General features: G+C 37.0%; 1 pseudogene; it reads left to right on the top strand.

Moving 5' to 3' along the window:
* Positions 1 to 39,462: 39,462 nt before the first annotated feature.
* Positions 39,463 to 41,140, top strand: LOC149145880 (protein DETOXIFICATION 41 pseudogene; annotated as a pseudogene).
* Positions 41,141 to 72,089: the final 30,949 nt, after the last annotated feature.

Here is a 72,089-nt window from a genome sequence, read left to right as displayed (position 1 = left end):
TCTTTGTGCCCAAAGTTATTGCATTTTAAGAATTCTACTTCGCTTAGCACGGGAGAGAAAACATTTCGATCTCTGAGAGAAGAGTTTTGAGATCTAAAATTCTGATATTTATTATATCTAGGATTTTCATCTCTTTCAACTTTGATCCTTCTACAATCAACAACTTTATGTCCAAAAATATGACACTTATAACAATGACCATAAAATAAATAGGCATGCCTATTATTTGAAGTCTTATGAGATTGTGCATGAAGGTACCTTGGTTGTCTGGATGATTGATTCATTCTCCATTGATGATCTCCTCTTTGCCCTGATGCTCTTTCATCTTCATTGATTCTACCTTAATTCTTCTCTGCATAGCTTTGTGGTTCTTTGAATCCCGTGGACTTGTAGTTATTCTCCTTCATATAGGATTCTTTTTCTTTGCGTATCCCAAACCAATTTTGATTCTTGAGGACCTTTGGATATTTAGTATCTGATCCAATTTTCTTGTGCTTTCTACAAATTTTTCATTTAAATCCTTCTCATTATTTATTCCCTCAATATCAGTTCTTAGAGAGACAACCTTTGCTTCAAGACTCAGACAATTCTCTTCCCATTCCTAGATCAAGTCTTGAAGAACCTCTTCCTTTCATTTAGCCTCTTCTAGTTTAATTTTCAAAGACAAAATATGATCTTTGCATGTCTTTGAGATCATTTCCTTAACTTGAGCAACTCCTGTTTTAATTGCTTGTTCTCTTCTTCTAGTTTCTCAGATGTTCCTTTTGTTTCTTTTATTAGAAGGACTAAGCTATCTTTTCTCTTGATAAATTCCTCAAGCTTTTCTTTTTGATAAGAAAATTCCTAATATTCAAAGTTATACATACTTTCTTCAACATGTTGTACTTGTTCCCTCAACTACTTATTCTTCTTCCTCGCTTTCTTTAACTCATCAAGGGAAACAATGAGTTCCCCTTCAAGGTACACTACTCATTCTTCTTCTCCTCTTTGGATTCCATAATATCTTGTTTCTTGGAGTCTATTTCAAAATCCATAAGTAGATACTTATCTGAGTCATTATCCGAAGAGTTTTCACTGTCTAACTTTGGTGTTGAGTTACCCTCCTTGGAGTAGAACCCCCTTTTCTTATAGGGATTTTTCTTCTACTGTTTCTGAGACTTGTTTCCAAATTTCTGATCATCTTCCCTTTTAGTCTTTTCTTTATAAGGGAATTTGGATGAAAAGTGTCCAACTCTCTCATAGTAAAAACATTTAAAGGGAAACTTCCCCTTATATTTTCTTGAGCCATGCTTCAATTTCCTTTCCAGTTGAGCTAAGTCATGATCAGATTCACAATTCAAGTAGTCTTGATGATCTTTGTGCTCCATGGCCTTTTTTGATACTTTGAATGGCACTTCCTTAGGTTCATATTTTTTCTTCCTAATCTCATCTGATAGGCTGTGAGAGTACCGTGTAGCTGTTCCATCTTGAGATCCTTTAAATTAGCCATTTCTTCAATAGCTAAGACTTCAGTATTAAATCTCATGGGCATAGATCTTAGTATTTTCTGAACAATCATCTCTTCCTTGACCTCTTCACCAAGTCCTATAATCATATTAGTTACTTCATCAACTCTAAGGAAGTATTTTGCTATGATTTCATCTTCACTCATTCTCAATATCTCAATCCTCATTCTCGAAATTTGAAGTTTCGTCTTCTTGACTTTTTCATCTCCTTCATGACTTTGAATAAGCTTTACCCATACTTCATTCGTAGACATATAGTGCATACAATTTACAAGTTCTGATTGACTAAGACCAAAAAGAATAGAATTCTTGGATTTATCATTATTTCCATATAATTTTTTACCATTTGCATTAATGGGAGGAATATCAGGGACATTATAGTCTACTAGTACAGAAGTCCAAAAATCTACTCCTAGGGACATAAGATACGCTTCCATTATAACTTTCCAAAAGGCATAGTTTTTCCCATCAAAGATTGGTATTTTACTTGAGTAAGCCTCTTGACTCTCTTGCCTAGAAATAATTCCTTATAGATCTATCTTTTGTTGGCATTATGATACAGGTATGACACAGGTGTTGTCCTTGATCGCAACTCACTCAGATGGCAGATCACAATTTAGACTCACAAAATGAAGAAAGAGAGGTATACACAGGTTCTCCATTGACCAAGCTATGTGTACACGCAGGTTCGCAGACCAAATGGCATATATAGCGTACACACACACTTTCATGGAAGGAAAGGCATGTACATGTTGGAAAACTTAGTTTTGGTCCATGGTATTTGGTTCGAGGTATTGACCCGAGGTATTGGGTCCAAGGTATCGGTCCTACGTGGTTTTGGACCATGGTATTGAGAGAGGCTTAAACCTATATAAGGAAAAGAAGATCATTAGGCCAAAGAAAGTGTGCAAGTGACGAATATCTGATGAAGGGTGAGATCTAGTATGCAAGTTATGGGTATGTGAGGCTTTGTTAAGGATGCACCTATGTGGCGAATGAAGGTTGATGAACCGGGATCATGAATAGTAAAATGCATTATCATTATATGGTATGATCATGAATAGTTCATATCTGAATAGTGATGCATGTCTTATCCTTTATATCTTATGTTCTAGGTATATCTAAAGTTGAAAATTGCAGTGAAGGTATAAGTAATTATTTTCAGATCTATATGCGGGTTTCCTTTGGTGAAAGAGTTTATACATGCTACTTCGACACAACCAAGTAGTGTATACATTATGAGATTTGATATTTGAGGTTGTTGTTGGTTCTAGTGGTCGTTGCATAGTTTTTGGTTTTGCTCTGCGTTCTGGTGACTGTGTTTTTGATGACAGGGTTTCAGTGATTCAATTGTTGGGTGATTCAAAGATTGATGATGCAGATATAGTTGATGGTTTTATTGCAATGATGATTATTTTGTATTGATGGATCCAGTCTGAAAATTTATGAAATGTGGTCCCTGGAAGAAAAGAGAAGGTTGTAGCCTTCTGTAGGTTGGCACCTACGTACTAGTAAACATATCAGTTAGTACAAGAGCTAGGGGTTGTAGCTCCCTTCCAGGAGAAGCTAGAGAACAAGAGAAGGTTGTAGCCTTCTACAGGTAGAACCCTGCATACTGGTATAAGACTGCACCAGTACATAAATTGTAAAAAGAAGTTTCTTATTAAAAAGAAGATAGAGACGATTACAGCAGGTGGTTTTCACCTACATTGGGTTTCCACCTTATATCTTGTGTTCATATGTGTGTGATTGTCTATTATGTTTTACTGCACCTGGTTACTGCTTATATGGTTCTAATGCACTGATTAAAGATCGACATATGATAAATTAACTGAATCGTAAGTTTGCAGGATATACGCTAGTTGCCTTAAATACAATTGTGTATACACGAAAGTTCCATTAATTGAAATAGCGTATATGAATCTAATTATGGAAATTAAATATTATTGACTTGCTAATACTGATTCACCCCCCCCCCCCCCCCCTTAGTATTATTTCCAACAGTTGGTATCAAAGCAGGTCCTTCAGAAGAAGCTTGATCGCTTGAAGGAAGATCCATCATCATGAGTAATCAAGAAAGAGAGGGATCCATCAGACCACCAATCTTCGATGGGAGCAATTTTGTTTACTGGAAGATAAGAACCTGTTGAAGCCCCAAAAATCGGTTCTACAACAAGGGGGATACGCACCTGGTCCGGACCTTGAAAGTAGCTTCTTTTCCGTTTGGGATGGTGGGTCCGACTGGGGATAATGGGACCAGATTCCCAATTTGTGTGTGTGATGAGAACTAATATTTCCTTTCTAATGATTTCTAAGTAAAATTATTTTAATCTAAGTCTAATTTGAAACATGCAATTATATTATAATGAATAGAAATATCTATTCTAAAACTAACCCGAGATTTAACTTTTCAGTTATGCAATCTAAAATAATTTCTAACAGCAATTGGTAATAAATATCATTCAATTGCTACGAGAAACGAATTTGATAAAATAAATTGTTTCGTATAAAAATTTAGCTGAAACAATTGTGAGAAGCATATCGCATAATAAGTCATTCATACGTTAAGCATAAACAGAATAGTCATCGATGTACAAAAGTGCCAAATGATAACTCAAACATTCATGCCTTCATATATAAATAACCGAACATAAATATCACTTTAACATATAAGCAGGAACCATTAAGAGATAAAAGTACCATTGATAACAAGTTCTACTCATGAGCTTCAGCAATATAGATTTATCTCTTCCTAATTAAACATCTACTAAGAGTACAAAAGTGCATTTCAGTAGCAGACATTAAACATAGATATCAATAAATCTTGTTCCATTTATTCATCAAAACCTCCTCTGAGGGTGCAAAAGTGCATGTTCAGAGGAAATGTTTTTGACAAATTTCAGGACCCTTCTCTAAATGCATGAGAGGGGGTTAAAATACTACTAACTAAATACTAAAAACAGTCTATTACAAAAATATAGTAGGAGGTTTAAATGATCGTCCTCATCTAAGGCAAAAATAAATCAAAACTAAACTAAAACTAAATCTGGAAATTAACTATATATGTATATATTCTCTGAGATTGCAAGCATTCAGCATCGGTTTGAGGAGCTACAGTTGGTGGACCTCCAATTTTAGTTGCCCTGCGAAAATAGAATCGAAAAGTGTTGGCGCTATCTTTTCGGCAGAGTTCGTAAGGCATTTGAGAGTCATGCATTGACTATGTGGTTTAAGCAAGTACTGCCAGTAAGAATCCCAATTCAACTTGGTTAAATTCTTAATGGACTCTACTCTTTCTTCAGCCTTTTGTCTCTAGCTTGTTTTCAGATGTTGTGCCTTTGTGAGAACTTCTGGAGTAGTCTCTGATATGAGGTTTTCTCTATGTAGGTTTTCATTGACACAGTCAATGACATTGTTTGCCACTATAGCTGCTGCTTCTACTGCCTATTCTGCCTTCCTAATCTGTGTGTCCCACTTATGAAAGAGCATTTCTTTGTGGGCTTCGTTGATTCTGAGTGCACCTGCTTTATTTCCTTCTTCCGATTCTTGCCAAGCCAAATAATCAGAAATCCGCATACCACATAAGGATATCCCTAATAAATACCGTTGGTTTTGGAGCGCGGGTCTCGTCTTTAGCCTTTAGCATTTTTCCCCACGGTTTTCCTAGCTTACATGCGACTGAGCGCTCAAAGGCTTTCCTTCTCGAGGGATTTTTCCCAGCAATGCGCGATTAGTGCTAAGCGCTAATCGCGCATCAGAAACTGCCTTTTTTTCCCGATCTGGGCTTCCCTGATGCTAGTTTCACCTCTTGTACCGTTTTGGTAGATGATACATAAACTGTTAATCTTGTGGAGTGAATGACTCAGTGAGGTCTTGGCCTCGAGACTTGAATTTTCTATTTGTTATATCAACACTATCCAGTACCCACTTAATCATGTATGTGTATGGAAGAATCTTAGGTATTTCTGCTATCTGGTGCAAGAACAAACATGCAAGTTTTGTGATTGATGCCTCAGACAACCTGCGTGAGTCTGCTGTTGCTTTAACCTCCATAACTTCGGGACTTTCTTCTTCGAGCAGAATGTACATGCCTTCCCAAGTAGTTATGCCAGCATCTCTGTTACAGGTGGTGTCTGTGTATAAGGGCGTCATTTCTTTGTCCTCAAAAACCAGAGCTTTTCCCTTCTTTCCCATTACGCTCTGAACACTACTGCGTATATTATTCTGCTTTTCGCTGCTGCAAATTTACAAGTAAGGAAAGAATAATGATAAGAGATAAGGTGACGGGAAATCTCTTAATGTCGAAATCATATAAAATATATCACCCTACGTGAAATGACCTTTTGATCAGATCTAAATCTTATCTCATTAATGACCATCAACTAACCCATTAAATTGACATTAATGCCCATAACTTGGTATCGGATTACGAGATAAACTTTATTGAACGATGAGCCCTGCAGATCTGCGATAAAGTGATTTTGCGATTTTCTTCACAATATTGCATATCGCAGATCGCAATATTGCTAATCTGTTATGTTAACAATCATTTATCACCACATGTTTCTATGAGATGTGATTTGCGAGATGCCTTATTACATATCGCTGGGTTGGGATATTTTACCTTAGGTGATACTTGCGGCATAGGAAAGTTGCGACACGCGATCGATCTTCAAGGCATGCAATGTTGCATCGCATTTTCACAATGTTGGTAGTTTGCTTATATGATTCCCTCCATTACCCTTTGCAATGTGATGTCTTATTGTTAAGAGAACGATTTTATTCAGAACTTATCGTAAAACTTAAGTTCTTTGGATTTTGTAAGTGTTTTCCTAAGTTTATGATAGTATGTTTTATTCAAAGGGAAATATAAGTGCTACTTTTTATTTTTTAGAAGGGTACCCATTTATTTAGTGTTAGTAATAAAAATAAATAAAAAAGGGGGTTGTTGCTGGCCACAATAGAACCACAACCTATCTACAATAACTTGGAACAGATATTTGGGAAATCATGGAAGGAGGATATACATTTCCATCAACAATTCCTATAGATACGGTAGGTAGAAAGCAATATGAAATCAATGCCAAAGTTGCTACTATCTTATTGGAAAGTTTGTCAAAATCAGAGCTTGTCAAGGTCATGCAGCTCAAATCAGCCAAAGAAATATGGGACAAAATCATTCTAAGCTACAAAGGAGATGCTCAGGTAACACATGCTAAGCTTCAAACTCTTAGAATTTAGTACGAAACTCTTAAGGTGCATAGTAATGAAAGCATAGCTAATTACTTCTTGCGTATAGATGAGATTGTCAATTGTATGAAGAATCTGGGTGAAGAAATTATGGAAGTTGTCTTAGTTAAGAAAGTTTTGAGATTCGTGTCTGCTAAATTTGAACCCAAAGTGTTTGCCATAGAAGAAAATCAGGATTTGCAGAATATCACTATGACGTAGCTTCACGGAATCTTAACTTCTTTTGAAATGAGAAAAGGAGGACCATCAGATATGAGAAAAGCTGCATTTATAGTATCAACAAAGGGAAAAGAAAAACTCAGTGAATTAGGATACATTCAGAAGAAGAATATGAGGTAAATTTTGTAAGAAGCTTCAACGGGGATCTGGAAAGTTCAAAGGTAAGCTACCTTTCAAATGTTTTTCTTGTGGTAGAGTTGACCATTACGTTGCTAGATGCCCTTATAACAAAGAAAATACATTTGAATAAGGTAATAGAAGTTATTATACTCGTGATAATAGTGATGACTTATCCAATAGTGATGAAGATGATCAAGAAATTAAACTTCTCATGGCATATGAAAATAATGATGTAGAAAAAGAAGAATTTACCATATCAAAAGTTCAGCTAGAGATAGTAACCAGAGTAAGGGAGTAGCTACAGGATGTAGTAAAAGATCAGAGCATAACAATCTAGAGACTTGAATCTAAGAACCTCTCTCTAAAAGAAGATCTTGAAGAATCAAAGAAGCATAATGAAGAAGCTCTTGAAGAAAAAGAACATGAAGTGCTTGAATTAAGGCAACAAGTGGAAAGAGGAAGAAAATCTAAAGAAAACATAAAGAAGCAATATCTGGAAAAGGAAGAACAACATCAGGTTGAGGTAAATATCTTAAAAGGTAAATTAGAAGAAAAGGATAAACTGTTATGATTTCAAGATAGCACTAAGATTTTGGATGATATTCTTAGTAGTCAAAGATCCCTTGCTATCAAAACTGGTCTTGGTTTTTATGAAATTGTTGAAGGTGAATCTAGCTCACAAGGTGAGGCAAAGAACTCTAATGCAAAACCTAAAATGCTCAACAAGGAGATAGAAGGTCAACCCCAGCAACAACCAAGGAAAGAAATTCTTCAAAGAAAATCTTCTACTCCTAACTATGGAAGTGATAGACGGTTATTTCCTCCGATGAATAATGTTGAATGTTATGAATGTCATAAACTTGGACATGTTGCAACCAGATGCAGAAGTAGAATGGCTCAAGACCATCACACAGAAAGATCATCACATTCCAGGTACTTTAAGGGATATTGTTTTGCTTGCAATATGTTTTGTCACAAAGCTATTGATTTCAATAAAAGGAATATGAAACATGTAAGATGTTATGCATGCAACAAGTTTGGACATAAATAAAAGGAATGTAGGAGCAAAATTCAGACACCAAAGAAAAAGGAGCATACATCATCTCAATTCCAGATATTGAAGAAGATAGAATTAGTGTCAAAAATATGTGGCATAACTCAGTTAGCAGACATAACAGACCCATGGGAAGCTGAAAGTGTAAAACTTCAGTATTCCAATTTGCATACTCAGCTATTATGAAGAGAAGTCACGTATATACACGAGTTAAAGGCTGCACAGTCACATATATGGAACTCTAAAGAAAAAGCAGCAGAATAGATTTAGGAAAAGAAGTCTGATATGGTTCAGTCACGGTATATGTTGGTTGGCACAGGTTCAGGGGGAGCATATGCTTCGAATAACGCATTGTTGGCATTATGGTTAGAATTCTTTGGTGATGATACTTATGTGGCTAAATGATACATCTTGCTACTTATTGTTGGTTGGCCAAGAGAATGGTATTGCAGGTTACAGGTCTGGATGCTGGTGACAGATGCTTATGGTGCAGATGATATATTGTGTACGATAGTTTCTGATGACTATCATGGTTAGATTTCTGGTCATTGTTATAAAAGTCATGTATATCATTTAATGTATTGGTCATGAAAAGACCTAATTTGTAACCCCACTTCGCATGGGAAGGATGATGTAATAATTTCTATTTCAGTCATGTATAAACATTTGGTATATCCCCACTTGGTTGGGTGGACGAGTCAAAATGGTGTATCCCCACTTGGTTGGGAGATTGATGTATGTATTGAGTCATTGGTGATAGGAAGGTCATATTCACTTAGTTGACTTGTAGAGGCATGTTATTCTTTTGAAAAATATTTTTGCAAACTCGGCATGTGCTCAGGAGGAGCATGAACGGATTGATACATCTTAGCATGTACAAAGGGGGAGCTCAATCACGGATTTCAGCATGTACTCAGGGGGAGTATGGACAACAAAATGTATATCAAGGGAGAGAATATCCTGATCCATGCTTTGTGATGAGCCCCAAAAATAGGTAATTATATGAGCTCATTCTGCCTCTTATTTTGACTTAATCCACCATTCTCATTATTTTATTGCATGTTTTTGAATATATTTATGCTAATAGAGTGAATTGGGTTAGTCATTTTTCCATGTAGTCTAATGTGTGCCTTATGCATATTTTTTGGTCAATTTTGGACAAAGTCAAGGGATTTATGAGCGCATGGCAGCCAAAAATCGAGGAAAATAGGGAATAAGACTTGTAGGGGGGGGGGGTGTATCCTTCATTTATGACCCCTTTCCTCGAATCCTCCATCAGCAACTCGGAGCACAAAGGTCCACATTGACGATTCCAAAGGGCGACCGAGAAAGTAAAGAAGGACTGTTGTTTATCTCCAGTTCTAGGAAGCTAAGTTCCTCGATTTTAGGAGGACTGTTGGAGGACTCCATTTGTATAAATAAGGAGGCTTAGAGCCTCAGTAGGTTAGCCAGTTATTAGTATATTTTCGCACTTTTGTGCAGCATTGTGTTCAACTCATTTTCGAATTCCTTTTTGAGAACGATTTATGTAATGTGACTGCTATTTTTGATAATGAAGATGAACTAGTTTTTGAGCCAGCACTGATCTCTATCAGAGGGTTGAAGCTCTTGGGTTAGGGCCCAACCCAAGCTTCCCAACACCTCTTAATGTATACTTATATGTTTTTTTGTTCAGTTCATAAGTTAATTTCTGTTGCATAGATTCATTTTACTTTGTTAGATTAGGTTGCTTTTGATGGTTAGCATAGTTGTTTTTGTTTCAGTTCCTCAAGTAGATTACTGCAGTGACAGAATAAGATTCAAAAGGGACAACAACAGGTCCTGATCTCATTTCTCCCTTCCTAGGACTATGATTTGAGATCAAGGCACTACTGCTGCCACCAAAAACATAGTTTTTTCTCTTCCATGCAACTGCTAGTGTGTTACTTTGATTTAGAAAGATTGATATTGGTTCAGATTCAGTTGCCTAGATCATTTCGTGTTCTTTTACCATAGATCTCTCTGCATGTTTTTCTGTTCACAGGTTACTGTTCAGCATTTTCTGTTTGTAGGTCAGAAATTAGGTCAAGCTAGAGAAATTTTAGTTTTTTGTCCTTTCTTTGAACAATTTTTGTAAGTAGATGTGTAGATCTCTTGCAGGTCACCTCAGCTCACCATACATCCATAAACTAGCCATCCCCAGCTCACTTCTCATATATTTCCCAAGTCATTCGTAACATTTCGCTAATCTGTCCTAATTTCTGCATTTTTCTCCATAAAGCTGCTTTCTTGCCATTTGAACAAATCCAACCATCATGTTCGTTCTTGATCTTCCTTGACAAGTTATAGACACCTCAACACCTTCATCTAGCCTTCAGTTACCCTTTCCCATCATTTTTTTACCTTCAAAACTCCAAAAATAGCTCTCGGCCTCCTCCTGTAGATCGTCTTATAAATCCCTTGCAACCTCCTGTAGAATTTCCTGCGAGTGATTTTTCGAAGTCCGATCGCTATGGAAGTCTTAATAATGGTACTAGGGGATTTATAGAACCTCTCCACACCTTCCTCACCCTCTACAAAAGCCAACTCCATCTTCCTTTGCCACCAAACCTCTGCACAATCACAACTAGATAAATCACAAGCATAATAATTCCACATAAAAATACTCAAAAGCACAAGAAGATCATTTCTTCTCATTTCTTTTCAGAAGTATCTTTAATAAAATAAATTTACCTTTTCAGTAGTTAATGGCACACATTTCATTAGGTTCCATCTCTTTTCTTGCAAAAGTAGGGTTAATAGGTAAATTAGGGTTTGCTAGGGTTTGCGTTACATTTCAGTTTTCCTTCTCTTTCTGCAAGTAGAATAGTCCCTGTAGAGTTAGCTTTATTTCATCATAGTTAAAAGCTTCTTCTAAGAACTCATAGAAGTTGGCTTGAGCTCCTAGTGAACTTATGCCAGCTGACCAAGTGACAGCCGACAGTAAGAGCTAGTACTTGTGCATACAGCACCTTCACTTCCAAGTTTGTTATGAACTATCGGGTTGATAAAAGTAAAGAAGGAAGCCCCAGGAGTTGTAGCATTATTGCTGCAATATTGGTGCTCACCATTCTTTTTGGCGTTGTTGTCGGGGAAGCGTCAGAGTATTTTGTGATTACTACTTTTCTTCTATTTTCTACTCCAACATTTTACTAAGTAGTTTATTTCAGCAAAAGTAGAGTAGCTGTTTCATTTCAATTCTGCAATTTCCATGTCTGCAAGAGTAGATTAGGAATTTCTTGCTTTCATTTCGATTCTGCAATCTCCATTTCAGCAAGAGTAGATTAGTCATTTCCTACTTTCATTTCAATTCTACAATTTCCATTTCAGCAAAGTAGATTAGAACTTTCGTGCTTTCATTTCAATTCTGCAATTTCCATTTCAGCAAAGTAGATTAGACCTTTCCTGCTTTCATTTCAATTCTGCAATTTTGATTCCAGCAAAGTAGATTAGTCATTTCCTTGCTCTCATTTCAATTCTGCAATTTCATTTCAGCAAGTTCATTTCAGTAGTTGCAATTTGTTATTCAATCCATTTCAGTTTTGCAGGTACAAGCAGAAAAAAAAAAATTAAAAATAAATTAAAAATTAAAAATTAAAAAAAAATAAAAAATCACCTAAAAAGAGATTTCCTCTCATGCCTCGTAGGAACAAAGATAATTCAGGAAAATTTCTACCTAACACCCCCACCACATCACACAGTCACCCTTCTCTATTCTTTGGTGTCACTAATCCATAAGAACCTATAGGTGAACCACCAGAGATATACAAAGACCCTATAGTAGAAGAAGAGCAAGAAACCATTCCTCCTGAGACCATGGCTGAAAACAAAAACGTTGGAGGAAATGGGGAAGATTATAGGGTACCTTTCCTATCCAAGAAACCAATGGGGACACTAAAACGAAAAACATAAGTCCTTCAGCCTTACCCCACTTCTATGGGTTGACTACCGAAAATCCTGATACCTTCTTGTTTGAATTTGTTGTTCTTTGTCGAACCTATGACTATGTAGAAGATGAGCATAGTTGAAACTATTTCCTTCCACCCTCAAGGATGCAGCATTGTGCTGGTTCATGGGGTTACTTGGAAACAACATCACAACTTTGGCTGAGATGAAACAAGCCTTTAACAACAAATACTGAGACTACTGTAGGTCAAAGGATACCAAGGAAGAAATCTTCCGAATGACCATCGAAAGCGTTGAATCCTTAGAAGACTATGAAGAGAGGTTTCATCTCAGTTATAAAAGGGCACACTTGACCCCAAATCTCTGAAGTTGATCCTGCTTAGAGGGGTCCCAGAAGACCTTCTAGATACCCTTCATTTGATGGCTTGGTGGGGGAAATCTACCAACTACCTTATGATGACATAAAGACTGTGTTTAGAAACCATTCTAGGGCAGCCAGAAAGAGAGGTAGGGGAATTCAACCTTTAGCTAGCCCATCCTCATCCAGTTCATATCTTAGAAGTGAATTTGAGAATCGGCTGGAAGATTTCAAGAGCGAGATGAGGCAGACTCTTGCCATGCAAATGGATACCTTGCATATCAAAAGAAAACAAGAGGAAGCAGAGAGGGCTTTGGCCATCTTTTGTCCTAGGTGCACTAGAAGGCATCCAAGGAAAGAATGTCCATTGAAATCTATAGAAGTGTGTTCAGTCTGTGAAGAAAATCATTCTACGAATTAGTGCCCTTCCTTGCACGAACTTAAAGCTGCATACCAGGGAGCTGAAGGAGCCACTAAACCACTCTATTTCATGAACCAAAGGAGGCCACATGGTCCCAGACCTTACTAGCAAGGAATGTAAGGGACATCCCAGACCTATTACAACCCCAATCAAGCCACTTCCATGCCTTCATGGGGTCCCCCTGCTCATCCTTCCTGGTCCACACCCCCTCCTTGGTCATATCCATCTTAATACCATGCTCAACCAACTGCTCATTCGTTTCACTCTTATGCTTAGCCACAGCCTCAGTGGAATGCACCTCATCAGGGGTGAAAGCCCCGGTACAACTCTCCTCCTACTCTTTTGTCTCCACCACTTGCTCAACCACAACCATTTCCTCCTTCTCCACCAAGGAAACCTCAAATACATGCTCAACAAAACTCGAACCCCAATAATAGACAAGCCCAACAGGTATATAGTGGAGGAACATCATTCCCGACGTATGTTGTGGAGATTCAGGAGATTAACCTTGATCTGGGAATGTTATCCCAGATAACCAGCCTCCCCCTAAGGAGGATGAGGAATAAAAACAGGAAAGTGAACCAAAAGCCACTCCACCCTTTCTTGAGAGATTGACTAGAACAACACAACATACCCCAGAAGAAACTGAACTTCTGGGAGAATTGAAACAATTATGTTTAAAGATACCACTTCTCCCAGTCATAAAGGAATGATGTGCCTATATACAACAAGATGATCAAGGAGAAGTGCTTCAAGAACCCAAGCAGGTGCAAGAGAGATGCTCCAACTATCAATGTCATAGGACAACTGTCCGACCTGATGTTGGGGTAGGGAATCTGTCTGAAATATCTAGACCCTGGAAGTCCTATAGTCGATGTCCACATAAATGGCACCATAATACCCCATACCCTGATTGATCTAGGGGTTACCATTAATGTGATGACAAAGGACACTATGCTCAAGCTCAACCTTCAGGGCTACCTAAGAAAGACCACAACAGTACTACAGTTAGCAAACTGCTCCACCGTGACCCCTGAGGGGATTTTGGAAGATGTAATGGTCTCCATCGATTCTTGGGAGTACCTAGATGATTTCCTGGTTCTCCAACCAAAGGAAAAGCTCACTGGGTATCCTCTCATCCTGGGAAGAACTTGGTTGGCTATTGAAGATGCCTACATTAGTTGTTGAGTTGGGAACATGACAATCAAGAATGGGAATATGTCCAAGTAGCTAGTCCTATATCCTCCTGCCCAACCTTTGTTAAACCATGATTTACCTCTCAGGTTGGAGGAGGAAGATGAGGATGAAGTATATTCTACACCACTGTGTGTAGTGGAAGATACCATGGGGGGCCCACAAACTGAGGATGATCTTATTTAAAACTTGATCCAGAATCCACCCCTCAGTGTGTTGCCATTAGAAGAGCTAGTGGAAGAAACCCATGTTGGAAATAATACTGAGAGGGGGGGGGGGTGAATCAGTATTATCAGATTAGTAAAACCTTCACAAATTTCATACTCAGAAACATATACGCTACTTCAGTTAAGTGAACCTGCATGTACACGCTACTTTGTCTAAAGCAACTATCGTATATCCAGAAATCTTATGATTCAGTTAGCTTATCTTCAGTAAATGCATCAGAACATTATTAACCATATTAACAGTAAACAGGTGTAGTATAACAGAACAGATCATCACACAAAAGCCACACACATGAACACCATGATATAAGGTGGAAACCCAATGTGGGTGAAAACCACCTGCTGCAATTCATCTCTTTCTTCTTTAATAAGAAACTTCTTTTACAATGTACTGGTGCAGTCCTTTACCAGCACGCAGGCTACAACCTGCAGAGGGCTACAACCCTCATAGCTCTTGTACTAGCTGATCCATTTACTAGTACGTAGGTGCCTACCTACAGAATGCTCCAACCTTTACTCGTTTTCCAGCTACTACTGGAAGGGAGCTACAACCCCCTGGCTCTTGTACTGGCTGATATGTTTACCAGTACGTAGGTGCCGGCCTACGATCTTCTCGGGACCACGTTTCATACATTTTCATACTGGATCCATAAGACAATCACCATTGTAGTACAACCTGCATCATCAATCACTGAAACACCCAATACTGAATCACTGAAACCCTGTCAACAACATCATAACAACAACCAGATCCAACTCCATCTTCAAATATCATACTTCACATTGTATACGCTACTTGGATGAACCCAACCTGCGTGTATACGCTCTTTTACCAAAACCAACCTGCGTACAGATCTGCAAATTCAAGCTTAAAACTCCGCAGCTATATCAGACATCAAAACATACCCAGATCATAATAATAAACATGCGTCAGTAGATCTAGTCTATCCACAGTCAAACCATATGAAGATAATCATTCCAAGCCTTGAGATCTCGTTCCATCATCCTCCACATGAGTGAAACCTTGGTTCAGATCACCAACCCATAACCAGCATTTGGATCTCACACTTCCTTAGATTTTCATCACTCAGACACACTATCTCCCATCTGGCCTAATGATCTTCTCCTTATATAGGCTTAGGCCCTTCACAATACCACGGTCCAAAACCATAGTAACACAATACCATCAACTTCAAAACTAGGGATCAACACGTCCGTCGAGACACCATGGTCCAAAACCATAGGCACAACTTCCAAGGACTAACTGCCACGGACCAAAGGTAAGTTTTCCACATGTACGCGCTTTTAGTGAAGCCAACCTGCGTGTACATGCTGATTTTCCTTAATGAACCTGCGTATATCTCTTTCTTGTCCTGCTGTACTGGGATCTGTCCTCTGATCAAGTTGCCATCACTTGTACCTGTCTCTGAGTGAGTTGCCATCAAGGACAACACTTGTATCATAATGCCAACAATCTCCCCCTTTGGACTTGATGGCAACCACCACACCAAGTCACTCTCCCCCTTTGACATCAAGGGCAAAGGGCGGACCAAGATATTCTCTTCTTTGGTATACCTTCGGCTGTCCATACTCCCCCTGAGTACCTGCTGAAATCTCCAAATGTGCTCCCCCTTTGTGTATGCCAAAGTGTACCAATCTATCCATCCTGCTCTTGCTGAATTGTGATGTTCATGCTCCCCTTGACTGTAGGCAAGATCTGCAAAAGATTTTCTTCAAGAAGAACAAAGACTTATACATCATAGAAGACCTTCCTATCACCAAAAGACTCAATACATACATTCATCACCCAACCTAGTGGGGATATACCAATATTGACTCATCCACCTAACCATGTGGAGATACATTAAGAGTTTACTCATGATAAGACATGAACATTACATCATTCATCCCAGGCATAGTGGGGAAACCAACATAGGCCGTTACATGACCTTGACATCATAAAAGAGATATCACAAAAGAGATACATGACATAGTGATGAAATATCTAGACCAAGACTTATGAAAGCCACCAGCAGCATCATGATCTGTACCATAAGCATCAGCCTGCAATACCATTCCTTTGATCAAACAGCAAGATGTATCATTTAGCTTCATAGACTTTCTCAACAACTTCTAACCATAATGCCAACAATGCATTATTTGAAGTATATGCTCCCCCTGAGCAAGTATCAAGACATTTCCAGACATCCTCAGCAGACTGTAATTGTTAACCAATAGAGCATATACTGGACTGGATCATACTAGACCCCTTTTCTGAGTCTGTCCCCACTGCTTTTTCACAAACTGACATATACGCGACTTTGCAGTGTGAAACTCGCGTATATACGTGGCTTTCCTTCATGAAAATTACGTATGAGGATTAGAACACTGAAGTTTTACACTTTCAGCTCCCCCTGAGTCTGTTATGTCTGTGTTGTGCTGAGTACCCTGTGTTGTGCCACATCTTTCTGACTGAACTTCCTTCTTCTTCCATATCTTCAAGCATGTTGATGATTTCTTTTTATCATGAGCTTTGTTCCTGCAATCTTTTGCTCTATGTCCAAACTTGTTACATGCATAGCATCTTACATGTTTCATATTCCTCCTATAGCAATCAGCAACTTTGTGGCCAAACATATTGTAAGAAAAGAAATATCCATTAAAGTACCTTGAATGTGATGATCTTTCTGCATGATGGTCTTGAAACCTTCTTCTTCTACATATGGCTGCAACATGTCCAAGATTATGACATACATGGCATTCAACATTATTCATGGGAGGAGTAAAAGATTTTCTTTGAGGAGTCTCTTTCCTTGGTTGTTGATGGGGTTGTCCTTTCATCTCCTTGTAGAGCCTTTCAGATTTTGCATTAGAGTTTCTTGTCTTACTTTGTGAACCATATTCACCTTCAATAGACTCATGAAAACCAAGACCAGTTTTGATAGCAGGGGACCTTTTACTACTAAGAATATCATCCAAGATCTTAGTACTATCTTGAAATCGTAATAGTTTATCCTTTTCTTCTAATTTACTTTTCAAGATATTTACCTCAACTTGATGTTGTTCTTCTTTTTCCAGACATTGCTTCTTCAAGGTCTCTTCAACTTTCCTTCCTTCATCCAACTGATGCCTTAGTTTGAGGATCTCGTTTTCTTGCTATTTATTCAGCGCTAGAAGCATTTGTCAAATTCTGGAGGCATATTCCACCTGATCTTTCAATCTGATGATTTCTTCTTTGAGGGCATTCTCCCTTTTGCTAGGTAGATCTTGCTGATCTATGATTTGATCTGATGCTTCATTTGCTTGTCCATCTTCAATCTGAGGTGATTCAAGATCTGAATTCTTACTTCCACTCAACGGCAGGTTGTCATTGTTCCTTTGAGCTGTCTTCTTCTTCTGACGTGCTTTCTTCCCCATTGTTCTATGAATCTCCTTCAAGCGATCAAGCTTCTCTGAAGAACCTGGCTCCGATACCAATTGTTGGAAATAATACTGAGAGGGGGGGGGTGAATCAGTATTATCAGATCAGTAAAACCTTTACAAATTTCATACTCAGAAACATATACGCTACTTCAGTTAAGTGAACCCATGTGTACACACTACTATGTCTAAAGCAACTAGCGTATATCCAGAAATCTTATGATTCAGTTAGCTTATCTTCAGTAAATGCATCAGAACATTATTAACCATATTAACAGTAAACAGGTGCAGTATAACAGAACAGATCATCACACAAAAGCCACACACATGAACACCATGATATAAGGTGGAAACCCAATGTGGGTGAAAACCACCTGCTGCAATTCGTCTCTTTCTTCTTTAATAAGAAACTTCTTTTACAATGTACTGGTGCAGTCCTTTACCAGCACGCAGGCTACAACCTGCAGAGGGCTACAACCCTCATAGCTCTTGTACTAGCCGATCCATTTACTAGTACGTAGGTGCCTACCTACAGAATGCTCCAACCTTTACTCGTTTTCCAGCTGCTACTGGAAGGGAGCTACAACCCCCTGGCTCTTGTACTGGCTGATATGTTTACCAGTACGTAGGTGTCGGCCTACGATCTTCCCGGGACCACGTTTCATACATTTTCATACTGGATCCATAAGACAATCACCATTGTAGTACAACCTGCATCATCAATCACTGAAACACCCAATACTGAATCACTGAAACCCTGTCAACAACATCATAACAACAACCAGATCCAACTCCATCTTCAAATATCATACTTCACATTGTATACGCTACTTGGATGAACCCAACCTGCGTGTATACGCTCTTTTACCAAAACCAACCTGCGTACAGATCTGCAAATTCAAGCTTAAAACTCCGCAGCTATATCAGACATCAAAACATACCCAGATCATAATAATAAACATGCGTCAGTAGATCTAGTCTATCCACAGTCAAACCATATGAAGATAATCATTCCAAGCCTTGAGATCTCGTTCCATCATCCTCCACATGAGTGAAACCTTGGTTCAGATCACCAACCCATAACCAGCATTTGGATCTCACACTTCCTCAAATTTTCATCACTCAGACACACTATCTCCCATATGGCCTAATGATCTTCTCCTTATATAGGCTTAGGCCCTTCACAATACCACGGTCCAAAAACATAGTAACACAATACCATCAACTTCAAAACTAGGGATCAACACGTCTGTCGAGACACCATGGTCCAAAACCATAGCCACAACTTCCAAGGACTAACCGCCACGGACCAAAGGTAAGTTTTCCACATGTACGTGCTTTTAGTGAAGCCAACCTGCGTGTACACGCTGATTTTCCTTAATGAACCTGTGTATATCTCTTTCTTGTCCTGCTATACTGGGATCTGTCCTCTCATCAAGTTGCCATCACTTGTACCTGTCTCTGAGTGAGTTGCCATCAAGGACAACACTTGTATCATAATGCCAACAACCCAAGCCAATCCTTTAGTTGATCTCTGTGTGGCTGATCCGACCTCTCTCCGAGTTAAGAATGTGGAATTCGACCCAGAAAAAACCTTGAAGATCAACTCATCCCTATCCACTTCTCATGAGAAATAACTATATAGCTTATTGAAAAACTACTTGGATGCTTTTGCTTAGAGCTATAAGGAGATGAAGGGAGTGCACCCTTCAGTCTGCACTCATCACACTTACATTAAGGAAGATTGAAAACCAGTCAGGCAGCCTCAAAGGAGGATGAATCCAGCCCTTAAGGACATTGTCAAAGAAGAACTACAAAAATTACTAGATGCAGGATTCATCTATCCCATCTCTGACAGTGAACAGGTCTCTCCTTTGGTGCTAGTTCCAAAGAAAAATGGGAAGTGGAGAATTTGTGTTGATTATCGAGAACTAAACAAGGCCACCAAGAAGGACCATTTTCCTTTGCCTTTCATAGATCAAGTGTTAGATGGCCTGGTAGGGAAGAAGTTTTTCTCCTTCCTAGATGGGTTTAGCAGGTGGAACCAGATCCAAATCAGCCTAGAAGACCAAGATAACACCACTTTCACTTGTCCTTGGGGTACCTTTGCATACCGGGTCCTTCCCTTCGGATTGTGCAATGCTCCCACCACTTTCCAAAGAGCTGTATTGAGTATATTTGCTGAACTGGTTCATGATTCAGTGGAAATCTATATGGATGACTTTACCCCTTATGGTTCTAATTTCCAGGAAGCTTTGACTAACCTGGGAAAATTTTTAGACAAGTGCATTGAAATGAACCTATCCCTCAGTCTTGAAAAATGTGAATTCCTGATGATTGAAGGGACCGTGCTAGGTCATACAATTTCTTAGCAAGGATTACAGGTGGATCCCAACAAAATTGCCATCATCCAAAGGGTCCCACCTCCTCAAAAGGTAAGAGATGTTCAAAGTTTCCTAGGTTTAGCAAGGTGCTATAGAAGATTCAGTAAGGATTTCAGTAAGCTAGCCACTCCATTGTTTGGTCTTTTGGGAAAAGATGTTGAGTTCACATGGACTGACAACTGTCATGAAAGCCCTCTTCACCTCATACAAAGCAAGATCACCCAACAATGTCTTCAAAGAGAAACCAACAGCACTTCCTTGCAAATTACAAAATTCCAGCCTCTGGATCTCTTGGATGAGGGATCCATATATAGATGTTTATAGGAGAGTGAGTCAGCTTCTGTGATTTTTATTAGTGTCATTTCACTGATAGTTCTTGGTTCCACATCGAGATTTTAGATCCCTTACTCATCCCTCGGCGAACTCAGAGAGGCAAGTGTCAAATGAGCAGTTTCTAGAAGATTCTCTAGGTTTCCACCTAGCAAACTGCTTGTGCCATTTGTCTTCTCTCACTCATCGCACCCTATAGAAGGTCTTTCCAGTTGCATCACACTTTTTGTATGTGGCAGGTGAGATGCATTGCACCTTTAGCACTGGGCAGTCTGTATTGTCCTGCTTTGACCAGTTCTTAGTAGTTTTTCATGGAGAACTTCTGGGAGATCATGTAATCAGTTGACCTTGCTCCTTTAGGGTATGAAACAACACTTTTAGGGACTTAGAATCCCTTGGTTTATGGAAATGTATGATTGGGGTTGCAGTGCCCAAATATGTCTATAACAGTTGCCCCCTAAAGCATGAGGTCGTAAATCCTTTTGATGTTGGGTGAAATGCTTTATAAGGAGGATCTGAGGTTTTTCGAACTAGAAGGTGACCTGTAATAAGATACAATACAATACATTATCTTCATAATATTTTTGATGATCTATCTAAGGTGGGCATTCCCATGCTCAGCTTCGATAAATTCATTTTTATGTACATAGGACAGAAAACCGTCTGTGTGCAGACTAATGATTCTGGTAGAGCCATCATCCCTTAGTTTGCATGATTATCTGTGGAGCAATGATGTGCATTTGATGTCTTTATTCTCCTAAATATATCGCAGCCCAGGTGGATGAAACTAGATCTGGGGTCTTCAAAACTCGTTCAATCTTCACCCGAAGTACAATTCGATCCATGTGAATAGATGTTCTGATGTCGAACATGGAAAGACATCACCTAATTACCAGCCAATGATGTAAGCTATTAACAGGCACAAGAGGAATCACCGATGATGATGATGACCCTCAAGGTACTGCAGTACAATTCACGTGGTGTGAATACATGAGCTGATGTTGAACACCACACAAATTCTTTCAGTTGAAGGCCATTAATGTAAACCTGTCGCTGGAAGTGAGAAACTTGCCATTGAGGCATGCAAGCTTCAAAGTACTAAAAGGGTTGTTCCTGGGTCGGCTTCTTGGATAATGAACTGATGTTGACAAGAAGTGACCAGTTGTAGGAGGGCATTGATGGATCCCACATCTATGACATGGAATGGAGCAAATGATTTCGTAGAGGTGAAAATGATCTGATGATACAAGGTTCAGGGTGGCAGTCATGAAAGAATGAAGCGTGAAGGTATTGCAGTGGATGAGACACAAGCTGGGTAGGTGAATTCTCTGAACGACTTCTCTTGAACATATCGGCGACACTGAAATGGATTGGTAACGTTAACCCCAAAAGTGGATGGTATGGTGGACCAATGGTAATATAACCGGTGAACAGGATAACCCAACCTGACTCAATCATGGTGATGGAGTGAAAGTGTCATGTTCAAGAGCGACCTGCTACCAACAAAGTTTCTTCAATTTTTCTTCCCAATTTTCCCCAGTCATTTCTGACCAATACCTCTTAATTTTTGTCAAGCTTGAGGATGATAACATATGCTTGTTCTATAATTTTCCCTTCAGGCAAACCCGTCGCTATGTTTTAACGAGCCTAGCGACAGGGAAACTCACTCTTGTCTGAATGGACAAGTTTGCCGCTTGTTTTAATGAGTTTAATGACAAGGATAACTCAGTTCTTTTCAATTTTAGAGAGTCTGAAAGGAGACGGAAAGAAGACTCCAATATTCCTTTTTCGTAATATAATCCCTTAAGTCCGAAAAGTATAAAACAATGCAAAAGGGATGAATTTTCGATATCTTTAACGAGCCGAACAAGACAAGCACTCAATCCTTTTGTGTAATAAACCCTCAGGTCCAAAAAGATTAAAATCTAGAGGAGGGATGGCACTTCCAATCACTTTAACGAGCTAGAGAGGCCAATTACTCGACAATCTTTTCATATTTTATGAGTCAGATGAAAATAGCTTAAAGGAGACTCGTTTTTTGAGAAGCGGGTGATGTTTTCAGATAGCAGCTGGTTCCAGGTAATGTTTGGAACTTTTCAATCACAGCAGTGTAAAAAAGGTGGTTAATAGGATCACTCGTCGTTGTTGTTCCTCAAAAGGGGTAAACAATCAAATAGAGGCGTATGATCGGCTAAAAAAGAGTGGAGGTGATGGTAAAAACACGACCAAGGCTCAAAAGCTGATAACAATTTGATCTCAATGTTTATTTACTGGAGGTGGGTTCATTTTTTAGTGAGCTTAAACTCTGGTGGAACATATGCTCATTGCTAGGTTTAATTTTTAATGAGCTTGAAATTCGCGTAAAACTGCTCGTGCTAGTCGTATAATAAGGATGTCTCATCGATAGGTTCATTTTTTAGGGAGCTTGCACCATTCGAAATTATGCTCCGACTCCTTTTATTATGTAAGCTAGGAATGACCAATCCTATGAGTTTAAAGGGTTAAAAATCTACAAACTAAGAAAATTAATGGTCTCTTTTCACTTTCACGCAAAAAGGTTGGCATGCCCCTAGGTATAGTGAAGTAGAGTTTCCCAGGTTACCCTTCAATTTGCAGACAAAACATTTGTTCTATCGGGAAAGGCCTACCTTTTCCAGGTTACCCTTCAATTTGCCGACAAAACATTTGTTCTATTGGGAAAGGCCTACCTTCTAACGGAGGTATCTTATTCCTATCTAATCCCATTTTCGTAAACGGACGGGTGTGTCAGACTAGTCATATATCCTCCACGGAAACCTACCCTATACCTGAAGGTTTTCTGCTGAAGCAGACCAGGGTGCATGCCCCCTGGGTTTCAGTCACAACCACCGAATCACTCACGCTCATCAGATGGATGGACTGGAGATTGATGAGGCATTCCTTGCGTAAAAATACTTGTCAGGGATGGCATTTTACTATTAGCTATGCGTGAACTGGGGAATGTAAGCTGGTCTACAAGCTGGACCACTCTGCCTTCATGCGGGAAACACATTACTTAAAAGAGTGAGGAGACAATGCCTCCCATGCTATAAATGTAGTCACGTCCAAGGAGTAGATTGTAATCTAAAGGTCCTTGGACTACCATTACGTTCAGATAAGCGGCTTTCCTTCTCAAAGTTATAGGGAAATATGGAAGGATCCCTAACAGTCGGCGGGTTCCTTTGTCGAAGCCTATCAGATGTCGCATCTCAGGTAGAAACAATGGCGAACCAAGCACTTACCAAGCAGTTGAGGAAAGGATACTCAAAGAAGCCCCTTCATCTATGATGGTACCAACCATGACCATTTTGTAAGTTTACACTATGATTTGGAATGGTACATTAGATGGTAAACGGGGTCTACCTAGTAGATTCCAATCAAAGGAGACAACTAGGTTGCTTGGAGGTGGGACCGAATAAACAATCGGATACATCTCTGATGAACTTCCTTCCTGCGGTAAAGGAACAGGTAGATTACCCCCATGTTCATTGGAGTGTCTATTTACGAAAAGAATTTGAATGGTGTTGTCCTCATTCTCTTTGGTGACTGTATCATCTGAAGATAAATCCTCTGAAGACAAGATGGGGTCGACTGCCGTCTCGACCTGTTGACTTTGGTCCAATGTGGACTCAGAGGGTTCATCTTCAATGATAGGCGTTTCAACTGACAACAAAGGTGTGTCAGTCGGATTTTCAACTAGCAATTTACTCAGCAAGAGTTTCCTATATCCAGGAGGAGGTCACTACGGTGATGTAGGACGATTATCCAAGACTCTTTTAGCTTCATCTAGGAAGGGACAAAAGTGGAGGGCATGATCGCCTTCACACAGTCTGCAAGGAAATTTAGATTTTCCTTTCTACCCAGTGACTTCGTTTTCACTAGTTGACGGTGTACTCTCAACATGATCGTCAGAGGTTGACGACACCAGATTGTGCAAGCGGGGAGACCAGTTCCTTAAGATCCATGGGATGCAAGGACAATCTTGATGATAATGGTCCCCTTTGCAGGTGACACATGGAGATTTAGGTTCTGATGGCGAAGTGTGTGGATTTTTTCTAGATGATGCCAAGTTGCCCCTTTTTTCCATTGGCTCCTTCTTCTTCTTCTGCTTCCCTTTCTTCTTCTTCTCAGTTACTTGGTTTTTAGTTTTACTAGTTTCACCAAGCGAAGAGGAAGAAGCAGAGGGAGAAACAAACGAAGTAGAAGGTTGGGGGGTGACTCTAGTATCATCTATTTGCTTATTTGATTTCTCAGGAATCACAGTGTTTTGAACGACAGAGGTCGAGAAAAGCCATATCAGCAAGCCAATTGTCAATCTGGGGAGGGACAATGTGGCCATATGAGGTGCACCAACATCTCCCCAAGAGGAGAAAGGACTAGGATTTCCCCCAAGGGGAAATCCTTGGTTGGTGGACTCCATTTTCTCAACCCAAGATCAACGAGGGAACAGTGATGTTATTCCGTTTAAAATAAATTTTAGACGCTTTGACACAACTTTCTTTTTCACTTTTTAAGAGTCGAGAAAAAGCTAAAGATGACTCTAGTCGCCTTCGATTTTTAATGAGCCTGAAGTGACAAGTGCTCAGTTGGACCTTTTATTTTAAGGAGTCTGAAAAGGAATGAAAGAGACTACTCTAGAAATCTAGACAGAGGGATTACCAAACCAATCGCAAAACTGCAAAATAATTTTTACGGTACGGCAGTCAATCTTCCCGAATGCTGTGTTCAGTGCATTGCAATCGATAGGGTGGTAGACATGGCTTCCTAAGGATAAAGGATATAGCCTATTGTGGCCTCCCAATATATACTCAATGGTACGTGGGAGCACAAGTCCGTACTAGCACTTGTCGTGTCAAAGACGAGGAATCACCCAACCTACGATGAAAGCGACAGTTACCAGGCTTTACGACACCAGAATACGTCTCTAGCCTAGACTTCTAGATGTTGTGCGTTAGGTTCCAAAGCATTTTTATGTTCATTGAATTTATTTTACAGTTGATATTTCTTAAGAAGTTTTCCTTTAAGGTTCACCATGTGATGTAGATATACAACTCCTAAATATGCAATCTAAGATGATAAACAGTCATTTACTCTTCTTTTTGCAATGAAAATCCTAGCTACTAAGGAAAGAGAAATGAAATCCTTTCAACATAGAGCAGAGAGCACACACTAGATGCACTGTCCTAAATCAAAATCAACAAGTAGTCTAAATGCAAATGCACGTGCATGTATTTGTTTTCTTCTTTCTTAATGTGTGAATGACAAAAAGAATGCTAAATACAAATCTGAATTATCTCTTCTTTCAAAGCGATAGTACTAATGATTTTCTTTTCAAAAAACGACAGGAAGGCAAGATGACACTTTGCGATTTTGAATTGAAAACTGCTTTCGAAACTTGAAATACTTATAAATTCAGATCAAATACAAGATCAACAGTGTAATCAACTATAAAAAAGGGAAGTATTCTTTTCTTTGACTGAAAATGACACTTGCAACACTTTCAAATCAAAATATGACAGTTTGATTAAGCTACCATTTTGTAAATGAGGAATTTTAATGGTGAAAAATACATAAAAACATTCACAAATATTTGCACAATGGAGGTTGGATGATGCAAAGAAAGGGGGTTTCTACAATGGTCTATTGATCATAGACAACAAAACTCCTAAATAAAACTGAAGACAGTGAAGAAAAAACCAAAATCTGGAGGCAGAAATAGTCTTACCTGATCATCGCACCTGTAACACAAGGAAACAGGGATGCATCTCACCTACTGCACACAGGAGGTGTGATGCATCCAATCTGCCTAAAGGAGAGGGTGCGATGGTCCAGGAACGAGAATTTAACTTGGTTTTTGGTCATAGTTTGCAGTTTAGTTCAGGGATTTAGGCCGAGCAAATGATAGTCAGTAACTACAAAGTATAGGCCTGATATAATGAGGTTACTCAAGCTACCTCTAGGGCACTTAGGATGTTTGCAAGTAAATTTTTTAGTTCATAAACAAACCCGAAGATTGACTAAAGCAGCGTTAATCTACTTTGCACTTGCATAGCAAATGTAGTTCGAAGGCTAGCTGGCTTGACTTCAAGCTCCGTCTGTGGTTTATGAATCAAACAAATAGAGACAAGTAGTCAAACTAATCGCTCCCCAGTGGAGTCACCATTTTGTTATCGGGAAATCTAGTGTCTATTCAGAGCTGCTAGTCCCACTAAGATGGGTAGCTATTTTAGAAACAAATAGATTAAAGTCTATTGTTTTTCCTTTACAAGAGAGAGATGAGAAAGAAGCAGAGACTACCAACCTCAGTCTTCCGCTTGGCTCCTTGCTTGTTTCCTTTCTCCTTTGATAGAATCTCGCCACTACTTCCTTACTTGTCCCCCTTCAAAGAGCACCTGTAGATTCACAGTAGCATAATACCATCAAAGCATAGAGATCTATCACTGTAAACAATATATGATCAGATATATATTGACCATACAAATGCATATATCAACACAATATTCAGATATACACAAGAATATGGAGGAAAACTCAAATAGCTTTATTAGTAAAAGTAGTAGGAGAGAGAATTACAACCACTTGGTCTGACCCAGCGCCATCCTCCCAGCATGAAAGCCCTCTTCACCTCATACAAAGCAAGATCACCCAAAAATGTCTTCAAAGAGAAACCAACAACACTTTCTTGCAAATTACAAAATTCCAGCCTCTGGATCTCTTGGATGAGGGATCCATATATAGATGTTTACAGGAGAGTGAGTCAGCTTCTGGGATTTTGATTAGTGTCATTTCACTGATAGTTCTTGGTTCCACACGGAGATTTTTGATCCCTTACTCATCCCTGAGCGAACTTAGAGAGGCAAGTGTCAAATGAGCAGTTTCTAGAAGATTCTCTGGGTTTCCACCTAGAAAACTGCTTATTCCATTTGTCTGCTCTCGCTCATCACACCCTATAGAGGGGTTTTCCAATATGCATCGCACTTTTTGCATGTGGCAGGTGAGATGCACCACACCTTTAGCACTGGGCAGTCTGTATGGTCCTGCTTTGACCAGTTATGAGTAGTTTTTCATGGATAACTTCTGGGAGATGATGTAATCAACTGAACTTGCTCCTTTAGGGTATGAAACAACACTTTTAGGGACATAGAATCCCTTGGTTTATGGACATGTATGATTGGGGTTGCAGTGCCCAAATATGTCTATAACAATGCCCCTGCAACCTCAAGTGACTTTCGAGCCATTTGAGAAGTGGGGCATGGACTTTGTGGGTCCTGTCAACCCTCCTTCAAAATAGAAATGTTACATCATTGTGTGCACTGATTATCTAACAAAATGGGCAGAAAAAAAGGCAATCAATGAAACAACAGAAAAAAAAGTAGCTAAGTTTTTGAGTTCTTGAGAGAGAATATCTTCTACAAGTTTGGCTATCCAAGAGAATTAGTCACAAATCAAGGGAGTCAGTTTACCTCCAATCTAATTCAAGACTTGCTCACACATCACAAAATTAAGCACAGAAATTCCACCCCTTATCATCCGCAAGCAAATGGATAGGTGGAAGTCACTAACAGAGCTTTGGAAGGGATTTTGACCAAGGTATTGAGCAGCAGTAGAAAAGATTGGGCAGATCGATTGGTTGAGGCCACCTGGGCCTATAACACCACCTAGAAAACCACCACAGGGTTCACACGCTATGAGCTAGTCTATGGAAAGAAGGCTTTGATATCAATAGAATTTGAATATAACACACTAAGGATAGCAAATCAACTGGACCTAGATCTCAGCCATGCACAAAAGGAAAGCTAACTTCAGCTAAATGGATTGGATGAACAGAGATTGTAGGCCCTTCTCCACTCAGAGGTAGTCCAACTGCAAAGGAAAATATGGCATGATAGACACCTCAAAGAGAAACAATTCCACGAAGGAGATTGGGCATTGCTGTATGATTCAAGATATAAAGATTTCAAGGGAAAATTGAGGACAACATGGTTAGGACCGTACATAGTGGAAAAGTGCAATGACAATAGTTCAGTTTTGATCCAGACCATTGATGAAGAAGCCATCCCCATTCTCATCAGTGGGCATAGGTTGAGGATCTATAGGAAGCCCCTCTCCAAGCAAGAATTCATTGAGAATATGAGTAAAAACGCGTTGGTAGTGGAGCAGGTCTCTGCCTCCACTCCACCCACACCCTAAAAAAGAAAAAGAAAAAAAACATGAAAAAAAGAGAATAAAAGATCACTGGGTGAAAACCTCCTGGAGGCACCCAGGGTAGGCATTAAGGGTGAAAACCTCCTAGAGGTGCCCCAACTGTCTCATAAAAAAAAAAGAGAAGAAAAAGAAAAAACAGAGAGAAAAGAAAAAATAGAAACATAAAATTAAATTTTCTTTGAATGCTTTGCATATTGCAGGAAGGCCACAGAAGGAAAAGGGACATGGCCAAGCTGAATACACCTCTCATAGATCATTTCTCCATTCCCATTGTCTTTTCCTAGTCCTTGATCTCACTTGTTCTGGAAATTATGCATCCTACAGGAATCTCTATGCATTCTATAGGAGGCTCTTGTAGAAACCACAGAGAGCTCGAAATCAAGTTCAGAAAAGAATGAGAGGGCTAGAAATTTGTCTAGAAGACCTGCGGGCCTCCCTACCACCATTCATCCTCCTAACTCTCCATTCCATCCCTGCACCCCTGCATTTCCACTCGCTTCTTCCTTCCATGCACAGAAAACCGAAACATCCTTAACTTATTTCTTACGTGGTGTATGCTAGCTACTTTTCCTTTTCCTTCAGAACATTCCTTAGCTATCTCTTCAGTCCCTGCTTAAACGTCATCTAGAAATTTTAGAGGGAGAAGCAGTTATAGGAAATCCTGCAGGATTCTTGTAACAGTTGATACCCTTCAAATCAAGCTCCAGATGCAGGGTCAATGCAGCCACAGATGATAAAACCCCAACATGAGGTAGCCAAGCCATCAGTTCAGAATCCATGAGCACCAACAATTGCATCAATCCATGAATAGAGTGCTAAATTCTGAGCATGCAAAGCACAGTAGTGAATAACATGTAAGTGACGAAACTCGTTCCTCTGTTGCATGAGTATAATTTAGAAACTGCATGAACCATTGATATGGTCGTGATTAAACAAAATCGGTGGCCAGCTAACTGGACACCCTCGTCCAGTTCAAATAGCGCCTCATCCAATTCAAACAGCATTCAGTGGGTGAAATCAGCACGTGTGTTCAGTCAACTCGGGAAGAAAATTCAAAATAGGTAGTGGTGGTGGAGTATAATGGGAATGATGGAAGTGATTGTGGGCAGGCAGCATGAAGTATTATAATGGCACTGGAGTAGGGACCAACGGTCCAGATGGGGATAATGTACCCTTCCTACCACCTCACCTTGTCACCGCAGAACACACCCGTAAGCTTCCCGTAAGCTTAAGTACACTGCAGTTGACGCCTTCATCACCTTTGTTTTCATTTGCATCATCGTGCTCTTGACTGTAACAACCTACCTACAACCGTCAGAACCTCGTAACAGATGCTCTCTGTTACTTTCAAAACCCTGCCACTTATCAGGCTCTACAGGAGCATTATCGCACTCTACAGGAGCAGAAACGCAATCTACAATAGCCTTTCTATAGGAAGGCCAGTGAGCAGCTATGCAGAGGAAAATTCAGGATTTTATGCCAAACTCGAGCTCAAAAAGGTAGGCTCAGTAAAACCCACTCTATATTTCATATATCTACAAAAGGCGGTGGGATTCGAAGTGAATTATTGAGTTGAAAAAGCAAGAAAAAGTGAGAACAAAAGTCTGCCTGTGTTTTTTAGAAATATATACAGTTTCTCAATTTGATCTTTGCGCCGAAAAATTGTCTCTTTCTCCTCCATGGTATTCTCCTGTGTAAAGAAGTGATGCAACCATAGGAAATTAAGCTTGTAAAACAATGAATTTTCATTGGGTGGTCGGCTCACTTCGTGAAAAGGGAAAAAACACTATCATGTATACTGTCTGCTTTAAAAAAAAAGATATTGTTTACCTCAAATAGATCGAGAAGTAAATTAAGTTTGAGAACAGAGTTTGAAGGGAAGGAAAATTGAAAATTTCTCTTGTTAAAAAGGAGGAACATGAAAAATTCTCTCTCTGGTTCCAGAAAGAAAACCTCAGCTGTTCCTCTATTTTTGGGTTTGAAAATTTGATACCTTCCTCCTCACCTGAAACATTCCAAAAGTCTCTAAACATCATGACAGGGGGTTTTATGAGGAAGGAGCCTCTGAATTCAACTAAATTGTATGAACATCCAAAAGTGGTGGCCCTCTTTACCAGGGAAAATTGGATGCATTTCTTTGAGAAATTTCATGGATATGATGAGGAAGTTATAGAGGAATTTTTATTTTCTTTAAAACCCCACTCAAAAACCCATGCTATAGTCAGTTTCAGGGGTATAACCATAGAACTTACACCAAAGTTCATCAGTAGAATTACAAGTCTCCCACTTGGGCTTCCTTGGAGCAAAGAAGAAAAACCACTGGGACAGGTTGCTAAGACCTTTTTCCAGCCTGATGAACATCCCGTGGAGGATAACAATGGGATTAGGAGGAAAATTATACCTTATCCATGGGGTGAGGTCAGTTATCAGATCATGAAATATATCTCTTGTGAAGGAAGATACAACATAGTCTATGGTTATCATTTCATATTGTTACATGAACTAAGATATGGCATGGACTTTCCTGCATCTAGAAAACTCAGTCTTCCATATTTTCTCCTCCAATCCTTGATAGAGTGTAGCACCAAATTGAATGCAGGGGTTCCAGACCAACTGGCTCGCCATGGGCTCATTAAATTGTTGGTGAAGGATGCTCTCCACACTTACATAATCCCTATAGCCTGGGAGATTTTCAGGAACATGACTAAAGAAGATGACATAAAAACTCTCACTGATGACCTTAGTCCATCTAGAAGTGAAGAGGAGGAACAAAAAGAGGAAGCTGAGAAGGAAATCCATGAAGAAGAATAGAACATTCAATTGGAAGAAGAAAAAGAAGAAAAATAGAGAGGAAAGGAGAGACATGACACCACCACCACAGATGAACCTAAAGAAGAGAAGAAAACAACATCAAAAGTAGAAAAAGGGAAAACCACAATAGAGAAAAATAAGAGGACTAGAACTGAAAAGAAGAAGCCCAAGACAGCTCAGAAAAAGGCTGCCATGGGAAAGGAAGAAACTTATCAAGCAGAGGAGAAAACAACACTAGAGACAGTAGACACAGGAAAAACAATAGATGGAAATAAGAAACACAGCAAGAAGAAGTGTCTCCTGAGACACTATCAAGAGAAGCAGTAGTTGTTCTTACTGCACTTAGTACTCCAGCCAAGCCCAAAGGAAAAGGAAAGATATAACCATCCATGTACTTCAAGGCTTGAAAGAGCACCAGAATCAAGATGGGGAAGCCTCAACCACCTTCAAAGGATCCCATCATCATTGAAGATGTCCCTACTGCAACAAGGGAGGAATCTCCCTCCAAAATCTTCATCACTTACGAAAGAGAGAGCCCTAAGACCTCTACCTAGAAAGAAAGGATCAAACTAATGGACTCTAAAGTAGTCCTACAGGAGGTGCATACCTCTCTACAAGAAACATTGGCAAAGCTCAAAGAAATTGAGAAACTTGAAAAGAAGGCAGAAGAACAGACCCAGGAGGAATACAAGACAAAAGAGATAACAGAGCCTAGACCTCAGCCTAACTTAGGCTCCTACTACAACCTTCTGGAAGGCGGGAAGATCATCCCACAAAAGTTTACAGTGCCTCTTGACTTCGAGCTGGAAAAGGAAAGAGTCAGGACCCATACATGGATGCAGATTACAAAATATAAAGGGGTAGAAGACATTGGGCACATGGAAAACAAGTTGAGAGAAATGGGTAAAGAACTGATCATGGTCGGGCATACAGAAAGCATCAAAAGATCTCAATTGGAGGAAGAAAATGAAAGGTTGAAGAAGCAGCTGCAAGAAAGGGAACCTCAAGGAGGAAATGAGCTGTCAATCTTAAAAAGACAGCAATAGGAAGAGGAACCCCAGACAGATAGTGAGGCATTGATAAAACAACAACGGGAAAGGGAATCCCAGGCAGAAAATGAAGTGTTGATTTTGAGAAGGCAGCTACATGAAAAGGAAGCCCAATTAGCCTGCATGGCCAACTAAGCTATGGAGGAATTACAGTGTAGGTAGCCAGCCAAATCATATGCACTGTACCTCAAGGATTAGTGGCTCCAATTTCATATTAAGACACTGGCCGAGAGGGGCACAATACCTTTTTAGGATTATGGCCAATTAATGCATTTATGTGATCACAACATAGCTGAGGACAAAGAAAAGCTAGCAGAATTTTACTCCCACAACATGGAACTTACTGACATGAACTTATGGGATCCAAATGCTACGTTGGGAGATTTGTAGCTAATGGCTATGGCATCTTGGATAAGCCACGAAGAGAAAAGGGCAGTAGAAATCCAAAAAATGATGGCAAAAGAGTTGAGTGAACCTCTGATGATTAGAGTAGAACCAGCTGAACCCTTGGCTCTCATCTATGCCCACCAAAACCTTGCAGCTAATCCTCAAGTTGTCCTTGACTATGTTGACAAGCAAGCCCAGGCTATTGCTCATTTCAAGGACATAGACAGATTGTTTGGAGATGACTGCATCCATGCCTACATGAGAAGGTGGAATACATTACCACACAGCCTAAGGATCAGGAAGTATCAATCCCCAAATAGGATGAGGGAAGCCATGAGGAGAGTGCCCTTCTATAAGAACTCAATGCAAAGCTTGAAAGAAAATTGGATTGACCTTAAATTCAGTCCTCCATTGCTGCTAGGACTGCAGGAAGGAGTAAGAGAGGAAGAAGAACATAAACAGTGGGAAGAAGTGGATAGGAAGGCAGGCTTCTATGAAAAGGAGGAAGACATCACATCATAGGCTTGGAATGTTAGGGAATTTGTCAGAGCTACCAAGGATGAAGAGTGAGATTAGTTGCTCAGAGGATGAACAACCCATTTAGTAGTGGGGTGATGATGAGCCCAAGAAATGGGTAATTATATGGGCTCATTCTGCCTCTTATTTCGACTTAATCCACCATTCTCATTAGTTTATTGCATTTTTTTAATATATGTATGCTAATAGAGTGAATTGGGTTAGTCATTTTTCCATGTAGTCTAATGTGTGGCTTATGCAGATTTTTTGGTCAATTTTGGACAAAGTCAAGGGATTTATGAGCAAATGGCAGCCAAAACTCGAGGAAAACAAGGAAGAGGACTTGTAGAGGGGGTGTCTCCTTCATTTATGACCCCTTTCCTCAAATCCTCCATCAGCAACTCGAAGCACAAAGGTCCACATTGATGATTCCAAGGGGTAGCCGAGCAAGTAAAGAAGGACTGTTGTTTATCTCCAGTTCTAGGAAGCAGAGTTCCTTGATTTTAGGAGGATTGTTAGAGGAATCCATTTTTATAAATAAGGAGGCTTAGAGCCTTAGTAGGTTAGCCAGTTATTAGTAGATTTTCACACTTTTTTGTAGCATTGTGTTCAGTTCATTTTCGAGTTCCTTTTTGAGAACGGTTTATGTAATGTGACTGTTACTTTTGATAATGAAGATGAACCAGTTTTTGAGCCAGCACTGATCTCTTTCAGAGGGCTAAAGCTCTTGGGTTAGGGCCCAACCCAAGCTTCCCAACACCTCCTACTGTGTACTTATATGTTTTTGCTTCAGTTCATAAGTTAATTCTATTGCATAGATTCATTTTACTTTGTTAGATTAGGTTTCTTTTGATGGTTAGCATAGTTGTTTTTGTTTCAGTTGCTCAAGTAGGTTACTACAATGATAGAATAAGATTCAAGAAGGCCAACAATAGGCCCTGATCTCCTTTCTCCCTTCCTGGGACTATGATTTTAGGTCAAGGCACTACTGCTGCCACCAAAAACACAATTTTTGCTCTTCCATGCAACTGCTAGTGTGATACTTTGATTTGGAAAGATTGATATTGGTTCAGATTCAGTTGCCTAGATCATTTCCTATTATTTTAGCATAGATCTCTCTGCAAATTGTTTAGCATTTTCTGTTTGTAGGTCAGAAATTAGGTCAAGCTAGAGAAATTTCAGTTTTTTGTCCTTTCTTTGAACAATTTTTGTAAGTAGATGTGTAGATCTCTTGCAGGTCACCTTAGCTCACCATACATCCATAAACTAGCTAGCCCCAGCTGAATTCTCATAGATTTCCCAAGTCATTCGCAACATTTTTCCAATCTGCCCTAATTTCTGTGTTTTTCTCCATAAAGCGACTTTCTTGCCATTTGAACAAATCCAACTATCACGTTCGTTCTTGATCTTCCTTGACAAGTTCTAGACACCTCAAAACCTTCATCTAGCCTTTAGTTACCCTTTCCCATCATTTTTCCACCTTCAAAACTCCAAAAATAGCTCTCGGCCTCTTCCTGTAGATCCCTTGCAGCCTCCTGTAGAATTTGCTGCGAGTGATTTTTCGAAGTCCGATCATTATGGAAGTCTTTCTGCAAGTAGAATAGTCCCTGTAGAGTTAGCTTTCTTTCATCATAGTTAAAAGCTTCTTCTAAGAACTCATAGAAGTTGGCTTGATCTCCTAGCGAACTTGCGACAGCTGACCAAGTGATAGCCTACAGTAAGAGCTAGTACTTGTGCATATAGCAACGTCACTTCCAAGTTTGTTACGAACTACCGGGTTGATAAAAGTAAAGAAGGAAGCCCCAGGAGTTGCAACATTATTTCTGCAATACTGGTGCTCAACAATTTGCCCTTGATGTCAAAGGGGGAGAGTGACTTAGTGTGGTTGTTGCCATCAAGTCCAAAGGGGGAGATTGTTGGAATTATGATACAGGTATGACATAGGTGTCGCCCTTGATGGAAACTCACTCAGATGATAGATCATAGTTCAGACTCACAGAATGAAGAAAGAGAGGTATACACAGGTTTCCCATTGACCAAGCCGCATGTACATGCAAGTTCGTAGACCAAACAGCGCGTATAGCGTACACATGCACTTTCACGGAAGGAAAGGAACATACATGTTAGAAAACTTAGTTTTGGTCTGTGGTATTTGGTCCATGATATTTTGGTATTGGTCCATGGTATTTGGTCTGAGGTATTGACCCCAAGTATTGGGTCCAAGGTATTGGTCCTATGTGGTTTTGGACCATGGTATTGAGAGAGGCCTAAACCTATATAAGGAGAAGAAGATCATTAGGCCAGAGAAAGTGTGCAAGTGATGAATATCTGATGAAGGGTGAGATTTAGTATGCAGGTTATGGGTACGTGAGGCTTTGTTAAGGATGCACCTATGTGGCGAATGAAGGCTGATGAACCGGGATCATGAAGACTAAAATGCATTATCATTATATGGTATGATCATGAATAGTTTAGATCTGAATACTGATGCATGTCTTATCCTTTATATCTTATGTTCTGGGTATATCTGAAGTTGAAAATTACAGCGAAGGTATAAGTAATTCTTTTCAGATCTGTACGCAGGATTCCTCTGGTGAAAGAGCGTATACACACTGGTTTGACATAGCTAAGTAGCGTATACATTATGGGATTTTATTTTTGAGGTCGTTGTTGGTTTTGGTGGTTGTTGCAAAGTTCTGGGTTCTGGTGACTGTGTTTTTGATGACAGGGTTTTAGTGATTCAGTTGTTGGGTGATTCAGAGATTGATGATGCAGATATAGTTGATGGTTGTATTGCAGTGGTGATTATTTTGTATTGATGGATCCAGTCTGAAAATTTATGAAACGTGGTCCCCGGAAGAAAAGAGAAGGTTGTAGCCTTCTATAGGCCAACACCTACGTACTAGTAAACATGTCAGCTAGTACAAGAGCTAGGGGGTTGTAGCTCCCTTCCAGGAGAAGATGGAGAATGAGAGAAGGTTGTAGCCTTCTGCAGGTAGAAGCCTGCATACTGGTATAATACTGCACCAGTACAAAAATTGTAAAAAGAAGTTTCTTATTAAAAAGAAGATAGAGACAATTGCAACAGGTGGTTTTCACCCACATTGGGTTTCCACCTTATATCTCTTGTTCATGTGTGTGTGATTGTCTGTTATGTTTTACTGTACTTGGTTACTGCTTACATGGTTCTAATGCACTGATTAAATATCAACATATGATAATTTAACTGAATCATAAGTTTGCAGGATATACGCTAGTTTCCTTAAATACAATTGCGTATACACGCAAGTTCCATTAACTGAAGTAGCGTATATGAATCTAATTATGGAAATGAAATATTATTGACTTTCTAATACTGATTCACCCCCCCTCTCAGTATTATTTCCAACATCTTCCAGTGGTTAGACTGTTCCAGAAGGAACTTGGCTCTGATACTAATTGTTGGAATAAGGAATTATTGAGAGGGGGGGGCATGAATCAGTAATAGCGAGATTATTTTATTTTATAATATGCTTACAATCCCTTTTTTATTTTCTGTTACTTGTGAGAGCATTTATTCATAAAGGAAGTGAGAAAAAAAGTTTAAACATTCATGTTCATATGACCAACCAAATGAGGAGTGCACAGATTTGACACAGTGTTTTCATGTGGAAACCCAAAGGGAAAAAACCACCAAATTTTTATTTTGTTTATGATGTAATTTAAGAACCTACTTAATTACATTTTTTTAATGAGCATCTACTCACAAGAGGAAATGATCCCGTTAGGTTAGCAAGCACCAACTTTCCAAGAGGCACCAACCTGCTCCTTGCACTGTTTTAATATTTCGTGCAATTTTCGAACTGAAAACAGAGGCATATACTTTACAAGTAAAATACCACTATGGTTGGTTGCAAACTCAACTTCTGCTCTCAGTTCACTACTGTTCCACATAATCCCTTTGGTCTCATGCAGTTTCTCCTTACTCGCTTCTCACAACAACATATCCTGAACACTATGCCTTTGTTGTTCTTCTCACAACAACAACACTGGTCACATTGCACCAACACTCTCCACTGCTCTCGATGCTTAGACCTCTTTGTCTACTCACACTACTATCACTCCTTAACAGTTCACTAATATTCTCTACACACCACATTGCTCGAAGGAAATCGATGGTTTTGATCCACTAATGCACACTACACCAAGTTGTCTCTACTATCTATGTCCATATTGGCCAAATGTACTTCGACATGGCTCCTTATATTGTAGTTGTGTCAGCTGGTTGAGCTCTATCATAGAATTAAACACAGAGATGGGCTTTCAAGTTCTTCATTGAATCCATGCATAAATCTCGATGTTGATAATTTAATCTCAGGCGGCCTGTACACTGTACCGATATTCCCATTCTTATTTATTGCTCCATAGAGCTTGATAGGATATGGGAATGGCCACTCTATTCCTCATTTAACTCTCCCAAATGTGTATGGAAAATAACCTATTTATTTCTCCACTTCTTCAGTTCTTCTTCGTGAACTGTTGTCCTTGTTTCCTTGTATCCGAGCCTTATGTATATTTAGCTAACTCAGATAACCAACTTCATCGATCTGCATTTGATTTTTTCAGCTACCGACTCAACCATCCATTAAGCTCACTATACTGCTTCATTGAAACCCAACATATCGTAACTTACACAGGTAGAATATTATGAGATTGCACTACTCTGATATCCTTGGCCCCCTTTCCCTTTAGCTCCTTTCGCATTTCCTTTCTGATATGATTGAGACTTCTGACCATTAATTTAGCGCTATACCAGAGCCCTTCTATATCATAACTTCAACAGATAAGGTGTTACGATATTACTTAGTCCTTATATCCTTAGATCCATTTGTTTAACCCTTGGTCCCTTTAATATCCATATGACCATGTGGCAGGTAATATTGGAGCTTCCTTTATTGCAACTTCTCACCCATTAATTGTATAGGAGTTACGATGTTCTCATCCTCTGATATTTCGACCTTCGATATGCTGATGTCACTTCCACACTTCAATTTCTCAGCTCCACTGACATGTAACCACGTGTCCTATAGGAGGCAAGATAAGGAGTGTCGATTATCCTTGGTTTTGTAAGAATTCCTTCATAAACTTGCTAAATATTCCTCGACACTTTTAGTAATATCGACCCTCCTGGATACCGTAACTTATTAAAATACCGTTGTTAAGAAGTTATGATATTCTAATATCTCAAACCTCTGATATTATGATGACCTCTGATATTCCAATATCTCAGTCTCTGATATCATCTTCTCTAATGCTCTGATCTGGCCTCCTTCTAGGCTTTGGTATTCTAGTCTTCGAGGTTCTGATATTAGGTCCTTATGTGCTTCGACCTCTGATATAGCCTTCTTAGGAATTCAAGTCCCTGAACTTTGACAGACCATCACTTTTGATCCAGGTGTCCATTTTAAGACTTCCACACACCGTTGGAAATCTCTTTCAGAGAAATATCCAATGAAGTGGGTCTCATGTAGGCTTTGAGCCCATAGACTACCTCTAAGATGGCTACAAACTATTCTACCACTCTTTTCCTCCTAGACTCGCTTTCCTATGCCTAGAATCTTGAACTCCCTATTAGACTCAGTCTTTTCAGTCCTTCGTCAGAGTCAAATTCGCCAAGGTTCATTTCTCGTCATTTGCAGTGATCAAATGCCATTTTGGTCAAAAAGAGTCATTTTAAATTCTTGAGTCCAGGGTTTTGTCTCCAGAAGTGTGAAATAACGCTTGCAGGCCAGAGGGAGGTTGAATAAGTCTCTTACTTCAAGAGTTTCATCATCAGTAATGCTTGAAAATGATCCTTCTCCAAAACTCTGTTTTGGAGAAGAAATCGACAAATTTGTTTTTGTAATAAATTTGCATTTTAAAATCTTCCATCATGGAGTACTTCTAATGCAGGCCCCGGTCATCTTGCTAGGTTCAACAGCTCCATCAGTCTATGTAAACAGGAGGAACAACAGTGAAATTATGATTTAGGCCCTGTAAAGTAAACATCCTATTGCGATGTGTGCCCTGTAAACTAATTTGGGATTTTGCCATGGACCACAATGGAGATGATCATCTTGTGGACCCATTGATTCAACATGAGGATATCAAGAGTCAGCAGAAGTCTGACGAGGAGTCGGCCTTCATAGAATCAGTGTTATCTCAAGAACATATTTCCTGGTCCAGAGTTGCTCAAGCTGGCATTATTGAATCCAAGAAACTATGGATTCTCTCTGCCCCTTATACAATAGTTAGTGTTTTTAATTTTATGCCCTTTGCCATCTCAAATGTTTGCTGATCATCTTGGAGAGTTGCAGCTTACAGGAGCATCCATAGCTAGTGTGGCCATTCAAGGATTGGCCTATGGAATTATGCTTGGAATGGCAACAGTAGTCCAGATTGTGTGTGGGCAAGCTTACGGTGCTAAACAGTACATCATGCTTGGAGTCATTTGCCAGAGGTCCATGATAATAATGACTGGAACTGCAATACTCCTAGGCATCCTCTACTATTTTGCAAATCCAGTATTGATTACCATAGGGCAAAGTAAAGAAATCTCTGCTGCAGGAGGTATTTTTGCCAAGGGTCTTATTCCTCAGTTGTTTTTTTTTGCCCTCAATTGCCCCATGCAGAGGTTTTTGCGGGCCCATAAAATAGTGTCCCCTATTACCTATATTTCTATTGGGACATGTCTATTCCATGCATTGATCACCTAGGTGGCAGTGGACAAGCTAGGATTTGGCCTGCCAGGGATAGCCCTAATAGTGAGTTTGACTTGGTGGGTTCTGGTCATTATTATTGCCTGGTATATATTCTATAGCCCATACCGCAGGCATACATGGACGGGCCTCACCATGAAGGCCTTCACAAGGCTCTGGTCATACTTCAAGTTAACTCTGGCATTGGCTGTTATGCTAACTTTGGAAATATGGTACATTGAAGTATTGGTGCTTGTATCTGGTTTGTTGCCAAATGCAAAGGTCGCTCTGGATTCCATTTCTGTTTGCATGAATTCTTACAACTGGGAGTTGATGGAAATGTTGGGTCTCAGTACAGTTGCAAGTATAAGAGTGGGTAATGAGTTGGGAGCCAGGAGACCTAAAATTGCAAGATTTTCAATTATAGTTGTGGTGGTCACTTGCTTCATAATAAGTGTCATACTTGCCATTGGGATTATGATACTGAAGAAAGAACTCGCCATGGAATTCACAAGCACCACTATGGTTATACGTGCAGTCTATGCATTGATACCTCTACTTGCAATATCTGTTCTCTTGAATGGCACCCAACCTATTCTCTCAGGGGTGGAAATTGGATGTGGAGGGCAAGCTGTGGTGGCATATGTGAATTTAGTGACATACTATCTTGTTGGCTTACCAGTTGGAATTGCTTTAGGATTGAAGACCAGTCTTGGAATCGATGGAATCTGGTGGGGATTAATCCTAGGAGTGGCACTGCAGACGTTAGTACTCATTATTCTTACAGCACGTACTAATTGGAACAAATAGGTCCAATCGGCATCGGAGAGAGTTGAGCGTTCCCAGTACGGGGAGTCTGCAGATAACTCAAACGGAGTGGTGGTTCCATAAGTTGGATTATTGAAATTAAGAGTGAATCACATTGCAAAGAAAAAGGCATGCCCAATTTGATGGCAAATCGTTTTGTATGATGCGAGGTACATCGAATGGGACAACGGAAATTGAAGAAGTTACTCAATTCAATTCTTCTACCACAGGTTGCTTCTTTTCTTCTTTATAGCGTACTCAAACGAAGGTATTTCAGGCCACGTGTGCTCGGCTTTTGATTATTGTGGAGAAATGGCCGGTTCTTGTACTGCTTTTAAAACAAAAATGTATTACATAGTCAGCATGTTCCTTACATGTTCGTTAGAGCTATAAATGCATCAGTTCTTTGGATATGACAGGCCTCCCAACTACTGGAGGTTTGTCAAAGAAGTTGAGGACGTTACAGGTGCTATGATGGTGGTCTTCGTGGCAATTTGCATTCGTTCTGGCCACTACGTGGTTCAGAAGGAATAAACTTAATCTTCCAAAACCATTGAAAAGGCTCACATGATTCAATGCTTTCTGGTATTCACACCACTCATTCGTAATCGTATATGTGTTGTTGATAGTCCTTGGCATATATCTGTACCTCAGTCACAAATGGTACAAGAAAACGACATGAATGCACCTTGCAATTCCAGTGTTGTTATATGGTGGAGAAAGAACTCTGAGAGCTTTCAGATCAGGTTACAAATCCATTAAAATCCTCAAGGTAGCCATCTATCCAGGCAATGTTTTGTCTCTTCACGTGTCAAAACCACAAGGTTTCAAGTATGAGAGTGGACAGTACATGTTTGTCGATTGCCCGGCAGTATCCTCTTTTGAATGGCATCCTTTTTCTATTACCTCAGCTCCAGGAAACGATTACTTGAGTGTCCACATCCGAACCTTGGGTGATTGGACAACAGAACTTAAGAGGATATTCCTTCTGAAACAACATCAAATCTAAACGAAGAAAACAAGAGAATCAAGGATGAAATTCGCCAGAGCGGCACATAGGATGACTGGCGCGGCGCGCATGGGCCGCGCGGTGCATTGGGTGCTCCTCCACAGTGCATTTTTTGCACTAGCGCAACACACTCACTGTTGTTGGGAAAAGTATCCATTCGGAATGCCCCTATCCCACTCTAAGGTGTGATAGTGCCTTAGCAACAAACAAGGAAAACTAATTGAGTATTTCTTCTTTATGAAATGTAAATGAGGAGAAAGGATGTAACTAACCTGTGTCTTCCGCTAGTTTGTTGATCCAAATCACTCCTCTCTTTAGTAGCTCCCAGCTCCTTGCTCCTTCACCGGCCCAGCTTCACCGAATTCCTGCAAGATCACAAGAGAGAGAAACTACACAAAGATACAGATATACATTCATAAAAATCTCAAGATCAGATTAAGCTAAACATGTAAGCATAACAAAACATCATTGGTACACAGCATGTAGGAGAAACTCAAATAGTTTATTGATAGAATAAGAAAGTCCAAGAGGAGATACAACCAAGTGAGTTCTGATCCAGCATCTACCTCCCAGCAAAGGAATCCCTTCCTCTCCTCCAACAAAGCATAAATCACCCAATGTACTAATCTCAATCTCAAACCAACAGCAATTCTCTGCAAAGTACAAAATTCCAGCCTCCTGAACCTCTGGGTGAGAGATCCATATATAGATGTAAGCAGAGAGGATGAGTCAGCTTATGTTTTGACTTGTGGCTTCTCTCTGTCAGTTCTTGCTTCCACTTGGAGGTTGAGAGCCTCTTACTCATCACTAGTCGAATTCATTGAGGCAAGTGTCATTGGAGAAGATTCTGGAAGCTTCCAGGGTCTTTCCACCTCGTTGAATGAGCTTGCCATTTGTCATTTCCCGCTCAGCGCACCCTGGTAGTGCTTCCACCTGCGTTGCAATGCACCTAGCCAGTGTAGCCTCTGCATTTCAACGCAGGCAGCTAGTGGAGCCTCTGAATTGATCCTGAATTGATTGTTTCTGAGTGGTTTTTGGTGGAGAACTTCTGGGAGAAGCTGTCATTGGTTGACCTTGTTCCTTTAGGGGCAGGAACAACATCTTTAGGGACTTTGGATCCCTTGAATTAGGACATTTCATGCTTATAGCTGTAAGGCACAAAAATGTCTACAACACTCACCAAGCATAGCGCACTGGGAGTGCGCACGGCGCACTGAGCCCCAAGACCGAATTTACCATCAATTCATCAAAAATTCAATTTGTTGCAGCTCAATTCTTCTCCAAGAGCCAGAGGTAATCAATTCAAAACGGAAAATCGTGATAAGGAAGGCTTTTATGCTAATATTGTTCCAGATACATTTGAACACAAAACTGTGACTGTTGAGGGGTACAAGGCACAAAGTAAGATGGTGATTGAATGTCTGGATAGATTGATTAGTGCGTTGAAGAAAGGAAGGAATATGTTGTGGTTGAAAGTATGCATTCGAGTCTGAATTTTGTGATGGGGCTCATGGGAGGGTATCCATCCATTATACATTGTGAATGAAACGAAGTGTTTAGAGTGCTTGGCAATTCGTTGCTAAGTATATGACCTTCGGTCATGCACAGAACAAGTATGTTAAATACATCTGGGCGATTCAGGATTACCTGTGTAAATGAGCTGGCCACTAGAGAGTTCTAAAGGTCAATAATATTAATGTGGATCAAAGTGTTGCCTCCAGACATACTACAATATTTATCTATTTACGCATAAGAGATATAGGTGAAACACCCCGATAACCCAGTGACGAATGCAGTAAGGAGTATATGAAGAGTATCACAATGTCTGTGATGCAGACTCAAATAGCTCGAAGGCAAAAGAGAAGGTGAAAGGTCAAAAGCACAATTAAATGAAGAATACCTACAACAGCCAAAAAATAGGAAAAGACGGTCTATTGTTGGACTTCAGTTATGGTTCAAAGTATCTACGCTACAGGTGTTGCCTCTTCGTGGGCTATCAAACAATTTTCAAGTGTAACACTCCTTTTCTTCAGAACAGATGGTTGGCTTTTCATTTCTGTTAACAATGATTAAATAACCCCCCACTTTGGGTCGATCCATTTTCCCACAGAAAAGCTTATTTATTGCATAAAAAATCATTTGTAAAGGGTTCTGAGTTCTGGCAAACAGTGGGAGAGCTGTGAAGGAAAACTTCACTGTACAGTTTTTGACAGGGATTTAATGAAAAGATACAGCTCTGACTCCTGAGATTCTTGTGGTGTGAATTCAGCATTTGTCTTTTCCTTTGTTTCATATGTAGCTTGTTATGTTTCCGTTTCATTTCATAATCATTTCTAAATGAATACTTTTAAGTGAGAAAGGCAGAATCCAGTTCGATGCTCTGCCTTCGGAAGGTATCCATGTTTTGTGTTTTCTTCTGTTTGATAAGGATTCATCTATTGCCCTTGTCAACCTCTCAGCATTCTTTTCATTCCATATAATTTCAAAATTGAATGCTAAATTTATTGCCTGTCTTTCCTCCTGAGATAATCTGTGTCTCAGATTTAATCTCCCTGCTCATGCTATTCTCGATCCCACACTACCCAGAAAACCCAGTCATTTATCAAATTACCCCTTTCCTATCCATTTACTAGCCTAAAATCAGTTCCCATTTTTAGTCATCTCGCACCCGATTTCTCATTTTATCAAGATTGACTGGAGAGAGCCCTCTCCTATCCTCGTAGGGCTAGCTACAAAGCTGAGCTTGGTTTGATGTTGCCTCGAGTTTTTCCTTCTTCAGCCTGAGGCAGATTCGAGTGCTAACACTCCCAACCACCATAGTCATAATTTTATGGCTTCTCTAGTGACCCTACTACTATTGTGATTCTCTACATGAAGCCTGCAACTAGGATAGGATTCCATATGAACCATCACTATAGACATCATTTATGGCTTTTCCAATAAGCCTTCTACTGTGATGATTTCCTATAGATAACTACAACAACCATGGGATTCCTCTTGGACTCCTAATCATCATGCTAACCCTGGTTGACATCAGTGCCTCGAGGGATCTTTAGCTTGAGTAATGGAGGGTTCTTCATCATCTTCTTCTACATGTGGCTCAAAATCTTCCTCACCAATGATGATTGGTTCATCAACGCTCTTTTTCACTAGTTTTTTCTATTCATGTTCAACATGTTCATCCACCCTGACATAAATTCAATCAGTGATCCTCTTAGTGTTCCTGTTATAGCATCTATAACCTTTTATGTTATCTGAATATCCTAGAAAATTTATTTCATCTTCTCTTGCATCAAAGTTTCCAAGCTTATCATCATTTCGCTTGATATATCATTTTCTACCAAAAACTATGAAGTGCTTAACTGTTGCAGTTCTGCCATACCAAAGCTCATCGGGAGTTTTACAACTGGTTGGCCTAAAATGAGCTTTGCTGAGAATGAATACTATTGTATGAATAACTTCTTCCCAAAACCTCTATTGTACATTCCTTTCTTTCATTATGTCTCTAGCTAACTACTGCACCAATTTGTTTGCTCTTTCTGCTCCACCATTTTGTTGGGGAGTCTCTACTATAGTAATCTGCCTTTTTATATCATTATTCTTTCAAAATTCATCAAATTATTTTGAAATGAACTCACTTCTATTGTTAGACATTATGGTTTTGATTTTTCAATCAGTTTCGTTCTCAACCATAGCTTTGAATTCTTTATATTTCTCAAAGTCTTAAAATTTCTCTCTAAGGAAGGAAACCCACATCATCTTGCTAAAATCATAAATTATTAACATAATATATAAGTTAACTATGGCTGATTGTGTTTTGGATGGTCCACACAAATCCATGTGCACCTATTGTAATGGATTTGATGATGAGTTCTCCTTTTCCTTGAATGGAAGTCAAGTTTTCTTACCCAAATGGAAAGAATTACAAATTGAATTCTCTGGTTTTGATAGCTTGTGTAAATCCTTGACAACCTTCTTCTTGCTCAGCTTGACTATTTAATCAAAGTTCAGATGCACAAGTCTCCTATGCCAAAACCAACTTTCACCAATCTTTGATAAGCATCACCTCTTTGTCTTTCCTTTGATCACATAGACATTATTATCTATTCTCATAGCTTCAACAACTATCTCACCTATTCTTGTAGAGTTGATTTGACAATTTTTAGCTTTAAATATCACATCATATCCTTTATCACACATCTGAGATACACTAAGGAGGCTATGCTTCATCGGATCAACATATAAAACATTCTTGGCTTTACCTTTACCATTTGATAGATTGAACACTCCTTTTGTGATAATTTTTCCTAGGGCATTGTTTTCAAAAGTAACATTAGCTTTGTCAACTAATTTCTGTGTCAAAAAAATTGTTCTGTCTTGTAACATTTTCCTAGAACAACCACCATCCACATCCCAATGGATCCCATCATTCTGAGCATAAAAATAAATATCACATTGCTATTACTTCTCCTTTTCTTTCTATAATTTGGGCTTCAGTTCTATTTTCTCAATAACTTGCTCTATCTTCTTCTACTTAACTCTACAGTTGACTACCATATGCCCATTTTTTTTACATTTGAAATATTGCACCATATAGTTCAAAGGAGAAAAATAATTATTGTACCTGGGTCTGCTTTTCCTCTACTGAAATATTCCTCTGGATCTTAGCTTCCTGTAGGAAATATTGACTCTACAATTTTATGCTCTTTGGTCTTAGTTTTTGTATGTGGAATAGTACCATGGGAAGATATCATTTACTTGGAGGGATGCCTTTTGCACTGGGACGAATTCTGAGTAATTCAATTTCCTTGGGCAATGTTTTTTACCTTTTCTTGATGTTGATAATTCTTGGGCTATGTATTATCCTCTGTTTGCTATTGTCCATGCCCTTCTTTAGCTACTGGAACAAAAGTAATTTATTTCTTTCCTTTTACTTCAGTTGATGTGCTGGACTATACTTCAAATCCTATACCATTTTGATATGAGGAGACTCACTGTGCAACTAGTATTTCATTTAAATTTTTAGTCCCTTTCCTAAAGTTTTTGTTGAAACTCAACTGTGTTTTGGCCTTCTCCAACTCCTTCTTTAGAAACACAATTTCTCCTTCTAGCATTTCAAAGCCTGAGCCTTTTCTTTCAACTGATGTGTTAGAGAATCCTGAATCTTCTTATGTTCTTCTATGTGAAAATGTAGTGGTTCAACAACTTCGACCTTAGGCTTTTATCAAAAGCTCCTTTCGGGATTTATTTTTCTTCCTTGGCTTTTATATTTCCTCAAGTGCACCTACCTTTTCTCCTTTAAGATCTACTTATTCCTCATCATCATCATAATTAATAGCTTTGACTTGCAGATTTTCTACGGCCATCAGCTTAAATTCTTTAGGGCACTCATCATCTTTGTCCTCTTTTTAGGATTAGATAGGTTCACTTTTTGAGGAGCTATATTCTTGAACATAAAATCCCCTCTTCTTAGAATTCTTTATGTCCTTTTGAAATTCCACTACAAGGAAAAGAGCTTCTACCAGAGGTTTTTACGGAAACCCCTATAAAAATAGCCCAAAATCCATTTGTAGTGGAGGTCACTAGCGGAGTTGGGAGGTCGAATGTTTTAGATAATATGTTTTGGATGATGCATCTATAATATACAAATGCATCAATGCTTTAATATCCACACAAGCACCAGTGTCGCACGGAACATGGTGCACCGTGGAAAATTTATTTTTATAAAATAAAAAACCATGGCGGGATAAATAACACAACGCATTGGTGCTTTAATAATCAATAGCATCGACACCCTTCATGTAGTAAAATGCCTTGATGCATACCACGAAGGAGTACCACTATAGTTTTTAAATTTCATAAAATTTTGGTGCTATTTTTCAACGATGCATTGATGTGGTAAATGTATTAAAACACCCTCGGGTGTTGTCTAAAGAGCACCGCTAGGACATTTTTAATTTTTTAAAATAGAGTGGTTCTATAGTCAAGAAAAGCATTGGTGTGGTACTTATATTATAACACTCAAGGGTGTCTTAAGGAACACATTGCGATATATTTTTTAATTTTAAAAAAAATGTGGTGCTCTTAGATCTATTAGATGCTGGTGCGATTACAGTAACGTACCAAAGGAGGGTTAAATAAAAAAAAACCTCCTGTTTGTTAATTTCATTTCTACCATCTACAATGTTGGAGAGATCTAAAGCACTGGTGCCACTATTGCCTCATGTAAGAGCCTTGGCATTGGTGCTTCTCTTTCTCATCATCTTTCTGTACTATGCTCATTGCCTCACTTTCCAATTTTTTCAAGTCGTGTTAAAATTTTCTTTTCTCCATTACATGTCAACAATGCCTCCACGATGACCAAATATCTTGGTAATGTCTATATTTCTTTTTGATTTAATTTTAAGAAGATTAGAATTGTAAATTAGCTTAATTTTTCCATTGCTTTTGAAATTTTTCCCTGCACGATGCACTCGATATGTTCGACTTGCACTGATAGTGGTGCACCACATTTCGGTGAATGAAGATAACACACCATGATTATTGTGGTTCCTCTATTAAATGAAAATGCACCGCACAAGAGTTAAATTGTATGTGAGTGTGTTACTCTCGCTACGTTTATATTTACCAAATGCACCACAAAAATAATATTTAAAAATATAGCGATGGCTTGATGCATTCATAATGTGAATGTTTCGTACTGGTGTGAAAATGCTATACATACACATTGGTGCATAAGTGTGATGCACCATGATGAAAATTTAGATTTATGAACCAACATCAGTCCGTCACACTTATGTGCGCACCGATATCGGTGCGGTTATGTTTGAAAATGCACCGATGAGTTTTTTTTTTGAATTAAAAGTTATTTTTTCATATTTATAAATGCCTATTTAATTTAATAAAAAAGTTGTATTTTATGTATGAGGTTGATAAATTTTATATGTGAATCATGTAGTAGAGACACCAGTAGAGGGAGCAACAACAAGAGTAGGAGTAATAGGTGGACCCATACAATATGGTATAAACATGGGAGGCCAGAGAGAGGTAGAGGGATTTATACCCTCACCCTATTACTACAACAACCCAAACACTCTTAAGTAATGTAGGCCTCTTCAAGTACTATGAGGAGGCTACATCCGTGAAGGAACACTTTGTCTTATTGGCATTTGATCCGCCAATGGAGTTCCCAGGAGAAGGATTTACATGTCGATCCTAGGGCATGGTATAGGCCCTCTAAGGAGTAAATAAAGTTTACCACTGGCCTATCCAAGAGAGGGGAGTATTTTCCCTAGTTCCATGATGTCCCCTGAGGGGTTGTTGTTGATAAATAGATTTCCTACACTCAGAGATATGTAGGGTCTCATGTGGTACATCTAGCATATTTTTAGGTGTGTGGTGGATAACTATGTATTTATTCTTTTTCCGCAGAGGAGGTTAGGTGCCTCTTGTTATTATTCACCACCATTACACACTCTAGTAGTGATGGGAATCCAATTAGTTTCCCTCTTTTCTATTATGTCGATTCTTTGATTTAGGTGCTATTTTGTATTAGATAGTCTGCCATTTTTTTGATGCAATTTTGTATGGCTTTAGATAGATGTCATGCATTGATACATGCGAGGGCAACCTTCCCTTCTAATTCAGAGATTTTTTGTTAGTTTTTTGAGAGGTTGCTAGAGACGAGGCCTACATTTGACCATCACCCTCCTAAGCTAACCACTAAGGTCTAAATGCACATGTGGTCATAGATGATACCCAAGAGGGGTCTGCTGGAGTACCTGTCCAGGATTTCTATCGAGGCACTGGTGCTACTAGCCAATGAGGATGACCATGTGTTTCTCACATTGACATTTCCTTACAAGGGGAATTTTTTGAGATAGTGTCCCAACATCCTCTTCACAACAGATGAATGTCGAGATGATAGTGGTAGTATTAAAGTTTTCTTTGAACTAATCTAGTTTCATTTTATTGTTTTAATTAATTAGAATAAAATTTATTCTAACTCGTTCTTTAACTTGTTATATTAAATTAATTAATGAAATTGTCTAATTATTTTCATGTACTATATATTTTATAGACATCAACACATTCAATGGGGACATGCCTCCCTCCCCCCCACCGGATGGAGGAGATGAGGAGATGGGCGAGGCCAAAGAGGGTGAGGGACATCCTTAGGGGGGCATGGGCATCTGGGGTCAAAGGAATGATCTACAATTTTGGATGGACTATTGTGACAGGTTGGCTAAAGTTTTGGTTGTTGAGGGAGTCCTCCCTATGTGGGCTCGAGATATCAATGCAAATACTAGGTTCATGGATCTATATAGGGACTGTCCACATGAGATGATGTCTCTTATGCCTCATATGGTTAGAGCTAGTAGTGTAGTAGAAATGATGAGGGATGCAGGGCATGCAACAGTAGATACATTAGATGAGTGTGGTGATGATAATGATGAGGGTGGTGATCATCATGCTTCTGGTAGTACCATCCCATCGTATGATGGCCATCAAGATGTTAGTGATCCTTTTGGTAGTACACCTCCTCGTTAGTCGCTTGATGATGAGATACCAGATCTAGATGATGTGCCTTATGTTTCTCCTGACAAACCATACCAACCACCTCCTCCTCCACTTCAGAGTTCGATATAACACATTGAGATAGTAGTTGAACATCCATTGTCTTCTATTGTAGACCAACCACCTCCTCCTCCACCTAATTTGAGTTTGGCATATGTTGAGGCAGTAGTTGGCCATCCATCATCTCGTACTATAGACCTGGTTGGCACTACTACATCTATTGTATCAGATATTTGACTACAGTTATTTGACTTGATGTAGTCATTTTCCTTCTTTCTATATATGGTGCATTTTTGTGTGATAGCATTTATTTGACATGAGATTTATGTTAACTTGAAGAAGTGTGTGGTGATGATGTTAGATTACAATGTTTATGTTTTGTTAGATGTGATAACGATGATGATGCCCTGTTAGATTATTACATTTGTGTGCTAGATAATGACATTTATATGTGGTAGATGTGTATATAATTAGATGATGGTAGTGAATTCAAATGTGTATCTTAGATGATGTTTATGCTTGCTAAATGGTTATCATCATGATGCTTTTTTTTATGAAATAATATTTATTATATATTATGTATTGGTGAAATTATATCAAACTTTTACATATGAAATTACATCCAAAATGAAAATATGCAAAGATATTTTTATAAATTTTTATAAATTACAAAGTTTAGCATGGTTGAAACTATGATTGTAAAATTACAATAAATAATTTTCTATTGCTTAGATAGTTCATTGATATTCAATCTAATTTAATTAGTAAAATATTTCAATACTCACAAGGAAAAAATAATTAAAGGTAAACTAATTTAGTTAGTTCTTAATAAGACAAAAACATGTAACTCATTTGAATTTTAATATAAAATATTAATAATAATCAATTATTCAAAAATACAATTTAACTAATTCAATATTGGTCTATAAAATTCAATCTATTGTTAAATTTTAAGAACTAAAGTCATAATTTTTCATAATTAATTTAGATTTAATATAACTTAAAAATTCTATTTTTAGAAAATTTAATTTATTACTAATGTTATGAGATTTTCAAGCAATTTAAATTTAATATTTCTAGCAACTCTTACCAATTTAAATTAGAAAATTCTCTCTCTAAAGACATGGATCAAGAAATGTAAAATAAGGCTTGTGAAGCTACTTGTAGTCGGGGATTTGCTCTATTGGAAGTTCTCCCTTGAAGAGGCAAGTTAATGTTTTTTTAGTAATAAAGATATAACATTTTGGTGTTATTTTTGTTCTTTATTTGCTATTGTATTGGTTTAAATTTAACTCTTTTTAATAATAAATATGAGTTAAATAATACAAATATGATACTATATTAGATTTAAACTTTTGACAAATAACATATTTGATTATTCTTGATAAACAACTTAAAAAATATTATTTTTTCCACATACTTGTCATGAGATAGTCACTAAAATTCATGCTTTCACATTTCTCCTAGCTAATATTACATCATGTTCACAATGACAAAGACGTCTATTTTAAATAATTTACTTATAAATACATACAAATAGATATTTATTTTACATAATCTAAATTGAAAACAAAAATGCAACACCAAGTCTATTTGAAAGTCAAACAAATGCTTCTTAATCACCATCATAAATGTTGTGCTCTTGATATGTTAGGCGTGTGATTACACACTGCTCCTGTTGCGGTTTGTTTCATAAATGAAACTGCACCAGGAAAGCTATAAACTGTATATCAGTGCATACAATTTTTAGGTTACAGCTGGTGTGTTCATATTTAACATATGAACTGCAAAAATAATATTTAAAAATATAGCTATAGCTTGGTGTGTTTGATAACATTAACATTCCGTACCAATGTGAAAAGGTTATACCTATGCATCGGTGCATAAGTGCAATGCACCACCATGAAAATTTAAATTTGTGAACCAACAGTGGTGTGTCATATGTATGCGCACACCGACTCTAGTGTGGTTGTGTTTGACAGCGCACCGGAGCCAGTGCATGACTGTGTTTTAGGCACACCGATGATTTTTTAATTCAGATTTATGTTTCCATATTAATAAATACATTTTTCATTTAATAAAAAAAAATGGATTTTATGTATGAGGCAGATGTATTTTATATGTCAATAATATAATAGAGATGCGAACAGAGGGAGTAGCTGCAGGAGTAAGAGAAAATAACAGACCCATACAATATGTTCCAACCATGGGAAGCCAAAGAGAGGGAGAAAACATAATTGTTGTCTTACAATACACACTCCAGGTGTCTTACTTGGATCTTAGAGGTCCCTGATACAAACTGCCATGGTGCCATGGATTTCAGAAATGGAACTATGAAAATTTTATACTTTGTTAAACACTGTCAATTCAAATCGTAAAATAAGAGTGAAATGAGAAAACAATGGTATGGAGAAAATATATTAGATTATGGTTTCATGGGTCTTATCAGTTAGACACTAAACAATTTGAAAACTTATAGGCGTGGATTTCATGCCAGTGTTGTATCGTACAATTGATGTCCTTGAAACCGATGACATGATGTATATGGGTTAGGCTTGTGACTTTAAATGACATGATTTATATGGCTTGGGCTCATGACCTTCAATGATCATTCTTGGGAAGGATATATTTTAATAATATACCACATGCAACACCTTTATTATTTAGCCTTATCACTTATTATTACCGAACTTATAAACAAATGTCTACTTTAAATAATTTACTTATAAATACATAAAAAAATAGATATTTTTTGTACATTATCTGCATAGGAAAGAAAAATGCATCACCAAGTCTATTTGAAAGTCAAAGAAATTCTTCTTAATCACCATCACATTATTTATCATTTAATTCTTAACCATAAAATATTTATTAATTTAAATTTTACTTATAATTACCATTGAAAAGAAAATTCAAAACCGTTCCATTATCCATGAAGAAAAAATTAAAATATCTCATGCATCCATGTAAGTGCATTTGTTTCTCTTATGGTCCATAAAAAGATGTAATCAACATTTTATACATGCATAAGACCTCCTTTTGGTGAACTGGTTAATAAAAAATAAGTATCTAAATCAAGACTAAATCTTCAATGTTATTTCTAAATTCATTATTTTGTTCTCATTTTCCTATTTGAAAAGGTTTGTGACCTTGAATCCTTATTATCATAGATATTGTACACAGTTGGAAATACTTAGTTTTAAGTGTAAAAATGCTTCCACTACAAAACAATGTGTAAAAATGTTCGTGAATCTTACCAATTATATTATAAAATGCCAACAAGACCAATAAAAAGACAATATAATTAGTGAAATAAAGAAAACAAAAACATAAAACAATAGTATAAGTGATGAAATAACACAAGTATATATCACTCTCCATTGTCATCACCCTGGTTATCTTCCTTGCTTGGCATGATAACACTAATGTTCTGAAAAAAAAAAAAAAAAAAAAAAAAAAAAAAAAAAAAAAAAAAAATTTAAAAAAAAAATTTAAAAAAATTGATCTAGGGTCGTGTCTTAATATGAACCACCAATCCCTATCCAACATATCTAGGTAAAAAACACATGGTTGTAGCGCTTTGGGAAAACATAAGGCTCCCTATCTTCATGCAATATCTTTCTAGAGTTAATAGATATCAGCCCGCTATCGTGATCTTCCTTTACATTATTCTAATCAAAGGTTTCCCACCACTTGCACCTAAGAATAACACATTGGAACAAAGAGAAGTCCACTTGAATAATCTCTTGTATCTTTCCAATGTAATCTAATGTCCCCTGCATTAGGTTTTGATCACGGTGGTTAGCACAACTATATTGGTAGAACTCAACTTTCACTCCATAGTCTTGTGTCATGCATCCATTATTGACATCCTTCGTGCGAAAATGATGTCCATATTCCCACATATATGGGAACAAATGCACCTATAAAAAAGTGAAAAAATCACACTATCATGTGTCTAATAATCCGAACATAATTAAAAATACAAAATATAAATAGATGTTAAAATTAAAAGGTAACGTTATAATTGTACAGAAAGTGATTATAATTACCGAGTTGCTACACATAATCCCTATGTTTAGTGCATCCTCTTCAACATGCAGGTAATGACCAAATGCATCGTATTTCTCTCTGAATTGATCAACAACCCAACCACTAGGGCTTGAAATTGGCATATTTTCTTTTAAATGATCAGGACAAGGCACACTTCTACCATTCAACCATTTGAATTATTTCATGTCATTGTCGTGACATTTCCTCCTATTTTGTTCATACAGAGCAACCCACTATTGTGTCACTTCTGTATTGTAAAGAATGAATTTGTTGAAGGCTTCAATTTATGAGTTCACTGATGAAATCAAAACAACATATATATAATACGTATGAGATCAAAATATGCATTTTAGTGTGAATAATTATTGTGTAGTAATTTGACAAATGATAAGCCTACCCTTACTCTTTATCATGTGCATCTTTCCATTTGTTTCGATAAGCTCTCCTTCTCTTTTATCTTCATCCCTTTCGTCGTCCCAAATTTTTGCACCTAGTGTGTTGATGATATGCTTGATGTACTAACTGGTATAATAGAAAGACTCATACGATATATACCCCTCTGCCATAGACCACTCAGGTGTTTCCCTCTATAGAAAAAAAAACTTTCAAGTTCTTCATGTACCTCTCTAAGAAGAACATTTAATGACAAGAAACCACCCCAACTAATTCAAGCTCATCTACTAGGTGAATTAGAAGATGAAACTGCAATTTCATGGAAATTTCTGGTAGTTCCTTCTCAAGCATACAAACAATCTCAACTATATCTTGACACCACCGTGGAATGCTAGCCATATGAATCTCCTTTGATGTGATCCAATGTACAAATGTAGATAATTTAGGTATGGCATGTTGTAGGTCTTGGGGAAAGTCACGGTTCAGACAACCATGCATGAGCATAGGATAATGCCAATGCACAATAAATATTACATTATACAAAAATTAATTATAAAATATCCCATTACATAAAAATAAAAAAAATAAAAAAATCATGTTTTTTACATACGTACTCTTAGAAGGTTCAAAAGGTCATGTGATTTCAACCCTGACAAATTGTATTCTATAGTGAAGCAATGCCATAGTGCAGAACCATATAAATAAGGCACCCTCACACTCATTATAAGTTCCTTAGCCAAATAAAGATAATCTTTCTTTAAAATCCATGGGACATCATGTTCTTTGAAAGACCAAGAGGGAACAACCTCTCCTGTAGTTTCTTGTCTTGGCCAATGTTTCATTTTAGTTTTTGATGAAACGAGATATCTTTTAACAACCAATGTGTCACTTTCATTCGATGATATGTGCCTCCATAACAAATATGAAACATTTTTAAGTATATGCATGGGATCTAGTAAGTGGGAAATCATAAGATGCTCCCAACATGGGACCTCATAAAATATAGATTTCCTTTTCATCCCAATGGGAAATTTCTCAACATAGGTGTGAAATAATTCTGGATCATCGAACATAGGCTCCGCATTTAAATCGAACATTTCCACACACTCCTTCTTCTCTATCTCATATAATTTAAGTCATTTAGCTGGTGTCATTATTGTATGCTTTTGGGTTCTCTCTGGTTTACCATTGAAAGTAGATGTTTCTCTTCTGTAAGGGTATTCTTCTTTGATGAATACCCTGGAGTAGTCATACACTGGCTTTAGTAGGTGTTCATTCCACCTAGCTTGTAGAGAAGGTCCACAACATTTACATCCATGATACCATTTTATTACATGACTTGTGAAATTATTGTATATAAGCCAACACGTTAGGGACCATGAAGATCTGAAAAATTCCAACAAATTGAATTAATATGCAAAACAATATTGTTACGTGTATAAAAAATCAATAAAAATGTAATTTACTAGAGTAAACTCCTAAGCCTGAAAAATCATGTATGGTGTAAGCACATATTCCATACAATGTAAAACTCCTCTTCGTTGTGATGGGTTTTGATACATCTTACACATGTATCCCTTCCCATAATTCCTTCAATTTATCTACCAATGGTTGTATGTAGACATCCATATACTTCACTTATCTTCTACCAGGGACTATGAGAGGAAACATAAGATGTTCATTCTTCATGGACAACCATGGGGGGATATTTTTATTGATCACTACTTCAGTCCAAACATAGTAGTTAGTATTTTGGAGGGAATATGGCTTGATGTCATCCATGGATATGATAAGTCATAGACTTTGGAATTCATCCTTGAATTTTTCATGCCATGTATCCTCTATATGCTTGATGGCTATTGAATCTGTTGGGATTCATATAACTCCTGACTCACTTCTATGTGAGGCATGCCATCCATACAACATAGCTAATTATTTGCAATGAAAGAATCTTTGAATCTTTGGGATTATAGGCATGTGCCTAATATCTTATGAGGAGGACCATGTGATTTACCGGTTTTTTTGAATTACAACACCTATCATGCCCACATTTTGGACATCTCTATTTTTTGCATATTATCCTCTATATAGAATACAATCTTTTAGACATGCATGATATTATATGTAATCAACACCCAACATTTTCAACAGCTGCTTTGCATCTTCGCAACTACCCGGAAAGACATTATCACTCAGAAGAACATTATCTTCGAATAACTTGCAGTTGATGGGGATTAATATAATTTGTACAATGTCAATATTTAACATTCTTAAAATCGACCATTTTTAATTTTGATTATGTGACAAAATTTAAGGAACTTGATTGATCATTCCAGTCAATTACCTCAATATTACTAAGAAACATGCATTCAACATGCCAAAGTTTATTTTCATGTTGTATAACAACATCATTGTCCCCAGCTAAGAAGACGTTGACTTGCCGCGTGGTCCAAAGAGAGGGGTGGCGGAAGCATATTTCAGGCTTTCGAATAAGATATCAGTGATATGAGCATCATCCACTAGCTCATCATTTTGGAATGCATCTAACAACATTGCCTCCATGGTAGTCATATCATGTAAGTAATCATCCATAACAACCTCTATTTGATTGACTCCATTGCCAACATGTGATGAAGAATGACTATTGTTGTAGTTGTTCTTAATTGGTGAATTTGGACATAGTGGGAATTGAATAGGTGGTTGATTCAACCATTATTTGTATGCTTCCTCTTAATGCAATCTTCAGTTGAGTTGACATTGTAATGGGGTGCACCTGAAGATGGTAGGTGGGTCGCTCATCATCGCTAGAACCCTAATATAAAAAAATATTGAATATCATTAGTACAATATCAATGACATTAGTAAGCACATCAATGCAATTGGTTTGTTAAAGTTACATTATACCAAACAATTATTACCATCGTTGATCCAGGATTGCGGTTGGAAGATGCCATGTTCCAATTGGCAGGGTGTAGAGGCTTCCCATTTTCATCTACCAATTGCTTGCGATATGATGCTCCTCATAAGAGCTTCTGAAGTGTTTGAAATGGAGGAATATTTTTTGCATCTGAACTCGATTCTGAATTAGGATATTGCAATTTTAGATACATTTTTATTCAAATTGACATGGATTAAAATAAAAAAATAAATCAAATAATATAAATATAAATAAAATCTAAACTTACTGGAGATGGAAAGGGAGAACTCCGTGAAGAACTTTGATCAGCAATGTGGAATGAAATGGAATTCAAAGAATTGGCCATTTGATATTATTGATATTTTGTCCCCGCATTTGAGAAAAAAAAAAAAAAAAATGTGTGCATATTTAAAATTAATCTCGAGAACCATATAAGCACAATCTAAATTTCAATGTAGTTCTCAAGAAGAAGGTGACTTTAAGCATAAAATATATACTATGAATTACTGTAATTCATGTGGATATGTCCTAAAGGATATTTTGAGATTAATATGTCATTTTATGTGAAAATAAAATTTCAGATAGCTTTTAAACCCAACTGGCGCGCTTACCAGAACAAAGTGCACCGATGCACTTTAAAAAACACCAGCACAAGGGGCATTCAAATAATACTCGCACCGGTTTCCGACATTTTAAAAAATGATAACACATCGATGCTCTTATACAAAAACACAGAGATGTGTTTAAAAAAAAAATTAACGACACTGCTATGCACTTATTTATGAAATTTTAGAAAATAAAAATGAATTCAATCAACTCAGTGTTGTTATAAAAATTAGAGCACTCATGCTTTCAAATTGAAACCACACCGTTGCATTAAAAAAAAAAATTGCGTCGTTTGGGGATTTCAAAAATTATAAAAAAAATTGTATCATGTTGGTGCATTGAAAAATTTTGGCGCCTTAGCAATGTCGGTGCACTTTTATGATAGACACATAGGTGCTCTTGATTATGGAATGCACCAATGTGCGAAGAAAAAGAAAAAGAGAGCACAAATTTTTATTTTCCTTTTCTAAAATTCATGAATGAGCAACAATTGATTTTTCAAAATCTAATTTCAGAAAGTCTTTTAAATAGGAAAAAGTTGTTCACTATTTCATTATTTTACCCAAAATTTCAAGGGAGTGATTTGCAGGAGAGACATACTAGGAGCATTGTGCAGCAACATAATACTTTGGAGCATAACTATTCAAAAGATCAGAAGTTGAAAAGTATGGTGATTCACTCAAAACACTACATAGTAAATTTTTTAAATTTTATTGTTTATTTTACTAATAAAAAAATTTACAATTTTTGTGAGGGTTTTTGTTAGGTCCCTATACTACTAGTCTAATGCTTTCCATTCCAATGGGTGGTGCTGATGTTGTACTAGGAATCCAATGGTTACAATCTTTGGGGACAATAGCTTTCAATTTTTAAGAATTTTTCTTGAATTTTTTTTGGGAAGGAAAGGAAGTTGAAATAAGGGACTACATTAGTAGTATAGGGACCTAACAATTTTATTAAAAGCAAATCAGTTGCAAGAGAGACATTTTGCGAGCACTGTGAAGCAAAAAAATATTTTGGAACTGTAGAAAGATCACAATTTGAAAGATATGGTGATTCACTCAAAACCCTGGATAGCAACATTTTTAAATTTTACTGTTAATTTTTTTTTACAATTTCTGTTAGATTTATTCACAATTCAAAAAAAAAAATTAAAAAACCTTGTATAATAAAGAAATTACTATAGATTTTACTAGTAAAATTTTTTACAATCTCTGTTCCTATTTAATTTAATTAAAATTCAGCAAAGAAAAAAATAAACCAATACTTACCTTAAACCCTTGCTTATTCTTACAAAATTTCACCTTAGGGTTTAATTTCCTCTACCACTTCACAATTAGTGTTTCTAATTTTAGGCATTTTATATTTAAGGGGTTTGTTTACATACTATTTATAGGGAATTTGACATGTAAAGTAGGAGAATCACTTATTGAATTAGATCCAAACCCTGTCGGCCCTATCCGTTTTCAAAAATAAACTATATGTTCTATGGTGCTCCCTTCATAATATAACGCACTGGTGCACCCTGTGTAATAAAACACACCGACACAATTATTCCAAATAACATAGTTAAATCATTGCAGTGTGTTTAGCCTTACAAATCACACCGTTACAATTTATAATTAATTTAAAAAATTAATTCTCCATTACGGTGATGAAAAATTAAATGCCCAGTGCATTTAATTGGATTAATTAGATAAATGCACTAGTTACTAGAGTTCTTTTGAATAAAAATTAATTGATTTATTTGTAAAATATATTTACTGGTTTTTGTATTGAATGGTACACGTTGTATATTGATAAAAATTGTTGAAGAAGGTGTCAAGTAACAAAAATATTGATCGACACAAGATAACACGTCAAAAAAACAAGAGAAGGCAATTTCCAACTAAGAATGATGATCTATTTGGATATCAATGCAACCTATTGTATTTTTTGAAATAATTGTTTGTGAAAAGTCATACGTTTTGTTTAATGTAATGGACATAGGTTCTCAATTGAAATACAAGGGGTTACCAATAACAATCCCATTTTGTATGATTAAGAGTCTTATCTTGATATATAATAAAATACATTTCAATGTATTCTAGTGTGTTATCCAATGTCGTTGTGAAATGTTACACCACTGATTAAATATATGGATGATTAAATATCATAATGAAGAGATGTGAAATCTGATAATGTAACAAATTAATCCAAACATCATATACAAATGCACTAATCAAATTTTAATTTATATGAATACTTTTATAAGACATATGTTGATTTTTTGATGAATAATGGATTTTAAAAATTACAATAATTGCATTGTCACGTGTCAATGTTTTCAAAAAAGAGAAAATCTCATAATAAAATCGGTGCATCCATAACATAAAAACACACCAATGCATTATTTTATATAAAAGCACTGTGATGACATCATTTTGCATGACTGGTGCCTTTTCGGAAAAAGACAGCACCGAGGCATTTATTTCTTCAAGCACCGATATTGTTTGCAATTAATGCCCCAACACATTGTAATTCTTAACACACTAGGTGCTTTCATAGAAATAACACCCTGATCCTATAAAATATTATTTCCACCCACTGTGCATTATTAAAATTAACAACACTAGTTTTTTTATATAGCAAACACACCGGTGCGTTTATACAAATGATATGCATTGACATTGCGAGTTTAAACAAAAGCATCAAGACTGCAATTATTTTTTGTGTTCTTCAGTGTCATTCCTTACACATATCCCTCGGGGGTCTTTTTATTATATATTAGCACTGATGCATTATGAAACGTAACCATATCAGTCCTTTTATATAACTAATGCACCGAGTTTATACCAACTATATGCATCGACGTTGCAAGATTAAACAAAAGCACTGAAACAACAATTATTTTTTTGTGTCCCAGTTTCGTTCCCTACACAAACACCCTAGGGATTTTTTTTTTATCTATTAGCACCAGTACGATATATATTACGCGCTGATTTTATTTGGATTCAACACCTCAGTGATTTTAGTTATGTATGCAACCTGATGCATTTATATATGTAGCGCACCAGTGCGAGTTGTTCTATGAAGCACAAAAGGAAACATCCACTAAAGCCTTCGTCCACCTAAAATTATTTAATTGTGATGAAATTTTGTTAAAATCTATGCTAAAATATCCGCTATCGTAAACAAATGTTTTAGCAGATGTTTTTTTGACATTTTTTTCCAATTTTATAATGCTAAAAACCTCTGTTATAACCTCTGCTAGAAGCTATTTTCCTTGTAGTGTTTCTTGAATCTTTCTTTAGGAGCGTAATCTTTCTTCTTATTTTCAACACAATTTGAGGCATAGTGACCAACTTTTCCACAATTAAAACACTTAAAGGATAGCTTTCCTTTATACTTTCCCAATCATCACTTGAGCTTCCTCACAAAGTTGGATTCTTCATCTATCTCACAACAAGAGTCACCATGCTCTTCTTTTCACTTCTTATCTATTTTAAAGGTTGATTCTTTGGCTGCAGCCTTACCATTAAATATCCTCATCTGATAGGCAGTGAATATACCAAGTAATTGATCTAGAGTAAGAGAGTTCAAATTGGTCATTTCTTCAATGGATAACACCTTGGGATTAAACATTTTAGGAAGAGATATTAACATCTTTTAGACTACCAAAAATTCATCTAAATTCTCATCAAACCCTCTTATGGTGTTCACAACCTCATCAACTCTTAAAAAGTACTTTGCAATATCTTCATCATCATGCATACTTAAAGACTCAAATTGCATCTTATAATGTTGAAGTTTAACTTTCTTTACCTTGTTGTCTCCTTCATAGCAGCTTCTCATCTTGCCCCAAATAGATTTGGTAGATTGGGAGTCCATTACCTTGACAAGGTATGATTTAGGTGGGATATCAAGCATGGAATTCATGGCTTTCACATTTCATTTGAACTCCATATTTTGATCTTTGGTAATTACTATTAGAGGCTTTTGATATTATTATTCCACCACATCCCACACATCAGCTCCAAGTGATTGAATGTAGGTCTTCATCCTCACTTTCCAAAACATATTGTTTGTTTCATTGAACATAGGTACCCTGTAGGTAAATCCTCCTTCCTAGTTTTCCTTGGTACTTGATTTTTGTTTGAGTTGTTAAACTGATCTAAAGTAACTTGGCTCTAATGCCAATTGATAGAAACCAAGACAATACTAAGAGGGGGGATGAATCAGTGATATAGGGATTTTTCTAATTAAAAAACTTTATTTTAGTTTCTGCAAGAACTCTAGGAAACCATTTAGTACTTCAGAAATTAATTAAAATGAGCATGATAAGAAACAATATCAGAAATGAAAATGGAGCACATAAGAAACAAATAATTTTTTCAAAACTACTCTTTTATTGCTTCACAAGGCAAGCTACAACTTGATGTTACAATTCTCTGGTTAGCTAGCAGAAAGTTTCAACTCTCTGATTTATCAGCTACAATTGCAAGGAACTACAACCCCTGAAAATTTACCAACACACTAGAAGGAGCACCAACACCTGATCTACAAGCTACAACTTGCTTGACACTCACTAGTTCAATTTTCATCCATTTTCATACTAGAGCCATGAATGCCAACTCTTCCTTCAAAATAAAACAATTTTCTCCTCAATCGCCAATACCTTCAATAAACTCTGATTATTGAGAACACTAGTAATTTCTTCTCACACAAAATTCTCCACACAAACTCTTGTATAAAAGATGTTGGCTCAAACCTGCTTATAAAGAATTTGGCCTAATATTTCTGGCTTCCTTGCTTTTATTGTATCGCTCCATGAATCCATACTTTTTTCATTTGTCCTATTTATTTCAGTCCACTAACTGTGTTCACCAAGTCTTAGGACTTCAACCAACCTTTTTTGTAAGTTAAATTGAATTTATTTCCTTATTTTAGCAATTTTGCCTTTGTAATAGGTTTTTGTGATATTTTACTATTTTTGGCTACAATTATCTTTGGCGTAACTGCAAAATAACAGCTAAATAGTTGCTTTCAAAGATTGTCGACTCTTTCATGTGCCTAAAGCACTTAACATAGGCTCAAAGCCTTTTAAATATGTCATTGCTTCCAAATATGAACTCCATAGGATTTTTAATTTTATTTTCCAAAGGCTTAACAATGCTTCCAAATCGACCTTCATGACCCCTTTTTATTTTATTAGAGAAATGCTACCAAAACCACTAAATTTGTCCTTAAGCCCCTTTTGTTGGCATTAACTATTTTTCCATCATATAACCAGGTCGTGTGACCTCCACTTAAACCTTCAGGTGCTTATCATGTTTGGGCTTACAGGGGCTCAATTTCCTTTGCAAAACCTCCACGCCGAGTTGGTCCTTTGAGCTAAATGGAACCTTGTTCAAGCACTTAACCTGTAGCTCTCTCTATCCTAACACTTTTAAAAATTGTACTTTCGTTTGATTCCTCTGGGAACCTTTTAGCAGCCCCTTCTGTAAGCGAGGTCCACCATGTGCCTTTTTATTGGCTGCAACTAACCACCTGTCAATGCGACATGTCCTAGCTCTTTTCCTCCTAATGCCTTCCTTAGATGCACCCTTTATAAACCAATGGGTTGGGCCTCACGAGCCTAGATATCCTGTGGGGTCCGCCCATACTCGTTCTCATTGGTCCACACTCTATCACTCATACTATCTCTTTGTCTCGGTGCTTTCCTCCTGATTTATTTCTCAGCTTCACCTTAAAATTATTTTGGGCTCTGTCCTGCCAAGATGACATCATGCTACCGTCATTTGTGCCATGTGTTGACCACTGGTTGGTCCACCTGTCACTTAAAAATGGGCCCTTTGGGTGCCCAAAATCTCCGAATATGGTTGCCATATGTCACACTCTCATTGGGAGGTTGTTGATGTCACCTCTGACCAATTAAATGTTGCCACCTATCCCCTATTAGAGAGGAGAGAGAAAATGTCTTGAGGTCTTATTTTCAATATTTTCCTTTGTAAAATTTTCAAAGGGTTCCCAAATTTTTCTTTTGTTTTGTTCCAATGTCCTGAGGGCCAACTCTCCTTTGGTCACCACTTTGTTATTTCTTTTCAGGAAAGCCTTTGCATCGGTATAGGCTCTTTTGGGTTGATTTGTTATATGAGGGCCTCTCACTTGGGCCATTCACCAATAAACTTCCTCCACAACATTGTTGCATGATCCAACGTGTCCCATTACCCACTTCCCAACACTTCCTTTGTGTGCACAAAAAAAAAATTGGACTTATGCCAATGGGATTATACAACTGAGATGGAATCATCTACTAGTGTCATCCCACCCATTGCATCCCGTCACTTAAAATTTGTGCACCATATGCTTTCTCTCGGGTGTTATCTCCGGGCTATCTTTGTTGTGTGGGCTTCACCAATGACCAATGGAAAATACTCTCGTTGTTGTGTTATCACACCAAGTCATCCTAGTCCTCTATTGGCCACTCAACTATTATTGTCATTGGGTTTGATTGCTCCACCAAACTTGGCTATGAGCCAAAAGAGTCTCTAACCTCCTTATTTATGCAAATGTTGACTTTTGAGGTCCATAACTTTGATTGGCTCTATCTTTTGATCTAGGTGGCCATTTTCGAACTTCCATATATCTCTGGAAAGATTTTTATGAGCTCTTTCCATTTGAGTGGGTTTCACTTGTATTTTAGCTGATCAACTCTTCCAAAACTAGCCTCAAATTTTGTGCACCATTATTGCTGCCATTCTTCTCTTCAGCCTTCTTCTTCTGCCTAGAACCTAATCCATTGAGTCCTTCTTTGCCTTCTATGACACCTTTTCCATATGTTTCCATCAATGACAACATATTTCCAACAATGTTTTTTACATATATTATTTTTTTAATTAATAAAAATAATAATAATTTAAAATAAAAATATAATTTAGTTAATTTTTATGAGTTTTTAGATTTTGGTAATGTGAGATGTATTATGATATAAATGCTTTTGTTTATTACCCATTGATTCTTATTGAAGTTTACCAACAATTTAATTTATATGACTACGCTAATATGTACAAAGCTAATAAGTAATTAACACCAAAAACAAAAAATAAAATTAAATTGTTAATGAAAATTACTACATAAATAAATCAAATTATCATATATAATATTACAAACAACGAATAAGTAAATAAAAAAGTGGAAGGTGGTTTTAAAAAAATGCATATATTAAGATTTAATAAAAGGCTAAAAGTTAGTGAAAACATAAACTATAAGTTATAAAAGAAAATGTCCAATAAATTCGGGGGGAGGGGGGTGATCTATCACCCCGAGGATCATTGAGAATACCCCTTCTCCTGGCATCTAGGAATCACCACAAACAACCAAGTAGAACCTTCTGTGTTTTTTCCACATATCTCTCTAGCTACGAAAAGAAACAATCAAGATATCATTATCATTGGTGACTCTTCCATTATTTTGTCACCTTATCAATGGCTTTCTTCCATCTAACATCGATCTCCATGATTTTGTAAACATGATCTATTATATTCTAGGAAGCTCTCACTCCAAATAATTTATTATTGTCCATAGACACAACAATAAGAAGGTGAACCTCCTAACAAATCAAGGGGGGCATCTAGTAAAAGGAAACCTGTGGATGAGGTTCTAAGATTCATTCTAATTCCTTAAGCCTGGTTGGAAACCATGTGTTGTAAGTGCCCATTTTTAGTTGGTATTTTTTGGAGGATATACAAGCTAGCATTTTTAGAACATTGTAATGCTCCTATGCTTACTCCAAGGCATAGTTTTAGATCACAATTTAAAATTTTGTTGCTTACTATAGAGTTGATGAATCTGGACCAACAAGAAATACTTGAAAGGTTGTACAATTGTGCCCCACCACATTTTTAATGAAATATAAATATATTTTCAATCCAGATAAAAAGAAAGTAAGAAGAAAAAGAAAAAGAAATATTTTCCATTCCAATAGAAGTAGTGACATGTTGTGCTTTTAATAATGTATTTCTTTTTTTTCAATGAAACTGTTAGGTTTTGTATTTGTTTTGTATTTATATCAAATTGGTCACAAGGCTAGGTCCTTTTACATATTCAATTGATTCTTGTGATTCTTGTTTGACACCAGTCCAAAAACACCATTGTTTCTGCTACACTTCCTACCTAAGTATATATTTCTAAACTGGTTACACCTAAAAACATTCCAAAAAACTCCTAGAACTAGTATATATTTGTAGTACATATTGCAAAAGAGAACATAATAAACTAGCCTACAATTGGTGACCCTTCTTCAGCATTGTCTTAATTAGTTGCCTCATCCTCACGCTCCTGTTGGTCATAAACTATGAGCTGATGGGATCCCACTTCTTCCTGGTTTCCCAAGCTTACCTTCACATCCTCTAATTTGCTTTTAATTGTAGATTCAATGTTTTACATATGAAGATCTATCATATCTAGCTTTCCCTGCAACCTTTCTATCTTGATTTGGAGAAGACCAATCTTTTGATTGATGGGAAGCATTTGAGCCTGATTCTTAGTATCCAACATTTCCCCTTGATGATTTAGTAGAGATAAAATGTGCTTCGTGGTAGACGTTATTTAGTCAATCTTGCTTGCTATGTCTGCATTCTCTTGCACGACCACAGTCTACGACGCACCTTACTTTTTATATTTTACTTTTTTACCAAAATTTTCACCAGTGGGATGAATTATTAAAACTCTAACCACTACCCTATGGACAAAGGCTTGACATGTCTTTTCAGTTATGCCACCTGTGATGGTCACTCCCTTCATATCTAGCTTCCACTCTCAGCCATTAATAAATTGACCATCCACATCAATATCACTATCCAAGAATCCCCATCTTGAGTCTTTTCTTATGGAATTGGATATCGTCTCCATTACTGTGATGGTGATCGAGCATGCCGATTTCAACTTGCATATGGAGGCTACCATCCACATCTCCCTCCTACAATTATTGATGTTGGTTCCTGACCATCAGCTTCCACTGACCTCAGAATTATACTCGCTTCTTGACCAAGTGTATGACGAGATCTGGGTACCATCATTTAAGTAGTCACTGTTCTTTTGTTGTTTTCAAAAGGATCGCCAACAAGGGACAGACTCTGGCATGTAAATGGAGGGACTCCCATAATAACAATGACCCACGATGATTTAAACCTTGATTTCATGGTTTACATAATACTTCATAACATTGTGATCACCAAATGAGCTACCCATAGGCTACTTTTAAGCCTACTTTTATTAAATATATTATTAGATAATTTTTTTAATAAATTTTATTTATAATAGATACCATTTTTAAAGTAAGTAAAATTGATTGATAAATATTTTTAAAATATAAATTTTATGAAAAAAATAACAATACATCTAAAAATAATAATAAAATATTCCTTTATAAAATTTAAACATAAATTTTACTTGAAGATGTTTCCATTAATATCTAAATTAACCAATTATTTTATAAATACATAATTATCTATATTTTATGAAAAAATCAATTTAAATTGAAACATTAATATTTAACATTTACTATTTAAACCTTAATTTCATAGTTTCCATAATACTTCATAACATGGTGATCACCAAATAAACTACCCATAAACTACTTTTAAACATACTTTTAATAAATATATTATTAAATAATTTTGTTAAGAAATTTAATTTATAATAGATACCATATTTAAAATAAGTAAAATTGATTGATAAATATTTTTAAAATATAAATTTGATGAAAAAAATAATAATACATCTAAAAAAAATTGCTTTATAAAATTTAAATATAAATTTTATTTTAAAATGTTTCTTTTAATATCTCAATTAACCAATTATTTTATAAATACATAATTATCTATATTTTATGAAAAAAACAAGTTAAATTGAAACATTAATATTTAACATTTACTAAAATGTTAAATTTGTCGTAACCCCACCGATATCAAAGAACTTTGCCTTTTTAGTTTTTGTGATAGAAAATTGATTAAAAAAACCTTTCCATGCATATTTTTGGAACATAACACTATATGGAAAAGTTTGAATTTTATTATTTTTGAAATATAACATTATACGGAAAATTTTGAACTTTTTTATTTCTGAAATATAACATTGCACGGAAAGTTTGAAAATAAAGCCTATAAATCTATTACTATCTCCGGAAAGAACAAATAATTTTTTGTTTTATTTTTATTTTTAAGATTTTACGATATAATATTATTTGGATAATTTTTTTTAATAGAAAAGCTTATTTTATAGTTTAAATGTGTATATGATGTAAATTTATAAAAATAAGAAATTGGATTTCTCTATGCTCATGTTAGATCTGTATTTAATATAAATATATACTGGAAAATAACACGTCTCTCTCTCTATCCATAAAAAGAATGAAGAACTTTTCTTTTCATTTTTCATTTTCATTTTTAAGAGATAATAATATATGGACAAGTTTGAAAATAAGACCTATAAATCTCTCACTATCTATTGAAATACCAAAGAACTTTCCTTCTCTATTTTTAAGATATAATATTATACGAGCAAACTTGAAAATATTACCAATCAAACTTGAAAATAACACCAACCAAATGAATAAAATTTGACTAACTTTTCTTAATCAGTGAAATACAAATTATATATATTTTAAAATAATTATATATTATTAATAATAAAATTATGATGATGATTATTGACATTCAATAAGATTTATATGGTTTACCTAATTTTAAGAAGGTAAAAGACTAATCAGAATTCTTTAACATTTTATTTCTATACTCGGAAAATAGATCACTATAGTTTTGAAAATTATATGGAATATAAGTATGAGATGGACAATATAAAATAAAATACTTTTCATTTCCAATTTTTCTAAGATTGTATAAGTAATAAAAAATTTTATTCCTATTATATTTTGGAAATTGACCAACTCCTAATTTTATTATAAAATTTATGAAAATTAATTCTAATTTTAATTAAAATATTTAAAATTAAATCAAATAATTATGTTATTATTTTTTAGATACACAAATCCCTATATTATTTTGAGTAAATTTTTTAATATAAAATATAATTTTGAATTAATTAAAATATTTAATGTTAAATAAAAAATAATTTCATGATTATTTAAAAAATACAGAAATACTTAAAACTCAATTTAAATTGAAATTTATTAATTGAGATGGTAAATCTTCCACTATCCATACAATGTGACATCTAGTAAAGTTGTAAATATCTCATTATCCATAGAAAGTCCTTAGAACTTTCATTATCCATATAAAGTTGTATTCTGCCCCTGCTTATCCTCTTGCTATCCTTCCACATTACTAGTTCATATGATCTTGCACTCATAACAAACAGAGTTAACTACAACTAAAAACCACTCATTAGAGCTTAATAGCAGACCTCTTGAATGATGTTTTCGATCCACAAACGCCTTCTAACATTTCAATCCACTGTCCTGCACAATTTATACCTACAGACAGCGGAGTAATCATAAAATATTACCTACATTTCAATCCACTGTCCTGCACAATTTATAGCTACAGACAACAGAGTAATCATAAAATATTACCAAAATATCCATAGATAGACTAATATTACCCTAACATTGAATACACAGTTGTTCAATTAAAGAACTGAATCAAACGTATTAGACGTATTATGACACTGCTTATCCTTGGCTCATATAATCTTGCGCCTCTAACAAATAAAGAACATGAACATATAACTACAACTAAAAACCACTCGCCACTCGTCAGAGTTTAACAGCAAACCTCTTGGATGATGTTTTCGACCCAAAAATGCCTTCTAACCCAACTTTCATCCACTGTCCTGCACAATTTATTCCTAGGGCGGAAGAACAATGTTTATTTTACTCATTCATATTTGATTTTGGCAAACGATATGATGAACTTTATTGTAATTGTTTTTAAATTTGTGTTGAACTTCGGTTAGAGTCATTTACCACTTAAATTTGTGTTGAGTTTGTGTTGGAATCATGTACCACCTAAGGTTTAAAAAAGACTTTTTCCAAAACTAATTTGCTTAGTTATTAAAAGTTCTAACTGAAATTAAAAAGAATCATGTACCACCTAAGGTTTAAGAAAGACTTTTTCCAAAACTAATTTGCTTGGTTATTAAAAGTTTTAACTGAAATTAAACAGCCTTAAGCTCAGTTAAAGTAGGGATGGATGCATGAGCCATGAATGTAACTTCCATGGAATTACTTCCTCATACACCTAACTCTTGATGAGTTGATGTGGAATGAAATACATGTTATATTATAGTTAGTCAATTAGAAACAACTTATACAAATATGATAAATGAAAAGTGACAAATTCTGGGAGAAACTTGAGAGAGGTAGTAAGGAGTTTTATAGCTTGGACAAGGGGCTAAGGCTCCATCCTTAAAATACTTATTAAATAATGATGGGGAGCTGTATGACCCACACCTAGGGGCAAGCCCTCCAATAGACTTGCTACAAAGAACTACAAACCACACAAAAATGACTATAGTGAGATTAAATGAAAAGGTTCAAAAATGATTCAAGTGGAAAGTGGTATTCACCTATGGTATTTAATAATAACTCAAAAAAGAACCATAAAACACTATAAATAGGGGCTTCACCTTCGAAAAACAAAAGTGTGTTGTCATCATATTCTTATAAAAGTTTTTCTCATTTAATAGAGTTTCAACTCTTTTCTTTCTATATATTGTGATGTATTCAGTGTCTGCATTTTTATCAATGTTTTTAGAATAATTTCAGTAATAATTTTGTGTTTTCTAATCTTTGTGAACCAATCTTATTCCTAAAAATTTAGATCAATAAAAAATTCGAATTCGAATCAGTGATATCAAAATGGGTTATTATGACTTGCTCACTTTTGTACATTTAGAAAGCTTAGAGAATATTTCTTCAATAAAGTTGCCATCGAGCCTATTAATTGAGACAACAGAATTCAGATCCCTTTTGACAACGACAACCTCAATAACAGGTTGTTCAGAAGCTTGTAGATGCTCCAACAACTAGATGCTAATTTCGACTATAAGTACGAACCGAGAATCAGATCCATTCGCATGGCCTTCACGGCCTGGCCAGACACCCCGAATGGCTAGGTTGTTTGGGGAATCAACCTGGTGGCGGCCGTCATGGGCGAGACTTGGTTCCTAATTGCCTTCAGGCACTCCAACGACAGCCTCTCATCCTGACATACAACATAACGACTACTAACAAGGACATGGCCTCAAAGTTCAAGAACCATCAAAGTTCAAGAATTATAAGATCACTGTGTTTGCAACCTGGATGCTGGGTGATTCGATGACTAGTAGAGTCACTTGAGCGAAAAATAGGTGGGGCGAGCCGTTTCTCTCCCTTTCCGTTCGGAAGGATTCAAGGATTCTCATTGTTATCCATTTTCATGGAGAAATTGCTTTATGTTATTGTTCTGTCTTTTTTTTCTCATCATTGGGCACCCATCATGGGCTCATGCATGCACCAGCTCCCCCAACAGCAACATCATCAGAATGTAGAGAAATTTCTTTTTGGACAATCGCCACACATGCTCTTGACAACTTGGCAGGGTGATAATGGTTTTTTAGTCTACGCCGGGCTAGGGACT

Source organism: Pinus tabuliformis, chromosome X (assembly GCF_031772625.1).
Source record: "Pinus tabuliformis cultivar Carrire ecotype Pingquan chromosome X, CPIR1, whole genome shotgun sequence".
Lineage (NCBI taxonomy): Eukaryota > Viridiplantae > Streptophyta > Pinopsida > Pinales > Pinaceae > Pinus > Pinus tabuliformis.
The sequence above is the reverse complement of the archived record's forward strand: the minus strand, read 5'-3'. Positions and strand labels throughout refer to the sequence as shown.